General features: G+C 33.7%; 4 protein-coding genes and 1 long non-coding RNA gene across 10 annotated transcripts; 2 read left to right on the top strand and 3 right to left on the bottom strand.

The window, feature by feature from the left end:
- Nucleotides 1-4,951: 4,951 nt before the first annotated feature.
- Nucleotides 4,952-17,487, bottom strand: LOC118044980 (E3 ubiquitin-protein ligase UPL7). 6 transcript variants are annotated; one of them, XR_004686896.2, is made up of 16 exons: nt 17,212-17,487; nt 16,982-17,104; nt 16,661-16,910; nt 15,899-16,491; nt 13,573-14,562; nt 13,158-13,492; nt 12,368-12,646; nt 12,010-12,262; nt 9,601-9,771; nt 9,425-9,517; nt 8,426-8,533; nt 7,962-8,078; nt 6,867-6,956; nt 6,645-6,761; nt 6,128-6,176; nt 4,952-5,408 (listed from the first exon to the last, which is right to left on the bottom strand). XR_004686896.2 is itself a non-coding variant. In XM_035053450.2 (15 exons), exons 1-14 carry the CDS (start codon nt 17,239-17,241, stop codon nt 6,678-6,680), a joined length of 3,516 nt encoding a protein of 1,171 aa, XP_034909341.1. In that variant the 5' UTR covers nt 17,242-17,487; the 3' UTR covers nt 4,952-5,408; nt 6,645-6,677. The 6 variants fall into 6 exon arrangements, 2 of the variants coding, with proteins under 2 accessions (XP_034909341.1, XP_073261205.1); XR_012168129.1 differs by having other exon boundaries at nt 4,952-5,450; nt 6,129-6,176; XM_035053450.2 differs by lacking the exon at nt 6,128-6,176.
- A 3,237-nt stretch (nt 17,488-20,724) lies between these two features.
- LOC118044979 (pentatricopeptide repeat-containing protein At5g03800) lies at nt 20,725-23,690 on the top strand. The gene has a single exon (XM_035053448.2). The coding sequence runs from the start codon at nt 20,812-20,814 to the stop codon at nt 23,557-23,559; it is 2,748 nt and encodes a 915-aa protein (XP_034909339.1). The 5' UTR covers nt 20,725-20,811; the 3' UTR covers nt 23,560-23,690.
- Nucleotides 23,691-29,161: 5,471 nt separating this feature from the next.
- Nucleotides 29,162-31,385, top strand: LOC118044978 (uncharacterized). Its single transcript, XM_035053447.2, has 2 exons — nt 29,162-29,568; nt 29,790-31,385. The coding sequence occupies exon 2, from the start codon at nt 29,810-29,812 to the stop codon at nt 31,211-31,213; it is 1,404 nt and encodes a 467-aa protein (XP_034909338.1). The 5' UTR covers nt 29,162-29,568; nt 29,790-29,809; the 3' UTR covers nt 31,214-31,385.
- An 18,888-nt stretch (nt 31,386-50,273) lies between these two features.
- Nucleotides 50,274-50,777, bottom strand: LOC140954744 (uncharacterized). The gene is made up of 3 exons (XR_012168240.1): nt 50,672-50,777; nt 50,436-50,574; nt 50,274-50,335 (listed from the first exon to the last, which is right to left on the bottom strand). It is a non-coding gene; the product is annotated as an uncharacterized lncRNA (long non-coding RNA).
- A 9,606-nt stretch (nt 50,778-60,383) lies between these two features.
- LOC118044977 (probable 3-deoxy-D-manno-octulosonic acid transferase, mitochondrial) lies at nt 60,384-67,303 on the bottom strand. The gene is made up of 12 exons (XM_035053446.2): nt 67,030-67,303; nt 66,863-66,956; nt 66,655-66,697; nt 66,339-66,461; nt 66,024-66,143; nt 65,871-65,949; nt 64,150-64,263; nt 63,770-63,867; nt 63,029-63,119; nt 61,467-61,586; nt 61,310-61,380; nt 60,384-60,802 (listed from the first exon to the last, which is right to left on the bottom strand). The coding sequence occupies exons 1-12, from the start codon at nt 67,232-67,234 to the stop codon at nt 60,620-60,622; spliced, it is 1,341 nt and encodes a 446-aa protein (XP_034909337.1). The 5' UTR covers nt 67,235-67,303; the 3' UTR covers nt 60,384-60,619.
- Between the last annotated feature and the right edge of the window lie 4,786 nt (nt 67,304-72,089).

Below are 72,089 nucleotides of genomic sequence, written 5' to 3'. Positions count from 1 at the left end.
GTATTATGTTAATTCAGATACTAGATTTGTCAAATACTTAAAATGTTGACAGATGGTTGATTAGCTTTGGTCAATGGCATCTGAAGAGATGACCTTGAACAATGAAATACCTTATCATCAACGTTGTCGTATTGTGTTAATTCAGATATCAGATTGCCAAATGCTTAAATGTTGACAAACGATTGATTAGCTTGGGCTAATGGCATCCGAATGGATGACTGGGACAAACGATTGATTAGCTTCGGCTAATGGCATCCGAAGGGATGACCGGGACAAACAAATAATTAGCTTCGGCTAATGGCATCCGAAGGGATGACCGGGACAAACAAATAATTAGCTTCGGCTAATGGCATCCAAATGGATGACCGGGACAAATGAATGATTAGCTTCAGCTAATGGCATTCGAAGGGATGACCGGGACAAACGGTCGATTAGCTTCGGCTAATGGAATTCGAATGGATGACCGAAATAAATGAATGATTAGTTTCTGGTAATGACATTCGAAGGGATGACTAGGACAAACGGGTGATTAGTTCTGGCTGATGGAATTCGAAGGGGTTGGCCGGGGTAAGTGAATAGTTAACCTCGACAAATGATGTCTTAAAACAAGGGTCGGATTTAAGATTATAGTTGATTGCAAAAATTGGTGCATATATATGTACTGCGAATTGTGTATACCAAGAACATAAAGGAACTTCAAATGTCACGCTTCAAACATGAGATAATGTTAATGCTTCATTAAACTACCAGACCATTTTCTTATTGTTATTATTATTATTAAGTAATTGCATTCTTGTAAATGTTTTGTACTGCAGTAGGGACGTCATACCAACAAGGTGCCTAGGAAACCCGATACACAGGAACCTACCTTTGCAAGGAATCATGTAGTTGCATTCTAAATCATGATGTATTTTATATGAATCAACGTACTGAATGTATAATTATTATTAGATTCTCTTAGATTATATTCGTGATGACTATTTGTATGATAGAATACAAACTCATGACTATGCATGTATATTTTAAATGCGAACTTTTAATCATGCAAACATAATATTATGAGTTTATGTAAGATTCACTCTTAAATGAAATGTTAGTTGTTGTTGATGTTTGGATTATATATTGATAATGTGAAGGGAACATGTTCGCTAATTACTGACATGATGTGTGTCAAGTACAAAAAAAAAAATTAACTGTTGTTTTAAGCTTGAAAAGCCGGGTTGTTACACATAACATGTTGTTATAGAGTTGTAACTTGATGTTATCAGTGTTGTTCAAAAAGTCAGTAACATGTTTTGGTGTCTAGTTTAACTATTAAATTTGTTTTGATTCCTTTTGTTTCTCAACAAAATATGATTGTGTTGTTCTTGATGAAATGTTGGGTTGATGAAGCTAATTTCATGATAATGTCTGTCAAGAATAGATGTTAGAATTAATAAAATAATATTTGTAGTTAATGATATCCCTCTTGGATTTTTCTGTTATTTATATGGATAAATCTTTGTTTTTGTTTCCATTTGCTTTCTTTTAAGTTCTTAAGGGTTTTGGTAGGTCAGTACAAGCATGTTTTAAATAGTTTTGACCTGATTCTGGGTTTTTTAGGTTAGTTTCTAGGTTTAAGCCTTTTCTTAGTTTCTAGGGTTTTTTTTTTTTTTTTAAGGTTGAAGTATTCATAACTGTCATTTTTTATTTCTTATAAATTGTAGTAATGGTTCGTCTTATGTTTTTCGATCGAAGCTTAGATTCATAGATGATTGTTCTAATCTTTCATGCTCTATCTCTCCATGCCTTTTAATCGATGAAATTTGATCTGTATCATTGATTTAGCTTTTGGTTCATTGCATGTTCTTCGTGTTCTTTATATGTTTCAAACTTCTTTTGCCTTTTGATGGATTACTACTTGGATAAGAAAGTTTTATATAAAAGGTTATTTGATGGGGCTCTTTTGAGATGTCTGAATGAAAAAAAAGCAAAGCAAACACTACTTGAAATACATGAGGGAACCTATGCTACACACATAAATGGACACATGATGACTAGACAAATACAGAGAGCTAGGTATTTTTGGATGACCATGAGAGGAATTGCATAGATTACATGAGGAAGTGTCATAAGTGTTAGGTACATGAAGATAAAATCAATACACTATCATTTTCTCTATTCAATAAGGTGTCATATTGGTCATTTGCAATATGGGTGATATATGTTATTGGGCTCATTAATTCAAAAGCCAATAATGGACATAAAGTCATCTTAGTAGCAATTAACTACTTTACTAAATGGATTAAAACTTGTTCATATGCACATGTAACCCAGAAGGTTGTTAGATGATTTATTAAGAAAGAGTTGATTTGTCAATATGGGCTACTTAAAAGAATAGTGACGAATAATGCTCAAAACTTTAATGAAAAACAATAACTAAATTATATGTCAAATGGAAGATCAAATATTCAAATCCATCTCTGTATAGGCCAAAGATGAATAAAATTGTAAAGGCCACCAAAACATATATAAAAAAGATTGTTCAAAATAAGATGGTCACTTATAAAGATTGGTATGAATGGCTCCCTCATACTCTCCAAGCTTATAGTATTTGTAATTAAGGATGTCCATCTTGGATTTTTCTGTGGTTTAAATGATTGAATCCTTGCTTGTATTTTCATTTGTTTTCTTTTATGTTCTTGATACTTTTGGTAGGTCAATACAAGTATCTTTGGAGTAGTTTTGACTTGAGTCTAGGTTTTTTTATGTCAGTTTCTGGGTTTAAGCATTTTCTAGGTTTAAGCCTTTTCTGGATAGTTTCTATGTTTTTTTCTAGGTTTAAGTTGAATGTCATAGCTATCACTTTTTATAAACTATAGTTTTGGTCCATCTTGTGTGTTTCGATCACAGCTTAGACTTATACATAATTGTTCTCTGCTATTAATGTGTCCATTTATTACTTATTTTGAATCAATTAATCTTTGATAACCTTGAACACCTAGGTTAGGGTTGGAAGTTGCTAGGTTCGATTCACGAAATCTACAACATGTCTTTCAATTTGGATATATCATTTGTACTATATCTCTCTCTTTATCTTTTGATATGTATCGTTAATTTATTTTATGGGTTCGTTGCTTGTATTTGTATTCTTCATTAGTTTCAAACTTTTTTTCCTTTTGGTCTTCAAAAATTACATTTTGATTCTAGGTTTTGTTTATGAGCTTTAAGCACAAGCTGGAAAGCCCAGCTCACATGGCTAGGCTGAGCCCGTCAACTTGTAAGGGCGTGTTTGCAAAAAATTTCAAAGGGAAAATTCCAATTTTTTATTTGTTAAGGTGTATTTGTCAAACATAATCTTAAGACAATTTTTAACCCGATAATTTTAGCTTAGGCCATGTTTGGAAAAAACATCTTACTAATTTTTTCTAGCATTGCATATGGCCGAGACTCTAAAATAAAAATTACATTTGCATAAAATAAAATAAAATACATGGCATGATTTAACATTTTTAAATTCAAGAAAAATAGTTTTTATTTGTTATTTTTGCATGCATTTTTAAATTTAATAACAAGTTTATTAAAACCATAAGAGCTTGACTTACATTTCAAAAACATAAAAAAAAAAAATCATTTTTTGTATTTTAACACCAAGAATTATGAACTTATATATAAGATATATTATTGAATATTTAAAAAAGCACCAAAAATATTTTTGGATTTTAGAATGGCTAAACTCAACATAAAAAGCTATAGTCCACTCTACTAGGATGGGCATGCTTTGACCAATAGAAAGACCAACAATTAGAAAAACACAGCAATACCTTAGTAATGAAACAAATAATCAATACAGCTTACCTTATATAAGATATACTAAAAGTAATATTATTCTTTCAATACACAATCAGTTATCTTATCTAAAATCAGTTAAAGTTCTTAGTGACTAAAATACTAAGTGAAAACTCCAAACTATTTAATTGATAAAAAAAAATTCTTATTATTTTTTACCCACACACAAACAATCACTAGATGTATTTTTCATTCTTTTCCCAAAGCAGTATATAATATGTTCTCGAGGACTCGTATTCCATTTCGTCTCTACTTATCAATCTTGGACATTAGAAATTGCATTCTCTCATATTCACCCTTTGATTGTTGAATTAAATTATTATTATTTAATCCTTTAGTTTCTAGTAAAATAATTAGTTAATAATCTCTTTAAATTGAAAAACCCAATGTTGAATCCTGTATTATTATTATACCACCATTTTCATGTAAATTTTGTAACATAGATCCTTATTTTCCACCAACTATTTAATTTAACCTACAACACGGTTACTGTTTTAGGTTGGTTTACATTACAAAAGATAAATTGCAATCGCCTTTGGTTGGATGAATAGAGACCCTGGGAAGAATAGGGAAGATGAAAAATCCATCCTATAGTCCTATCATTCCTAATATGTATCGATCTCCATTCTTGCTCTCGCTATGTCAGCCAGACTATTAGATGGATTAATTTATATCCATCCTTTTATTTTGCGCTCTCCATCCTCCCATTGTCTCCATCCTTCCTACGTGTGTAAGAGACTAGATGGATGACTTGACATCCATCTTGTCCTTTTGCGCTTTTCATCCTTCCTGGGCAGGAGATTGAGAGAGAGTGAAGTTTCTAAACCTCCCCGACACTTCACTCCTTTGTCTAATTCAAGCTAGATGGAAAATCAGCTGAGAAAGCGTTGTTTATGTAAAACTGGGCTCAACCAAAGCTAAAGGCATACAGCAGTGATTTTATTCAGAACTCTTACATGCGAATCCCTAATGAATTCTACTCAGAACGATTTTCAGATATTCTCACGAATTCCTACAATTTTATTCAGGTATTGCTCCAAATTTCTTTCCAACATGTTTTTGATTTAAAAAAAAATGAAAATGAAACAATCACAGCACACGATTAATTGACTCCACAAACGGATAACACAAATCAATCTATCTATATTCAATGATGGGAGATTCCAGAATAATAAACTACAAGCATTAATTACATGATGCTGTTCTCAAATATGCACACACAACTAGAGAGATTTGAATACCAGGACAAATGCGATCCTCTTCTTTATCTTCTTTGAAGCACAAAGTTGTTTCCAACAAGGTGTAGAGACTGAATATTGAAGGACTCGGAGCAAGAAGGATTGGAGTGACAACCATGCAGCCAAAAAGAGGTGTTTGCGTGAAGCTCACAACCTGTCCCATGCGTGAAGCAACAGTGGTTTAAGTGGCTAAACCATGAGATTAGTTTGTTCAACTACAAATTAACAGCAATTGTGAGGTGTCCTGGTCAACGCACTCCCCTGCCTCAAACTGTGGCCTTAGATATCTACCACACTCTAGAAAATGATCAGGAGGCCAGCGATAATCAAAAGGTTCCCCCTCTGCAGAAAGTAGCTAGTCAATGCATCATGCAATGGGAAACCCACATTCCAGAACACAGAGAATCAACAGTCAAATGATTGATCATTTGACTACTCAAATGACATGCACAGCTGAAAACACTATACCAAAGTCCAATAAGATTTCTGGGCACACAGACCTTCATTAATATTATTTTCAATTCATAATTTTGTTACAGGGTTCTTCATGTCAAGAAAGGCTTACTGTAGAATTATTATACTAGAGATGCTCTGCATACTGCATTATCAGGTTTGCACAATTTTTGGTATGAGTTTCATCCTCTAAAGCTGCTAACCAGGCCTTGGCCGTGATATATTTGAACAGGGATGCCTTGTCATCTTTTAGAGCTAAACCTACCATAGCTAGAACAATTTACTCCTATGACATTTGCAAGCATTATACATGAAAACGCTATTAAAATATATGGGTGGCACTTATCATTTCTTGAATTGTTAATCACACACATTAGGTTTATTTTATACTTTGACCAGATTAACCTTTTATTTTATTTTCTTTCATTAAGATTATATCCAAGATGCCAATTTTACACATTATAATTCTCAGTAATAATCTATTTCTCAACTTTTTAAAGAAAAAACATTCTAGTGGTATCTTTTGATAATAATAATAATAATAATAATATAAACAAACATATTTCACAAAAAAAGAAGAAGAAGAAGAAGAAAACAGAGAGGTTTACCTAATACTCAAAATAACATAATTTAACTAAGATTGCGGGGACATGATACCTGCTTATGTAAAAAAAATAGGTTGCAAAATTAATGAAATGATTCATGATATCAAATTTCATATATAATTTCCAAATTTATGTTTACTTTCTTTTTTTATTGCATGCAAAGGTTTAGCTGTTTTTCTCAGGTATGATATCACAAAAGAATATAAAGACAAACATAAAAGGATATTACTTTGGAGGGCCCAAAAAACTATGGAATGAAATTAACAATTGAAGTATTCTCATGGCCATGTGAAACCTTGTTAGCTAGTAACAGGGCTATTCAGTACTTCTGCGTGTTTCAAGACATTTATTCATCAACTTAATAAGATTTCAATTTCGGTTTTATGGCCAATGCTGATTGTGACCAAAAGGATCAGCTAGAGAATAAAGTAAGCTTGTCAAGATAGTAACAGTTGGCAATCAAAAATCCAGTTTCAATTGAGTATAAAGTTATGGATTTAAGAAGAGGCAAGAAATTCACCTTAGCCAAAACAAGTCAAAGATCAAGGGATCCTTAAGAAAGTTCAAATCCAGTATTTGAATTGATTGCATAAAGAATTTTTGCTTTCAAAGTGCTTGCACGTTTGTATGTTGGAAGCTGTAACCATTCAAGAAAACAAGAAAAAGGCAGACACAAGCCAAGGTTAGATAAAAGGTATTTGATGTTGTTGAATCTGACTTTAGGAGTTTGCACTAAGAGTACCTTGAGAGTATTGTAGCAGGTAGAAGCTGATGGAAGCCGCTCCACATCTTGTCCTCCAATTGTTGCCCAAAGAGAGGCATCACATGAGACCTGTATAAGATCAAATTTCAGATTCAACCAGTATGGATTTTGGCTGCCCATTGGGTTTTGCATGAGGGTCATGGGGTGTTTAAAATGAGAAAAAAAAACTCCGATTTAAAACCTTCAGATTTGACAATCATGGTAATGGAATCATTCATAAGAAGATATATATATATATATATATATATATATATATCAGTCCTTCTAAAGAAGGTTAAGGGTTGAAGTGTGAAGATGGCTTTGAAAAGGAGAGCATGCGAATCCAATAAAAATAGATACAAAGAAACCAGCAATAGTTCCTCAAAGCTATATGCTATAGGAAACAATTGGTTGCAGAAAATACCGACAAACTACATGGGATTATCTTTAAGAACCAAAACCATATGTATGTACTCAATATAAAGTTGCTAGTTCAGAGGGCATGAAATATTTGGGAAAATGAAAAAGCTCAAGTTCAACTGCTAGCCTGGCTTCTATTCTTTTCCAATACACGTGTTTGGCATGCCATATTTAATGTATTACTAATCAGAAGGCCCCAGCAAGCTGTACAGAAGGACCCATGTATTATTCGGTGTTCCCAGGATGCTTCTTGTTCAAACAAAACAAGCCTTAACCCGTTTATTGCTTCTTGTTCAAATAACCATTTTTCAATACAAATGGGCATCTTGTTGTATGCACATACTAAGGCAGAAAGTTTTTCTTTTTGAAATTGAGATGTGACATTGAAAATAAAAACAGAATTTTTCTTTATGTGGCTCGTTAACCAAAAAAAATATCCTATCACTATCCTATCTTCAATATTGTAAATATGGATATGCATTCCACACAACATAAGAACCAAGTTACTGTGGTATGCCTTCAGATGCTATCTGAAGTTAGGAAATTCATGATGTAGCCAAAGCATGCCTCATTACTATTGCCAAAGACACTATAAATTAAAATAAATAATATAGATCCTATGCAATAAGAATTTTGATCTAATATTTCTGGAAGATGCAAAAATCAAGAGCATACCTTATGGATTGTAAAGGATGGCTGCAAGTGTTTGAACCCAAGTAATGGAGCTCGAGAACAGCTGGTCACAAATTTAAGCAGCATGCAGCGTTCATTTGGTTCAAATCCTTTAATTACCTGAAGCAAATAACAGTAAGCAACATTTTTTTTTTTTTAAAGGATCATTTCAGGTAAATATTCTAAATGATAAAACTTTGAAAATTGGGAATTCACGAGGCCTGAAGCATGGACTAACGAGATTATGCCCAAAAGACGTGTGATTTTCTAAAGGAATCTATTTTTATTTTTTTGTAATGCAGTCTAGCTACTAGTAGATTTTTCTATCATTCAATAAAGTATTTGCATGCTAAATTGAAGGAAAAGAATGAAGGGTCAGGATCAGATGCTTATTAATCTTTTATACACAAACTGAAGTTCAAGACATACAAAAATCAAGTCATTCAACTTCCATTACAGGGCAATACCTCCCAAAAAAGTTTAATTGTTCGACTCCCCTCAGAATAGCCACCTGTGTATCGTGTGTAATTTCTTAAATCATCAACATCAATGTCAAGGTCACCACCTGAAAGTAACTGAAAAAAAGAAATCCAACCTACTACATAAAAAACAAAATGATCACCAGCCTCAAAAAATATTAAATTGATCCTATACAGAAGAAAGAGTTGGTAAAAATGATGCTAAAGATAGAAATGTATGAAGGAAATAATAACTTAATTTTGTCAACGCAAGGAATGTGAAAGTATTTAAAAATTGAAGAGGATGGTTTTGCTATAAATTACGTACAAGACTACAAATCAATTCCAAAAAATACACGGGCAAATTACATTACATTGGGAGAACGGTGGGAGGGCTTGAACTCATACTTCCAATTTCAGGAGATTTGAGTTTCAAGAAGGATAGCTTATCATCTTCTTCTAGGTAGAATAGGTCCTGTCGCAGTCAGGAATGTGGACTTCACAGGTGTTAAATAGTGGTTACAGCTATCTTGTCATTAATCATTGGTAAGTCTGAACAAATGTTTGATTATGCATTCTTTACTAATGATTTCACTAAATGTATACAATAATAACATTTCTAATAGCTAAATCTCATATAGTAACTATCGAAAGAAGGAAACAAACTTTAGGAAATCTTTCATAAAATTTTATAAATACGTAGACCATTATTGGACAATTATTGACATGTAATTTTCACAGTAACAGCCAATTATATTATCACATTATAGGCACTATAACACCAAATAATGATAATTGAGTTCTCCAAATCCATTAAACAGTTGCTGTTAGCTGTCATTTGGATTCCCGTCCTGTCAAGGATGCAGTGAATTTCTCATCTTGAAAGAGTAAAATGCTTAAAAGAGGTGATAACAAGGCAACTGTTCAAATCAACAGATAAAATATTATACCAAGAACTACAAAATTAACAGAAAAAGTAATTGACTATATGCATGCAATGGAGGCTACCTGATTGAATTCACTTGCATTGAACAACTTCAACCAAGATGGTGATATAAGATCAGCTAGCCCTCTATAAAATGCATTTGAAAAGGGCAATATCTGCAATCCGAATAGTCATAATAAGGTCAATCTCATAACAAGCTGATAGAATTCCATATTTCCAAAAGGTAGAAATTAGTGACCTGTCGATTGAGTTTATAATCAGCCATTGCATGAACATACTGCATCTTGTTCTCATTTGACACACAAACATCCTTGCCCCCAGGTTTCAGCTCAACGACATGCCGTTTACCAAATAATTCTTCAGTGACTGTGAAGTCAAGGGAGAGGTCCTTGACATCACCATCATAATGCTGCAGTTACAACATGTTACGAGACTCTATTAGATGGACTGACCTCTGGGATGCTGAGTATAAAACATCAAGATTTGAGAATTTATATGTCCAGTGGTGCGAATGCACCTAAGCACATGCAAGACATTTATAGTATAGCAGAAAACACAAAGAACTAATAAATTGAAGACATACATACAAACAATCGATGTGGTTTAACCAAGCAGTCAGTTGTCAACAATACCTTATTTCCAACAAGAGTTCACTATGCAACGAGTTGGATTGTTCGCAAATTCTACAAGAACACATGAAGTGGAAGCCACTCTCAAATAACATGGCATAGTATTCTTAGGTTAGTTGTACTAGTTTTGTCATTAGTTTTAAAAATAATGAAATAATATTTCACTAAACATTTCACAATAATCTCAGTATGGCAATTTGAGTTTAAGAATGCCACCATGTTGCTTGCTTAGAAGCCTGTAAATAGAACGAACTTAACAATATTACAAGTTGTCTGCTGCCCTACCTCCCATCCCCCAACTGTTCTGCTCCAATCATCACCTATTTTACTTCCTTCTCTTCTCTTGTTAGTCATCAATTCTCTTTACCTATTCTTCCTTTCCCAAGCCTTCTCTATCTTTTTGCCTGTATGCTTTTAAAGAAATTGGGATCTACTGGTAGGTGATGTTTTGTCATTCAACAACTTATAGCAGCCCTCATCCAACAGTGCAGCTCAACACTCCAGAATCTTATGGAGCAGAGCACTGTTATGACTTGCCACGTGGCACACCCTTACCCTCTACTGGCCTCTCATATGCTTCAATTCACTTCCTTTCCAACTATATAGAAATGGAGAAACAAAACTTTTTCCCTAGATATTCCAAGAAATAAGCTTAGCAGTTAAAGGAGTGAGCTTGATCAGCCAATATCTTGATTTTGTTCACGTTGGTTTAATGCATTCAAGCAAACAGCACAATTGTATTCTCAATAATATAAAAAGATATTTCTAGTTCAAAGCATCTATATATGGTAGGTGTTTGGTTACTGAGATACTGGAGACAAATGTTTTTGGTTGAAGACAGTGAGATAATTTGTGAGATAATTTTGGAGTGAATTTTTATACCTTCAAAACAGGAGGTACAGAGGTAACATGTCTCCAAAGATACTTTTTATTTTTTATCCCTAAACTATAATTGTAAAAACCTCTTAATTCCAAACTTGTCTAACTAAAACATGCAAAGATAAAAGTAATTATTATCATAATTTTAAAATAAATCTGACCTAGGGGTTAACCCAGGGCAAGACCCGGGTCATGAGTAGAGAGGGTCTACCCTAATTTTTTATTTAAAAAGCATCAAAACAAGGATTTTTTTAGGTTGAACCGGATTGACCTGATCACGGGTCAACCTGGGTTTTTGATCGAGTTAGGGTGGGTCAATCCTTCCTCTAATTTTTCTTAAATACGAACCGGTCCAGACTCCAAGTTGTCTAGGTTTAGGGGCAACCTAGCAGGTCGATCCTCGTTTTATAACTAGAGTTATTATATTATTATTAATTTCACACTCGATTTAAACTAAAATAGAAAAATAATATCAAATTATTTTTTTAAAATGTGTAGTTTGATAGTGAAACATATTAAGTATAAAATGCTTTTTATATATTTTATTATGTTTTGGCCACTATCAACCAAACAAGACACAGAGACAGTCACTCTATCTTATACTTTACTAAGAAAAACAACTCTTGTCTCCTCTATTGTTCTATCATGCCTCCTTTGTCTCCAGCATCCTCGTTTCTTCTATCTCTGAATAGTAACCAAATGCTATCTACATGTATGACTTCATTTATTAACATTGTGTATGGTACTCATAATTGGAATATAATATTTGTGCCATAATTTTGTTGTAGACAATAATAAATGCTTTGCTCATCATCTAATCCCAAGGGTACTTCTAGGTCATCTAGAGCATGCAAATTTCTGGTTACTTTTATTTTGACAACATTCATCCACCTACGCTAAGCTGTTTTCTAGAAGCATCATCTTCTTATTTCCTGGTTGTCCAGAAATCAGCAATCTCGTTATCTAACTACAGCATTTAAAGCATATTTTAATGCAACTACCTAAAGTTAACCCATAAAATTACATTCATGTTTATAAGTTGATTAGTAGATTTGATGGACTAAAAAAATGCAGGACCAAAGAAATTATATATCAGGAACATGCATGCGCCCACAGTGTGATTCCTGACAAGGGTTTACCTTCACATACAAGAGATTCCTGTACAGCTCTGGATCAAGTGTTGATAGTTCATCAAGAAAGCTATATCGGCCTAACAGCTTTTGAACAAACACATGTGAAAAGGAGTAATCTAGTAATATTCCTTCATAAAGAGCTTTCCCAACAACTCTTCCGAGAAATTCAATCATCTGGATACCATTCTCTAGATGTTTTGCAGTTGGATTGGGAATTAGATGTCTCTCCGAAGTTGAGGTTTGTGAAAATAGCCCATGCCTTTAACAGTAATAATATGTAAAAGGAGGGTTAAAAGGCTGCTTCTAGGAGAGTACATAATGGAAGAATCAAAGAAACAAAGTAGAAACACCAGGACAAACTTACTCAGGGGAAAAGGCAGATTTTGATATATCTGTCAGAAACTCTTTAGATAGCCCACCGTAATCCAAACCAGCCTCCGGAAGGCCACATTCACTAACAAATGAAACATGAATGGATGACTTCAGCCTTGACCCAAGAGAATTAAGCTGCTGAAATCCATCTTCAACAATATGACTGCGACGAACTACAATCTCCACAGCTCGTGAACCAGGTCCTGTAAATTCACCAGCCATTTTTCTAGAGACTTTATCCATGTTTATGAACTCTCTAAACATTTGAACCCTGCAAGGATAATCCATGATGTCAGCAAACAGCTTGGAACATGGAAACAAAACCAAAACTAAACAAAAATAATGAATTTGTGAAGGCCATCAAAGCAAATGGTCCCATGGGAAAAAGAAATTTGGTGAAAACAGGGATGCATGAAAGAAGAGTAATAAACCATGCAAATACACCATCCAAAAACTGTGTGTGAGAGAGAGAGATCCCATGAAGATGTGAAGCTACAAGCAAGACTAACATTCAACCGGTAGACTAGGAATGAAATTGGAAGCTGATTTAGAGAACTCCACAAAGACAGTGGAATGCTTTCTTTCTAGGGGTAAAAAGACAGAAAAGAAATACAGGTTTTCATGGAGAAGAATACAAAAAAGAACAAAAAGAAAAATGCCCATTTATAGAAAGAGTTAGGTCAAACACAAGTTGATCATCTTGGTGATTTGCAACTCTAGGACTTTGCTGTGAATACAGTGAACAAAATCAAGATGACAGCCATTAGGTATCTTATACTTACCTTTCTTCAAATGGATATACATGTGGAGTCACCGTGATTACAGAACCCATGCTTGGAACAGTCAGAGCATCATCTGATTTTATATTAGCTGACATAGCTTCATGAGTTCTGGCAGCAACTGCAATTGGAGCCCGGCTCTTTCTAGCAGGTGAAAGCCACAAAACAGGGGGGCAGAACTGATGCCTGCAATCCCTTTCATACATTAAATGCAAGCATCTGATCGCGGAATCCATAAGGGGCCTATCCTGCTGACTTGTACTATGGGCCAAGCCATTGTATGCTAAGGTATTAAGCACTGATGCAATTCTTTGTTGTTGCTCCAACATAAATGGAACCTAAATCGCCACAAAAGTGCACAAGTAAATAATATAGACTACAAATGGCCAGGGACAACAAAATAAAATAAAAACCTTGCCTGTTTTTCATAGAACTCTATGTCATCAAGAACTAACAGCAGGTGTGAGTAGGTCCCACAGAACAAATGAAGAAGACATGACATTTCTCTTGAAATCTTTTGTGGACCACACCTTAACAGTTCTACATCCCAAGCATCATGCAAATCGTCACCAACCTGTGCACTAGGATTTCCATTAACTGAATCTCCGTGATCTAGCCCTGCTTGTGACTTTCCTGTAAGTTTATGGAGTGCGTTGACCAACTTATTACCTCCATCCTTACTGGGTTGTTTTTGTTGTTTCTTGAGAAACCCGTCATTTTTGTTTGCTGAAACTTTCCTTGTATGAAAATCATTAACCACAGAAATGTCTCCTTGTCCAGGAAAAAGTAAATTTTCCAATGCTTCCCATAGGGTAACAGGAAACCCAGGAGTAAATGACAGCATATTGAGAACAGGCAATGACCCAACTGTAGGATTCAAGATTGCAAATATTCGGAGCATGCAAGAATAGAAATATGCAATACCAAGAAGGTTCAACTTTCCTGAGTATTTCAGAGTTTTTGTGGGCAAAGTCTCATCCCCATTAATAATGGCATCCATCTTTGACATTGCCAAAAGTTTTGTAAGATGCCACTGCTGACAAACAGGTCTGAGTAAGCTCACATATGTCATCTTTAAGGCACTTGTTTCAATCTCACACAAAGCTTTACCAAAGGGCTCAGCAGATGCTGCAATGACCTGAGCATATTGGTTCTCCCTTTCAGTCCATCCACCATCATCAAGACATGACAAGAAGTTTTCAGCAAGAATGATCACAACATGGACATAGACTGCGTAGTCCAGTCCTTGATTGAGGCTTCCAGGTTCCACATAATCATTCTCATCCCCTGTGACTAGGCAAATGGTGTTTGCAAGAGCCCAACCAACTGGCGGAATTGCTTTGGAAGAATGCAGGATTTTCAATTGATCCATCTCTGACATCTCCTTTAAAATATTATCTCTCAATATCTGTCATCATCTGCCACAGTTTGATCAGTCCCCACATGTTTTTAATAATATGTAAAATCAATAAACAAGAACAATAGGACTTCAAAGACTTCAGGAATTTAATACAAGACAAGTTAAGGTCCATATTATTACTTTAAGCTCAGCATGCATGGAAATCTATCAAAAGGATGTGCTGCATAACTAACAGGCTTTAATGGGCTAATTTAGCTACAGACACCATAAAGTTCAATCCATTAAGCTACATCTTTTATTCAGTGGCTCAGATACGTACAACAAAAGAAAGGGTGACTATCAATTGATCAACATTTTCTTTTTCTCATGCTAGTATTACAAATCAAAAGACCTCAATAAGCAATGCTTTACTATATAGAGAAAATAGGAAGATAAGCTTCATTGGTTTGATAGATCAGAAATAATAGTTAATTGCTGCAAAATTCTCAACCAATCTCTTCTGGTCAGCAATGAGATAGGAATCAGGGAAATTTGAATTAAAAGAAATTACCAATGTTTTTAGAGGCTTTTAAGTTAATGATTGAGCTGATGTAAAATTGCCTGGTGACCTCACTTTGGATTTGAAGGCTCAACTCCAAGTAGAGAACCATATCTAGAATAGACCAACTTACAGGACTGAATCTATGCAGACAGCCTAGATAAGGTAAGTTGAAAAAAACAATGTATAGTACCGTAAAGTGAGAGAATATGGATCCAATCAATAGAACCATTGACAAACACTTTGCACAAACATTTCCAGTTTGATCAGAATTTAGAAAGTCATGTTTCAGAGCAGCTTGTTTTGCAGGATATGAATTTCTTAGGTCACAATATAACAACTTTCCATTTTACATGCTATAAGCAAAAGGATGGCGTTTCCAGAGGAAAGTTAAAGGGACCAATCTTTTTGCAATGTCCTCTCTCTAATCATCACGTATTTCTGATATGCTATACAATATGAAAGCTAGACAATTATAGATAAGATTGTTAATTCTGAACTGGGACATACAAAGCTTCAAGAGTACTTTCCACGTCTAAACCTCAATAGCAGACAAACCAATTTGTATAGTTCATCTCTCCATAAACTGGATAAGATTACACCTGTAACCTACCCTTAGTTGAAGCATTTTACTACGTCGATCAAAACGGGCAGAAAAGGCACAGGCATACAAATAAAAACTGAATCAGTTGGCATTGGCTGATCATAGAGCACACATGTAGGTACGCTTATGGATAAGTAGCAAAAACAAGAAATAAGCAATTATTTTGTGAAAGAAAAATATTAAAACAAATCTACTGAAATAAATCATTAGCAAGATTTTGCTCGAATCTCAATGATCCTTACCAGTAGAGTCCGGAAACATGGTGAGAGAATAGACTTGTGCTTCAGAGCGGGTAGAAGAACAGCTGGCAGACGTTGAGTGAGCCAGGGAATTGTGAGTAGAAACAAATAGTACTGTGCAGGGGCAGAATTGATGTCCACCACGTCAGGGCCAATAAAATCAAAATTTGTCACGTTAAAAGGCCTTAGAGCTAAAGTTATTGCACTTGCAGTGATCAAGAATCTATCATCTGTCTGTGCCAGTGTGCTTGTTTGTGGACAAAAATGAATATCCAAATTGTTAATGTATCGTCTAATGGATAAGTACAAGCCACTTTTAGGTCTTGCCATAAACCTGACCAAATCCTTCCATGCTACATCTGCATCCTTGGGACTATTGTTGGCAATGCTTTTCCAACACTTCTGATCAGTTAAGACAACAAGAAGACGCATCGCAAGAGAGGTAAGAACCATGATATCTTGAGCCCGTTGATGAGATTTATCACAATTAGCTAGGATAATTGAGCATAGAGAAACGAGCTTCTGAGATTGGTAAGTCCACGTTCTTCTCTCTTCTGGTGTACCCAGCGCCAGGGCGCAAAAGTTGTTGCCTAAATCTGCACGAGAGATTGCATCACATCAATTCTATACCAAGTATAAAAGAGGCATTTCCAAAGGATGGGTAAATGAGTAAAAAAATTAAATTTATGATGTTGCATTATTAGTATACTCCAATGAAATGCGGTGATGTAAATGAAAATAGAAAAACAGGGCGGGTGGGGGTACCAGTAGAATTGATGCTTTCAAGAAGAAGCTTGAAGCACGTGTGGAGGCAGGGTATATCTGCATCGCGAATCTTGTGATGCCGGGTCGATAAACAGTGAACAAAGAAAAGGAAAGGTCTCAAAACGCGAGTGGAAATCCAGCTACCACTCATTATGGTTAAATCATTCTTCACCAATGCTGCTTCTGCTTCCCATTCTAATTGAAGCTCGCCTGCTACTTTCTTTGTTACAATGAAGCGTCTCCAAACCCTCTATATATGAACAAAATAATCAAAATCAATTATGGCCACTAAATAAATAAAAAGTTGGTTAATTAATTAACCTGAATAAAGATAGCAGAAGCAGTAGCGCGTCTAGCATAATTGCGTAGCTCTCTTTCGTGAGAGACTTTCTGGAGAAGCGCGTCCCTTGAAATCTCCCTTGCACTTGCTCCTCTTAAAGATACCTAACCTCATCAGATCAAACATTTTAATCCAGTTTCAGTTCAGATATTGATTGACTGATGAAGGAAACCAATTCAAAAAAACAAAAGAAGACAGAGAGAGAGAAAACCTGATGCTTGCGAGATGGTGTTTCGTCCATTGGACTTGGATTGGATCGGAGCTGATGATATGAGCGTTTAGTAGTGAAAATGTGCGATAGGATCAATAGTGACACGGCCTTCTGTTTTCGGATGGCAACAAACCACGACTACTTGTACTTGATATTTTATTTGATGATTCCTCTCTCGATCTCGATCTCGATTTTTCATCACCTTCTTTTCCTCTTCATAGCATTTAGCATTTCCAATGAGAGATGGTATTTTGAAGAATAAAATTGATAATACAGTATTTTGAATAGTATAAATATAGATTTTTTTTCATTTACGTGTGCACTTCAATTGTAAAAGGTTATTTGGATGAGTAAATTGTATTTTAATATATTTGATATATAATTATTTTAATAATTTGGTTAATTTGTTAGTTTTAAAAATAATTGAATGATTTTTAATCAATTTAATATAAAAAATATAATTAAAAAAATATAAAAATAACATAAATCAACAAATCAAACTTATAATAATTATAATAAAATCAAAATAATCTTGTAAAAAATAAATCTGAAAAACATAAATTTTTTAAAAAATCAAAGAATAAAAACTAATGAATATTTTAATATTTTTAGAAAACATATAAAAATAATATTTTTATAAGAAAAATTGATAAAATAATATTTTGTTTACCTTTCAAACATATAAATTAAACATTAAAAAACTAAAATAATATTTTTATTATTATTATTAGCTCTTATTTAGCATCTTCATTACACAACAACAAAATTGACTTTCCATTTCTCATTATTTGTTTATTTAAATAACAAGTAGAACCTTAATGTTTGACGATTCCGTCAAATTGCACCCCTCTCTCTCACTCTATTCGCTGTCTCTTCACCTTTGGGTTTTTATCCGTTTTTTGTTTTACTAAAAAAAAAAGTAATTTGTCTCTCATCGATCTTCAGCATCCTTATCCGTTCACTTTCCCTGTAACATCACAGTTGTAGCTACCGTTTATTTTTTTATGTTTTAAAAGGATTTTAAAAAAAATTTAAAAATATTTTATTTTTTATTTTAAATTAATATTTTTTTAATATTTTTAAATTATTTTAATAGACTGATTTTAAAAATAATTTTTTTAAAAATAAAAAATATTATTTTAATATATTTATAAATAAAAAATATTTTAAAAAATAATCATAACTATACTTCCAAACATATCAGAAATTAAAGACAAGCATATCCAGTTAATACACTAAATTCTTCAAAAAAAGAAGAGGTGAGTTCTTGTTGTAACTGCTGCTGTGCCCCTTGTTCTGTTTAATTATCAACTATCAAATTGTTAATATTCTCCACTAAGGAAAAAGTTACAACAACATTAGAAGAGTTCTATTCTTACCTTCAATTTCTAACTCTCAAGATCTGTGTTGCTCGTGGCTTTTTACTGTGTTTTTTTTTTTAATTTCAATCTGCAAATTTTCTAATTCAAGGTTTTTTCTTTGCTTTTCTAGCTGTATTTAGAGGCGGTTTGCGGCAGCCATGTTTCTTAAAAAAATTTATTTTTTAATTTAAAATTAATTTTGTTATATTTTTTTAATTATTTTGATGTTCTAACATTAAAAATAAATTTTAAAAAATAAAAAATATATTATTTTAATATATTTTTAAATAAAAAATATTTTAAAAAATAATCATTATTTAAATATCACACGTTACTTTATAAGTAATTAGTTAATTTTTAAATCTGCCTTCAGTTTTTTTTTCTTTTATAAATATTGCATCCTTTGAATATAAAGTTAAATATTTAAACACTAGATTTATTTTCAAGCATGAGTTCATAGCTACAGATTTCATGAGATTTTAAGAATCTATACAATGGTCAAAAAGGATCTAGGTTAAGTCGCTTCTAGACTTCATGTGATTTCAAGTCGTTTGATCTGTTTCATATTTGGTAGGTCATTGTTGCCACAATAATAAAAAAAATATTCTAATTTTTTATATTGTAGTTAAATTGTTGTTTATGAAAAAAAAAATTTAAAAATTATTTAAAATTAATATTTTTAATATAATAATATCAAAAATAATTTTTAATATATATATATATATATTATTAAAAAAAAAAAAAAAAACACCAATGACACTATCAATATTAATATAACGGTGAAGTATGGGTTGAGCACGGTGGTGAACGGGAGAAGACTAGAGATGCATCATTCACAATGGCAACATCCGAAAGCAAGAGAAAAGGCACACAGCAGCACATGAAACCATAGTTTTCATAGCTGGTCTGGTTTAAGGTTTGGATTTAAAATTTTAACTGGATTAAAAAAAATTAAAAAATTAAAATGATGTTGTTTTAGTAAAAAAACAAAAAAAAATAAAAATCAACAGGTTTACAGCCGGGTCTTAACGGGGTCATCTGAGTCACACCCGGTTTTTTCTTCCTTCGTTTTTTCTTCAACTCGATCCGGTTCCAATCCCGAGTTGGTCGGGTCGACCCATCGATCTGGGTCGGGTTTCAAAATTATTCATGAAACACAAAGACCTTCATGTAACAACCGCGTGGCAACATGTAGTTCAGCACTGTTTGGCACTGTAATCGGAAAATATGTTTTAAAAAAATTAAAATTTTTTATTTTTTTATTCAAATTAATATATTTTTGAAGTTTTAGAATATTTTGATATACTGATATTAAAAATAATTAATGTATTATAAAATAAAAAGTATTTTGAAAAGCAATTTATATTATACTTGCAAACACCTTTCAAAGCCAAAAACTTTAGCTAGTAGAAGGGCAATATATAGTAACAAAATAAAAATAAATAAACATTAATATCTTTATCGCTTGTTTGTCAAAAATATATTTTCTTATAAAATTTATAAAACTCCACATAAAATATATATTTTTTTATGGAAGGCTGTATAATTTTTCATAAAAATAAAATTAAAAGAAATTGATTTAATCACTTCATAATTTATCAAATTTTGAATCTTTATAAATTTTATCAAACAGAGAGAACAATTAAAAATAAAAATGGAAGCAAACATGGACATGTTTTTCTTGTTCCCACTTTATTATATTCTCAAACAAGTTCAAGGATGTCTAAGTACCTAATCCAAACACTCTAATTAGAGCCTTTAATTTCGTTGTTTAAGCAAGAAAAGGCACAAAGAATTGTTTTGCAAATAAAGTACAATTAGATAATAAATAAAAAACATGAATTTTTATTATTATTTTAATATGATTATTCTAATACCAGTGATCCACGTTTCCAAAACATGCTTTTATTTTGTGCTATTTTTTCTAAAAAGCGGGCTAAAGAAGAATCTATGATTGTCGTGCTAGATATTGAGATAGCTGGCCTCTGCTTCGATGGCTATTTCTTGGATGTCTAAAATGATGCGTGAGTATATTTTCTAGTCATAATAAAATTTATTACACCTGATTTCCGAGGACATAAAAACAATTATATGTTTTTTTTTTTAAAAAAAAAACTATTTAAGTTATTTTAACTAAAATTTAGTTAAAAATTAGAAGAGCCTCTTAACAAATTAAACACAGTATCTAAAACAGTTGCAATTTTGTAAAAGAGGAGACTATGGTGGCCGCCTCTTATCCATGGCTCCCATTCCTCAAACCCCCGTTACCACCGCTATCACCCTATCTCCCTTGTGTCTTCCATCTCAAAACTCCTTTTACTTCCCTTCAAAACCACCACCAACTACTAGCCAACCACCGCCTCAACCACTCACTTCACACATTCTCTCTAAACCCAATCACCTCCACCGCCGTCGTTTCTCCTCCTGCACCTCTCAATTTCTCCTATCCTCACCCCTTTCTCTCACTAAACCCCAAAATCTTGAATCCTCTTTCCCTTTAGACTCTAATTATCATTCTCCTCAGACCAACACTGACTGTCTCATTGAAGTTGACGATTTATTCAATTTGCTTCGCTTGTCGGTCAAGTGCACTGACATTGATCTTGCAAGAGCCTTACATGCTTCCATTCTCAAACTTGGAGAGGATACCCATCTGGGCAATGCTGTCATAGCAGCTTATATCAAGTTGGGTCTTGTTGTTGATGCTTATGGGGTTTTTATGGGAATGTCTACTCCCGATGTGGTGTCTTACAGTACTTTAATTTCGAGTTTTTCTAAGTTGAATCGAGAAACTGAAGCCATCCAACTTTTCTTTAGAATGAGGATTTCGGGTATTGAGCCTAATGAGTACAGTTTTGTTGCTATTTTAACTGCCTGTATTCGGAGTTTGGAATTGGAAATGGGTTTGCAAGTTCATGCTTTGGCAATCAAGTTGGGTTATTCACAACTTGTTTTTGTTGCCAATGCCTTGATGGGTTTGTATGGAAAGTGTGGTTGTTTGGACCAAGCGATGCATTTGTTTGATGAAATGCCTCAAAGAGATATTGCGTCATGGAATACCATGATTTCGAGTTTGGTGAAAGGTTTATCATATGAAAAAGCCTTAGAACTGTTTCGTGTCTTGAATCAAAAGAAGGGGTTTAAAGCTGATCAATTCACGCTTTCGACTCTTTTGACTGCTTGTGCTAGGTGCCATGCTAGGATACAAGGCAGAGAGATTCATGCTTATTCCATTAGAGTTGGATTAGAGAACAATTTGAGCGTGAGCAATGCCATTATCGGGGTCTACACTAGGTGTGGAAGTCTGAACCATGTGGCGGCTCTGTTTGAGAGGATGCCATTCAGAGATGTAATTTCTTGGACTGAGATGATCACAGCATATATGGAATTTGGGTTGGTGGATTTGGCTGTAGACATGTTTAACAAGATGCCCGAAAAGAATTCTGTGTCTTATAATGCACTTTTGACAGGATTTTGCAAAAATAATGAAGGGTTGAAGGCACTCAATTTATTTGTTAGAATGGTCCAAGAAGGAGCAGAGTTAACAGATTTCACATTGACTAGTGTCATTAATGCTTGCGGATTGCTCTTGAAATTGGAAATCAGTAGGCAAATTCATGGGTTTATCATCAAGTTTGGTTTCAGGTCAAATGCTTGTATTGAAGCAGCCCTGATTGATATGTGCTCAAAGTGTGGAAGGATGGATGATGCTGATAGGATGTTTCAAAGTTTGTCAACTGATGGGGGTAACTCAATAATCCAAACATCAATGATATGTGGCTATGCTCGAAATGGGCTGCCAGAGGAGGCAATTTGTCTTTTCTACCGTAGCCAGTCAGAGGGGACAATGGTTCTAGATGAAGTTGCATTCACTTCAATACTTGGCGTCTGTGGAACTTTAGGATTCCATGAGGTGGGGAAGCAAATCCACTGTCAAGCTTTAAAAACTGGGTTTCATGCTGAATTAGGGGTTGGAAATTCCATAATTAGCATGTATTCCAAGTGTTACAACATAGATGATGCAATTAAGGCTTTCAATACTATGCCGGCACACAACGTAGTTTCGTGGAATGGTTTGATTGCAGGCCAACTTCTTCACCGGCAGGGCGATGAGGCCTTGGCTATCTGGTCAAGTATGGAGAAGGCAGGCATAAAGCCGGATGCAATCACTTTTGTTTTGATTGTTTCAGCTTATAAATACACCAGCTCAAATTTACTGGATGAGTGTCGCAGTTTGTTTCTCTCAATGAAAATGATTCATGATCTGGAACCCACTTCAGAGCATTACGCCTCCTTAGTTGGTGTCTTGGGGTATTGGGGTCTCCTTGAAGAAGCAGAGGAGTTGATCGATACGATGCCTTTTGTCCCTGAGGTTTCTGTTTGGCGAGCTTTGCTTGATGGTTGCAGGATCCATGCAAACACAAGCATTGGAAAGCGTGTTGCAAAGCACATTATTGGGATGGAGCCCCGGGATCCTTCCACATATGTGCTTGTATCAAATCTATATGCTGCTTCTGGGAGGTGGCATTGCTCAGAAATGGTCAGGGAGAATATGAGGGATAGGGGGTTTCGAAAGCACCCATGTCGAAGTTGGGTTATACATAAGAAGCAGCTTCATACATTCTATGCAAGAGATAAATCCCATCCCCAATCAAAAGACATCTATAGTGGATTAGATATACTAATCTTGAAATGCCTAAAAGCTGGATATGAGCCAGACATGAGCTTTGTTCTTCAGGAAGTCGAGGAGCAGCAAAAGAAGGATTTCTTGTTCTATCACAGTGCAAAACTAGCTGCAACCTATGGACTTCTGAAGACCAGACCTGGAGAACCCATTCGGGTTGTGAAGAACATCATACTATGTAGGGATTGCCATACATTCTTGAAATATGCAACAGTAGTCACCCAGAGGGAGATAATTTTTCGGGATGCTTCTGGGTTTCATTGTTTTTCTAATGGTCAATGTTCGTGCAAAGGTTATTGGTGATTGTTCTGTACTTACTAACTAGTCTCCTAAGCATGAATTCCTACTAGTATTAGTTGTATATTGTTTGTATTCAATGGAAATAGGAGACTCTAAGGCAAATGGAAAAGAAAGGAAGTAATTAATTTAGTTGATATGGGTGTGTTTATTTGATCTGAGTAGATATATGGAGGGCAGCAGTGTTTGCAAAATGTACTGACAAGTTATTTGTATTATTTAAAGACGGACATTAGGATTTGTTTTGAGGTAAAAACAAACAAAAGCTTCATGGATATATGCGGATCAAATGGAATTATATAGCTTTCAATTAGATAACACTAGATCCGGTGCCCGCTTCAATGGTTAGGGTTTGGATATAAAGGACTGGACTTTTTTTTTTTTTGCATGCCTGTGCTCCCAGCGAGGTAGCGATGGACTGATAACAGTGTTACGGATTGCTCTAAAGTACTAGCACTATGCAGCGTGCATTAGATTCATTGTCGATCACTGAGCTAACAGCATAATGAGCCCAATAAAAGTATATTATAGAAATTTACATTTCATATATAGTTCTATAATTTCAATCCAAAAAAGTTGCAAGGAACCGAGTAATTAAGGAGTCTTGTTGTGGCAACCCATAATAATAATAATAATAATAATAATAAAATACTTAATTGCCCGTCTAGAAACCTCTTCAATCAATTGAGACCCACTCGGAACACAATTTGCTTGTAATGATCATGCTTCACAGTAGTTAAATGTATGGATAAACCATAAAAAGTAGAATCTTGTTGTCCAAGGAGAAAGCCTTAGAAGTAGTCATTTCACAGGCTTGAATGGAAACGAAAAGCATAAAGAAATACGGAGGAGCGTAAAACAACAATCCTCACACTTGTACGTATCATAACAATTTGCATCCATGTCAACGGCTATTTAAAAAGAATTTAAACCGAAGTTCCTGATCATAGGCACAACAAGGAAAGCTTGAGAATCACTTCTGATCATATATAGTGCTAGGCAAAACCAACAACCACCACAACGTTTCTCATAAAGGATGGAATTCTATATGGATGCATTTAGCAGGAACAATTTAAACCCTAGAGATGTGCACTCGAATATCATCAAGGCTTTTCAAATTTACAAGTGTCTACTAATGCCGACCACAAAAGCATGGACAAGGTCACAGGGCTTGTCAATTAATTAGTTGTGGAATATTGGAATTTTACCCCCTTTTCTGATTATGACTCTGCTAGTTGTTTCTTCACAGCTAAAAGGCCTCGTTTGGTAACATGGCTGCGGGTGAGGTTCACCCGCAACCACATCAAATGCTGTTTGGTTAGCAAAAGAAAATTGCTTTCTGATGGTGGGACCCATCAAAATCTCGGCTACACCACATGTTTTGAAGAAATTGCTTCTCGCAGGGAAGAAAAGCAGAACAGTGGAGTGAATTAATTCACTCGCACTGTTACAGTTTTAGTGTTTTTTTTTTTTTTTGAAAAACATTGCGTTTTTTTTTTCTTGAAAAGCAAATACAATTAATTGATTTTACTCGCATTGTTCACGTGAATATGAATAGTATTATTTTTTAAAAAAATTAGTTTAAGGTGAATTAAATTTATTCGTACTGTAATCTCAATTTTATTACTGGTAATATTTTACTTAAATTTATTGCACACTCAAAAAATTATTTTTTTTGTAGTTCTTGTCGAATGAATTTTGTACATAATAAAATTGTAAATTTTTTAAAAAAAATTATGTTTTACTTGAAAAACTAGTATTTAATATTATTTAATAACACTACATAAATTAGAAATATATCGCATGATAACGTAGCATTTGGGGGATTTGATCGCAATTCCAATTATGTTCTTGCCGGGTCCAACCCAGTTAAAAAGAAATTCAGTTTTTTTTTTAATTGTGTTTTATTTATAAACTTAAAAGGAGATCGATTAATGACGTAACAAAAAATTCAGTTTTTGTTATTGCGCATTTAAGAAACCATGGAAAATATAGTTCTTGTTGGATAGATTTCGTATGTAATGATATTGCACATAATTTAATGGAATAATAAAAAATATTTGATATCAATATTATTTATTTCATGATATAATAACAGTGGTTAAATCTACAATATTTAAATAAAAAATCATTAATATTAATATTAATATATATATATATATATATATTAATTATTTTATAACCTCAATTTGAAAATCATTTTTTGTACCAAACACATTAAACTACTTTTTGTTCAACCTCAATTTCAACCACAGTTTTAACCAAACATATATTTTTTCAAACCAACCTCAACTAAAAGTACTTTTTATAAAAAAATTTTTTTAAAACCACAACCACAACAGCAACCTCAATATTAAACACACCCTAAAAGGTCTTACCAGTCACTGCCGTAGAACCATGCAAGTCAAATAGATTTGTCTACACTTGGTATGTTGGAGTGATCGAAAACGCCGCGGGAACTAAGCTTGTGTAGAGGTGAAAATCAAACAACTAGGTTATGTTGCGAGATGGCGAATGAAAGTTACGGCTAAACATTCATGAGATTTCATAAACAAATGCAATTCTTTGTTAAAGATATAGAGCTGACTGTCTTCAAAACTAAAATTATAAAAATCAAAGGATTTGGAGCGCTTTTTTATGTGTTTTGTGAGAACCTAGCTAATAGTAATTCAACATGGAGAAAAGGAATAAAAAGACTGTAAACTTGTATTGCACTCCTCTAATTGTGAAGTTGAGCCTTCGTCTTTCTTGATCTCTACGGTCTATGAAAATATTAGCCAAAATTACAGACGTTATTGCCAACAAAGAATCAAGAGTTACAATGTGTGGTACAATAATGTTTATAGGGGTCAAAGGGCTCACTAGTGGTAACATCGAAAATGCAGGATCGTCGGTAGAACTTGTCAAGAGAGCTGCTGGGTTTCTAAGAGTTGGGTTTTGCAAAAACTTCAGGAGATTTATCTTTGAATACATTGCCAATGATGAGGTCGCATAAGTTAACAACCGATTTGAAATCTCCAAAGTGCAGTACTTGGAAGATCCTAGTTTTGTTAAGCTTCGCTATCACATATGGGTCGTTGAACTTCCTGTCATAAACCTAAATGTGTGCGGACGCCCCCTAAGAAATTCTTGGCATTCCGACCAACCAATAGAAAATTTATGTATCCTCTTCATCCATGCAATATAATCAACCCTACAATTTAACTGATTAAGCTCTAAGTTTGTTTTTTAATGATTATAAGTTTGAATCTTCTCAAAATTACTAAAAACTTATATAGTTGTTAACTTCAGGACTTATAAAATTAATTAAGATGCGCATAAGCTGATCTGAATACATATATTAATTTAAAAAAAAATCTCTTAAAGTCTAGGAAAAAAAAGGAAGAGATCAACAAACTAATATGATTGCAATTTTTCCTTCTTTTTTTTTTTCTCAAACATAATAATAGTGTGTAGTTTTAATCAAGTTATTTACCATCTTACCGTGGTGAAGTTGATAGAAGATTTCATAAGAATCTATTATTTAGCATCTTGTTACGCCTTGTATAACTCTAATATATATATACCACTAACCCTTGAACACATGGACGTCTATTATGGAAGCTCTGAAAGTGAATCTCTCATTCTTCTAGAGTGAAGGAAAAGTGTTAGAACAATACTAGACCAGAATAAATTGCATGAACCAAATGGAGAAGCAATTGAATCACTTAGAAAAGCATGAGGCAAACAGCAACTAACATTTAAAAATAGGGAGGATAGTTTACAACTCATTATACACCAACAACTGAGGTATATTCAAATTAAAGCACCAATGTGCATGACTTATGCTATTGAGGCTTGGTATTCTTATAAAGAGAGGATTTCTCATGGAAAAAAAAAAAAAAAAAAAAACTATAATAGAACTTTGTTGGGCTATAGGCATGTCAATGTATGAAATAAATAGATAGATAAAATAAAATGAATATCATGCAATAACTGAAATCAAAGTGTTGTCATGGGTGCTATTAAGAAAACCAAGAAAATAAATTAAAATAATAGGTTTTCATTGCTAACCCTAGAATTATATGACCGGAAACCCAGCAAAAAAAATGACAATTAGAGCTTTTACTTTGTGCAAAGAAGCCTCATCAATTTCTTTTCAATGTCGTTCTAAAGAGTGTCTGGTAACTCATCATCACTACATTACGCATAAAAACTGTATAAGCTATAATCAAGAACCAAATAGAAAACATTGTAAAATTCAAGATAATAGATAATAACATAAAAATAATACAATTTAATATTCTCGAGGATGACCTCTCTTTTATTCTCCAGTCTTTTACCACTAACTAACACGTGTTGTTTAATCAACTGCAAAACTTTTAACCTACCTAGGAAATCTTTGTGCTAATCTTGATAAGAATTGTTAAATGTATAAGAATGACATGTAACAATGAGAGAAAAAAAACATAAGATTCATTGAAGCAACGATTAAACTAATTACAAGGGTAAAAGTTAAAAAAATCCATTAGACATTTTAATATACTGGTTCAAGATATTTAGACCGATCAAGTTATTTCTATGATAGTGTTAAATATAAAGTTGAGTTTAAAAAAGAAATTAGTCTTGATCAATATAATCCTTTTTAATATGTCATAGAATTTTCTGTATAATTTTATGTAAATAGTTATAATTATCAATCCAATAACTAGATCAAACTGAAATTTATTAAACTATTTTAAGGGTCTTATTGCTTATAGGGTTAGAATTTTGTAGCATTTAAATATCAAGATGACCTTGCGATAAGGTCTAGAAGTTATTATGTAAATTGAATTTTTATTCATTAACACATGGACTTTTGTTATTTTATTTTAAAAAGTACTTTTAAATTATTTTATATTTGGGTTTTAATTTCAACCTAATATCCAAATAGGGTTTATTTGATTGAACTATAAATACTTTCTCTAATTTGTAAGTTATGACAACTTATTAATTTTCAAAAAATAATATTAGAGAGAATTTCTCTTGCTCTTGGTTCTTCATTGAACTATTCAAAAGTTATCAAAGATTTTTTATTTACAATGTTCAACCTTTATAAATTTGCTTTTTTTTTATTGAAGTAATCGATTGGTTTCATCAAATTTGATTTTGATTTTTTTTTAGTTAGAATTCAATTTTTATTATTTGTTCTAGGGTTCTTACCTTCCGGGTTTGCATTAGTAATTGACATCGGTGTTTGGCTTTAAAACTAAATTTTATCTATCCATTTTTAAATTTATTTTTGTTCTTGTTTTGAGTTTTTTTTTTGTTAACTTCAATTTTCTCTTAAAATTATCAAAACCTAACTTTTTTATTGTTCTTGATTTGATCTTTACCCTAAAATTAATTTTAAAAACATAAATTTATTTTATCATGTTATTTTTATCTCTTTGTCACACAATCATAACAAAACCTTACCATTTATTTTTTTTAAATATCTTTTTTATTTTTATTTTTTTACACCAGCTCATTAAAAATATCTCTTAAAACAAAAATAATTTTAAAAAAACTTCTAAAATCATATTCAATCTCATAAAGAAATACCGCCTGTGCTCACTAGTGTCAGGCGGGTTTTAAAGTTTCCAGCTTTCATCCCAGTTTTTCCTTTCTAAAGAAATAAAGACCCAGGGGTCGCGTCCTAAAAAAACCAGCGGTACTAGTTACGAACGCAAAACCATGGGCAGTTTTCTGTCAAACACAACAACAAAACCGACTGCTGTGCTCTCTGTGTTCTGGACCTTCTGGTTTTATCTACTCTGTCACCATCATTCTCTATGAACTTCTCACATCTCTCTCTCTCCGTCTTTCCCTTGTAATAAATATATACCTGCCAAGTCTGAATGGGGCACTAAAATTCTCCAGGGTATTCAAGAAGTTGCTTTGCAGAACCTGATATCATGATGGTACTTTTCAGCTTCAATCTTTCAGTTCTTGGTGCTTTGAGCAGTCATCTTTACTTGTTTTTGTTCTGAGCTTCAGTTCACCTACTGTTTCTGGGTATGCTTTCCTTTTCTTTTGTTACCGCCGATCAATTATGCTCTAGAATCAATTATGCTCTAGAATTTCAATGCTCCAATATCTTAGAAAATCCCAAAGTTGGTTGGATATTATTTCTAAAATCTTGAAAGTGTTAGAGAAGTAGCTGATCACAAACTTTTCTCATTTTTAGTTAATTAATTAAGTGTAACTTCTGAAGTTGATGGAACACAATGGTTTAGGTGGTGGGATATTTCCGGGCATGGGATCAGGCATGTTAGGACTAGAATTGCCGCTCCACCAACCAGAAAACCCACAAAATCCTAACCACATGAACCATCCCCAAGTGGTAGCTTATACCCACCATGAATCTGATCACCGCCAACACTCCCAACAATCTGTCAAACATGCCTATCCTTATGCCTCCTCCACAAAGCCCAAACAATTATTATCGCCATTGAGTGATGAAGATGACCCTTCTTTCACTGGAGATGACAGCGCTACTGATGGAAAAAGGAAAATCTCTCCATGGCAAAGAATGAAGTGGACTGATCACATGGTTAGGCTCCTTATAATGGCAGTTTTTTACATTGGTGATGATGTTGGGTCTGAAGGGAGTGACCCTATAGGCAAGAAAAAACCAGGTGGCCTGGCGCAGAAGAAAGGGAAATGGAAATCAGTTTCTCGGGCAATGATGGAGAAAGGATTTTATGTATCTCCACAGCAATGTGAGGATAAATTCAATGACTTGAACAAGAGGTATAAGAGGGTTAATGACATCCTAGGGAAGGGGACTGCTTGCAAGGTTGTGGAGAATCAAAATTTACTTGATACTATGGATTTGTCACCAAAAATGAAGGAAGAGGCGAGAAAATTGCTCAATTCCAAGCACTTGTTTTTCAGAGAAATGTGTGCCTATCATAACAGCTGTGGCCATGCTCCAAGTTGGGTTGCCTTTGGTAGTAATCACTCACCAGAGATGGCTACAGGCCCATCTCATGCGCATGCTCAGCAACATAAAAAAAGTTCTCATTCAACTGAAAATGCTCAAGTTGTGACCAATTCAAGGACAGAAACAGAAGGGTCAAAAATGGTAAAAAGGGCAATAAATGAAGAGGATGAGGTAGAGGATGACGACGATGATGACAGCGACAATGATGAAGATGACTACGAAGATGATGGGGATGAGGCAATAGAAGGCAATTCTAGGCATCAAAACGGGCATGGGCAAGGGCATGAAGACAACCGTGATGAAAAATCATCAAGGAAAATATCAAGAAAGGATGTGTTTTCAGCAACATCATCTTTGATGCAGCAATTGAATGGTGAAATAATGAACGTGCTCCAAGATGCTGCAAAGAGTTCTTGGGAGAAGAAGCATTGGATGAGGCTGAGGTTGATGCAATTAGAGGAACAGCAAGTGAGCTACCAATGCCAGGCGTATGAGCTGGAAAAGCAAAGGTTGAAGTGGGTGAAATTCAGTAGCAAGAAAGAGAGGGAAATGGAGAGAGTAAAGCTAGAGAATGAGAGAAGGCGGCTTGAAAATGAGAGAATGGCACTGATTGTTAGGAAGAAAGAGCTTGAGTTCCTTGATACTCAACATCAGCAGCAGCAGCAGCAACTACCATCAAACAAGCGGAGCGATACATCTTCCATTGCTGGGTAAATTGTAATTATATCAGATCAATCTACAAGATAGTTTTGGTTGATAGGAATGGCATTTTGTTGTAGTTCTTCAATGTTTGTTTTATGTAATTTGCTACCATTTTCCTGTACGCGCTACCCTTCAATGATGACAAGTTAAAATATATCCTTAATTAATGGATAGGATCAGGAAATTCGCAGTGTATTTTGCTTAAAAACATGTTCTTTTTGTTTTGAAGATGCCCATGCCCTGTTCATTTCAGAGTACCTTCCTTACATGTTCATTTCCCAGTAATTAAAACTCTGCTTCGATAAATGATATGGGCTTAAGATTTTTTTTTTTTTTTTTAAGAAATGGGAAAAAAAATGTGACAGATGGAGCTTTTTCTTACGTTAATTTTGCGAGAGTTAAAGCTCCGGGCGGATAAATCAATAAGAGTAAGTCCTGTTGCTGAAGCAGGGGAGCGAGATTGGGCCAACTAGCAAATTTCCTAAGAGGGCTGGAAAATGTGATATTGTCGAAAACCAAAAGTCTTCGTAATATATTTTTTTTGTGTTTGATTTATGCACGGAAGTCATTCGAAATTCAAATAAATTTCTTATTATACCCTTAAATATAACAGGTGATAAAATTTAAAAGATCATCAACAATCTTCCTTCCGCGAATAGGAGCAGTCCGATGGGCATTCCCTCCCGTGCGCCTCATGTTACCTTCAGAGGTTATATAATGGTTATGGAGTCCTTAAACTCTAAAATGGTTATATAATAGCGTAGTAGAAGGCACGTGACGTCGCCTCACCATTTTCCTATCTAAAATAGCAATAGGGTAGGGAGGTGAAGTTGGATCAACAGGAAATGGAAGAGTGCCTAAGTGATCTCCATAAGCAAATTTCACGTGAGAAACATGGGGTCTAGTATGAATGAAAGACACAAAAGCTAGATTTGATATAAACTGAATCAGGTTTAAATTTAATTTTAAAATATTTCTTTATTAGTTTTATAAAATGAAGCATATTTCTTAAACTATGCATCGAAACAAGATAAAATTTTATAGGAAGATACTAGACACATAAAAGTATATTTTGATAAATTTTTAAGTCAAATAAAATTCGAAAATATATTATTTTAGAGGGTCAAAATTACTAGACAAATCTTGTCAAATCTACCACACTAGACCTTTGTGCAGAGAAATACTAGACACTTGAAAATACATTTTGGTAATTTTCAGGCTAAATGGAGTTCGGGAATATATTATTTCAGAGAGTCGAAATTACTAGACAAATCTTGTTAAATTTACCACACTAGATTTTTGTGTACTGTTTGGGATATATCTAAAGCTATATGTGTAAGTTTGTTGCAATTAAGGTTAGGCTAAAAACTGGACATCTAAAGTTTTTCAACTATATGTAGTACATTTAATAATTCATCCAAACGAGAGAGAATGATATATTTGAACTCATGATTGAAAATCTACTAAGAATATGTGAAAATTGAAAATTCGGACTACATGGAGTAATTTTAGCATGAAAACTTTGTTTTTATTAACTTTATTTTATTTATTTTTGTATAATTATTTTTTAATTTGGGTTTGTTCAGGCCCATTAGACATTGTTTAGTTTGTTTTGGCCCTTTAGACATTGTTTAAGAATTTATTTCATTACTGGACTTGTTAGTTGGTCACTAGTTTAGACTCATTAGCTTGCAATCCAAAAAGAGTCCATTAGGATTCGTTAAAGAAGACTATATTATATTTTTTTAGCTGTAAATTTCTGCAACAAGTTGGAGAATAAATGTGAGTTTTTATTTTCTTTCTTTGTGGCAAAACAATCTTTCTTTACAGGGACAAAAATCATACACTGACTTATCAAATATTAACTAGCTTTGTGGTGTAATTCACATACTTAGGGTTTTTAGATATAAAGTTATATTCGGGTCCAAATCATTTTTCAACACTTGTGGTTTTTAGATACAAAATTAGCAGTGAGTCAAGATTGTAACAAACCTAATTTTCAGTTTTTCAAGTTGTTATTTATTTTGATGAGGGTTGCTTAACCATATGATAAAGAGATTCACTTCATCTAATGTATAAGAAACCTTACGAACTTTATCAACGACTTTAAAAAGGGCTATAAAATCATGAGGAAATTAAGCTTTTGAAATGGATGACGAGCCACAAAAATTTGCTTATAAACCTGCAACTTCAAATATACCATGCCTCTAATATGAAAATCACAATTAGTTCTCTTCTTATCAGCATGCTGCTTCATACGATGATGTGTATGCTGAAGATGATACTTACGTAAATGCAAAATAGACTCCTTATCAAACAACAATTTATCAATTGCCTTAACTTTATTCTAGAATCTCCAAGGAAATAGGATAAATTTAAAGCAGGAGAATATCCATATAAAGTTTCAAAAGGAGATGCGTATCATTTAATGGTTATTAGTATTGTATCATAAAGGCAAAGAAATCTGTAGGAATGGAAGATGCCATGAAACGTAGATAAGTCTCCAAATATCTGTTAACAACTTCAGATTGCTCATTTATTCGTGGATGATAGACAGTAGACACGTAATTCTATACCTTGCAGAGTAAACAAATCCTTCCAAAACATGCTTAAAAATGGATTGCGATCAGAGAAAATGGTAATAGGCAATCTATGCAATTTAAAAACATTATATAAGAATGCTTAAGCCACCACGGACGCAGAATATGGATGGGCAAGGGGAATGAAGGGTGCATATGTGGTTAAACGATCCACCGCAAAAAAAAGAAAAATATATTGACAAGTAACCCTTCAATAAAATCCATGGTTATATTAGTAAAAGTAAACTAGGGAATCAACATGCAATGGTTTTGTATTTGCTTTTTTGGTACATCGAATATGGTTTTGTCAGTGAATATATCTCTTAACAAATTGGTTGGTTACACGTTTATTGTAAACTTCTATATATATATATATATATATATATATATATATATATATATAACTTATTGTGGAAATTAAGATTAAAAAAAAATTAAAAATTGATGTTAAAAGTGAAATTGAAAAATAAAAATAAAAGTGATGAGACAGGGAGAAAATTAACAAGAAACTTTGAGGATAAATTAAGATTGTATGTAAAGAAGGGGTTAAAGTGTAAATAATAATAAAAAAAATATAAAAGCAACCTCCCCGCCCCCCCTCTCTCTCCCTTCATGGTTGGCTATAGTTGGAATACAGGGGGGGGGGATATTTGATTTTTCTTCAAAAAAACAAATCTTATATAAAACATTAAAGAATCAGGGGATTTAGAGGGGGGGGGGGTTAAGAGAAACACTTACCACCACACCATTAAACACCAAAACAAGAGATAAAAGTGAAGGAAATCAAGGGGGGAAACAAAGCACTATCACGATAGCAAGGGCATTTGACGTAGGGCTGAGCATTTCCGGTTCCGTCCGGTTTTGAACCAAAATAAACAACCAAACCGAATTTTTTTTTAATTTTTTTTTGAACCGAACCGAACCGAACCGAAAACCGGTTCAAACCGATTAATTTCGGTTCGGTTCGGTTTTTTTTTCCTTTTCAAACCGGTTCAAACCGATAATCAGTGACTGAGAAGATAACCCGATGTCTTTCTTCTCATCTCATCATCAAAGTTAATACCCATTGCAGGCAACTCATTAATAATTCCTTGAAACTTGTTAAAGTGATGTTTCATCTTGGTATCTCAATGATATCATCTGCTTCATCTCAGTGGAGAAAAATTAAAACAAGATTTGATAAATCAACCAATGGCTAGCCGGATAAGATTATTTGATTAAGACCGGCAGGGTGGAAAGCCTTACTACTTGAGGGGTGAAGGAAAGAAAGTAGATGGCTTGCTAGCTTTTCCGAGAAGATAATCCGGTTGTCACAAGACAGGATTCACTCAAATAATAAATAATGCTTTCAAAGGGGCTTCCTTATTTAGAGAATAAAATAAGAGTAAAGGGAGAAGATATCTGCAGAGAGGGGTGGAGTAAAGTGAGATTAAAAGGAGAAGAGATCTAGGGGAGTAAAGTGAGAGTAAAATTGCAGAGAAGGGGACAGTAAAGTGAGAAGAGATCTGCAGAGAAGGGGGGGAGGGGGAGTGGGGTGGCTGATGGCTGAAAGTGGTTTTAGGGTTAGAAAATATTATATTTATAGTTGTATTTTTTTCAAGTGGTGGCTGGTTGAACCGGTTCGGTTCGGTTCAATCGGTTTCAGACTTCAGAAACCGAAACCGAACCGAACCAGAATTTTTTTGTGATTTTCTAATCGGTTAATTCGGTTTTTTTTTTCGGTTTGGTTTTTTCGGTTATTTTTTTTTCAGTTTTCTCGGTTTAATCGGTTTATCGATTTTTTTGCTCACCCCTAATTTGACGCAGGGATTCAGAAATTTTTGACTGGTTGAGATTCAAATACTAGATTATCATTCGGTAAATAGTTCTAATCCTACTCTAGCAATTTCATATGAAGTGGATAACAATCGAGGTGATTAACGAAATTAATGCTAGGGTTTATGATGGAAATTTAGGGGAATTGTAAATTGACTATAAATTGAACAAATCAAATTAGATTAGGTTAGGTTGAGATCAGGTAGAAATGATGAAGAAAATCATAAGGTTCTTAAGAGTCCAATGGCTAGCCAATGAAGGACCAAATTGCATGAAGTAGATTTGTACGTAGTTAAGAGAAATTGTGGTGAACTAATGTATAATTGTGTGAGGAAAGTGATTTTGAAAAAAATTAGTAACAATTTAAAGTGTAATTGAAATATTATAATGTTGAGAATCTAGAATTTTGAATTTAGAGAGGATTGATGCTTTGAAAGGTAAAGAAATATTGGGCAATGTTTGACTTTTCATATAAGAAAGAATTAATTAAAAATGTCAAGAATGAATTATGATAAAAGAAGAGGTGGTTGTGCCAGCCAGAGAAAAAATAATTGAAATAGAAATACAAAGATGATTGTAGTATATGAAACGCAGTGTAATTGTAAATGTCGTTAATTCATATGAACCTTGGAAGGTTGAAATTTGAGATATTGTAACATATATATATGAGAAAAATGCTTGTTTGAATAATGAGAAGGTGAATGGAATATTTTGTTGTTTGTGTAATTCATGGATGAAAAACTGGATAATTTCATCTTTTGACTTTCAAGGGAGTTTAGGGCATGAAAATGATACAATTTGAAATTAGTTTCTTCGTAGCAGTTATAACAAGGAACGTCAACTTTCCAACAAAATTGATCTTGCATAGTTCAGAGTTATAAAATTTTGGATATAGACAAATATATGAGAGGTATTAGGGGTGAGAATTGAGTTGGAAAGTTTTGTTGAGTTGTGATATCGAGTAAATTGGGCGCGTTAAAGGCTGAATTAAGTCTTCCCTTCTTCGGTCTAAATATAGTCTAGTAGTTGGTGAATATTAGTTACAATAAAAACTATATTTCTTATTATTATAATTGTGATGTAAATGAGAGATTGTATCCTTGAATGAATAGTCTAAATTGATCCGGATTGGGTAGTTTCTACCTTAATTAAAAAGTTATTTTGATGTGAGACTTAATCCGGTAGTGAATATAAGAAAGAAATTTGGAGCATGTGTGTGTGCGTATGCGTGTGTGTGGAATGAGCATGCAATGAAAAATAATGCGGAACACTTATTGATATAGGAGAGGTCATAACAGCTGTGCAACAAAAATGGAGGTACTACTCGAGCTCCGACAACAAATAGGTGTCACACCTCAACATTTTCTTATAGTTTATCATAATAGCTTATTAAGAAACTATAATATTATATCATATTAAAATCATGGCAAAGGGAGAAGGAATTAGTTTCCTGAAAAAGGGACTAATGCCAGGTAATGGACGTTGAATTGGATCCTGAAAAAGGGAATAGTGCCCGGTAATTGGCAATAAATTTAGATTCCTGAAAGCAAGAATAATGCCTGGACATGAGTAAATGAAAGAGTTACCTGGTGTTGGGTATTACTTGGAAATATTGGGTTTTAGAAAATTTATATATGATGAGGGGTAATTGCCATGAATGGGATGATTATATTAAGTTTATGTTGAACATACGTGAATGAATATTATAGATTAATGAATAAATTCTATTGACTTTTAATAAGAAATTATTGATAATATTGAGTTTACAATCTATATGCATTCTTATGTTAAGTATGTTTGTTTGATAATCTACATGTTATAAAATTAATTATTTTTTATAAATTAGTTACATGTCACAACCATGAGCTAAATGATAGATAATTAAGATAAATTTTTTGATAATTTTGAATGAATATGTAATAGATGCCTCTTTTGTACTGTTGCAATTAAATATTAATTGCCTTGGAGATTATGTAATTTGAATTCTATCTTTTATGTGAACTTATGATATCTCATTATTTTCTTTTGTATTGTCATAGACATTAGTGTTGTGATTATATTTCACTATTTTTAGATAATTTAAGTATTTATCTATCTATCTATATTAAAATATAATGGAATGTGATGGATGAAATATTCTAATTACGTGATACAATGAGTCTAGGATAATTAGACAATAAATGAGATGTGAAATGGTTGAGTATTGAAGTATAATAGGTTTCTAGTCGATAATTTAGGACCTCTAAGTATAGAGGATATTCTCCCGAAATTTTAGCATGAATAAAATAAGTGTAACATCAAATAAAATAACACGCAATCATCACTCGGTATCTTATGAATATTACACTTATTTTATTCATGCATAACATATTTATTATTAATAAATGCTTTCTTTTCTTTTCATTTATATTTGATTAATAAATCCAATGTTTAATTAATGAATCTAGAGTAATGATAAAGTTCATAAGATAAAAATACTTTGCAAATAAAATTATAAAGTTGTTATAATTATGAGATGTTCATGGCATCAAAATATTATTTCTAAATGTTATTAGTTAATGTTCTATTAATACTGGAGATTAATTATAGTTGTTAAGACAATACATATTATGTTTTTTTCTTTATGAAAAAAAACAATTACTTTCATAAGCTGAGGTATGAGGAATATTTAAAACTAATATGTAGGTACTTGTTAAATGACATGTATACTGAACTAGCCCACATGAGAATTCTATATGGAAAGATCACCAATGCCTATGAAAAGGCTCATGTGACAGTGTTGAGAACATAAATGATTTAACAAAGTAGACATACTTCAATCAATAATATCTAGATTAGAGTATTTTTGATGAAAGGATATTAATTACACTTAGAAATTAGTTATTAAAAAGTTAAATCAAACCACTTATGAATTTCCTAATATTTGTGAGATCTTGTCAAGTTGCTAGAGATTATAATTGATCTTAATAAATAAATAAATCAATTGTTGAATTGATAATAAATTAAATTATTTAATTTATTTAATCCTATTTTATTTATAATCATGGTTTATATATGAAGAAACTTATTAGAGAATCTAATGAGTCAAATACATAAGAACCATTGGTTAGAAACTAAAATAAAATGATTAATCAAGTGTGACTTGATTGTAAAATAGTTTAAGAAATTGAGGACTGAAATGTAATTAATAATAGGATTACAATTCTAGATATAGAAAAAAATTAAGTAGGGACTTGATGGAATCAATTTCTAAAATTATCCTTAAATAATACATGTTATATTATTGAAGTAGCAAATTGATAATTTTCTATTTATATAGTTTTCAGGTTTTCCTATAAATATAATATTATGCCTCTTATTTGTTATACAAAGAAAAACTATATTAAATACAAAAAAACCCGAATCACAAAAGAAAAAAGCTATCACTAGAAAGTATAATAATCTTTCTCTCCTAAAAAGGTTTAGGATATTTCTCATCAGTGGTTCATTTGAGTTACCGTTAGAAACTGAACACTTGAACGACTTGTAATTTGTGATAACCCAACCTTGAAGCAATTATTCAAAGTCGAAAAGAATAATTGATCTTCAGATAATATTTATATAAACCCTAAATTAAATTATATTTGTCTAACAAGATTCTTGAAACTCTTGAAAAGTTCTTAAATTTATAGTTTCAACTACGTATATATTTTTTTAGCTTGCATTGCCTTCTTCCAATGAGGAAGTTGAAGGGCCTGATTGTAAGAAGAGGGCTCTAGAGGCTGAGTTGTAAGATCATCAAGAAAACACATAAGTATTGGATGTCTAGTTGAAAAGAATGTTTTTGGTTTAGATTGCCTGTTTGAGCGTGTGTAACCATGGGATGAGTATGTTGTGGTAAAATGGAAGTTGCTGACTCGGTTGGGGAAGAAGGCAAGACTGATCACAATCGAGTTGTGGGCTGAAATGCTGAAGATTGGTTGGTCGCAAGCTCTGCAACAGACACTCCATTAATTGACAAACTAATTGGTGATCCAGGTAGAGCATGATTTTCAAGAGACGTGGGAAGAGTTTGTAGTTGAAACAATCGAGGATTATATGAATTTGAAACTGTATTTGTCTTGAAAGGAAAATGTAGGTCATTAAACTTGACATGTTTGCTGATAAGGAGATGACAATAATGTGGTTCAAGACAACAATATCCTTTATGGTTGGCTGAGTATCCAAGAAAAACACAGTAGACAACTTTATATTCCAACCTGGATTTACCAAAAGGTGAAAGTAAAGGATAACAAGAACATTTAAAGACCCGTAAGAAGTCAAGGCTGGGTGAAGAGCCGAATACAAGTTCATGAGGAGACTTGTATTTAACAACTAAAAATAGGAGGCGATTGATGAGAAAAACAACAGTTTTGAATGCTGCCATCCAATATTTAGTTGGAACAGATGCATGTGCCATTAGAGTTAGACCTATGTCGACAACATGTCGATGTCGACATTCAGCAACACCATTTTGTTCTGGTGTCCCAGGATACGAGAATCGATGAATTATACCATGAGCTGTAAAATAATTTTGCAAAACAATGTTAATGAACTCAGCACCACCATCACTTTGAACAATTTTCACAGATGTACTCAACTGATTTTCCATTTGTGTAATGAATGTTGGAAATATAGTTGAAACATCAGATTTGCGAGCCATAAGAAAAAGCCATATAAAACAAGAATGTTCATCGACAATAATCAAATAGAATCTAAAGCCATAAAAAAAGGGAGACTGATGTAGTCCCCTAAAAATTAGTATGTAGTGTATGCAGAAAGGAAGTTGAATATGATTGATAAGAATTAAAAGGCAGCTTTGCAGACTTGCCCAACATACAACTCTTACAAAAATCTATTTGTCTATTCAATGATGGTAGAGATAATCTGCTAAGAATTTGAGAGTAAGGATGGCCAAGACGTGTGTGCCACAGACTGCCTGGAACTTTATTTGCTAAGAAATTGAAGAAATGATGTGGAAGTTACCGCAAACTGATGAGGATATAAGCCATCTTCCATGGAACCTTTAAGAATAACTTGCTTTGTCTTCATGTCCTTGAGAAGAAATCCCCATGGATAAAAAAGAAAGTAATAGTTATTATCTCGTGTAAATTGAGATACAGATAACAGTTTATTTTTTATATAAGGAATAACCAGCACATTATTGAGCTTAAGAGTAGTAGTAGGTAGATTAGTATGGCCTGTACCAACTATAGAAAGACCATTACCATTTCCAACTATAATAGTATCAGTACCAGAATAGGAGTTAATACCTTATACCTCACTGGAATTTGGTGTCATACCTGATATCTCTATCAAGCTTGCCTCCAATAACTATATGTTATGGAAAGCTCAAGTTATACCAATTCTAAGAGGTCATGGTCTCCTTGCTTATGTAATTAATGACATTTCTTCTCTTGAATTGACCATTATTGGTACTTATGGCACCTTGCAATCAAATCCAGCAGCAGCAACTTGGTTGCGTATTGATCAGTTGATCCTTGGATGGATCAATAGCTCTTTGCAAGACGGTCCTCTTTCCCAAGCCATCAATAGTGAGTTTCACCAACCAAGACTCATTTACCTGATATCTCTATCAAGCTTACCTCCAATAACTATCTGTTATGGAAAGCTCAAGTTATAGCAATTCTGAGAGGTCATGGTCTCTTTGCTTATCTAACTAATGACATTTCTTATCCTGAATTGACCATTATTGGTGTTGATTGCACCTTGCAATCAAATCCAGCAGCAGCAACTTGGCTGCGTACTGATCAGTTGATCCTTGGATAGATGAGAATAGCTCTTTGTTAGATTGTCCTCTTTCCCAAGCCATCAATAGTGAGTTTCCACCAACCAAGACTCATTTACCCGATATCTCTATCAAGCTTGCCTCCAATAACTATATGTTATGGAAAGCTCAAGTTATACCAATTCTGAGAGGTTATGGTCTCCTTGGTTATGTAACTAATGACATTTCTTGTCCTGAATTAACCATTATTGGTGCTGATAGCACCTTGCAATCAAATCTAGCAGCAACAACTTGGCTATGTACTGATCAATTGATCCTTGGATGGATTAATAGCTCTTTTTTAGACAATCCTCTTTCCCAAGCCATCAATAGTGAATCATGTCATGATGCTTGGATTGTTTTAGAGACTCTTTATGGAAGTCATACTTGAGTTCGTATACAACAAATGAAGGGAGAGTTGCAGACTCTCGGCAAAGGTTCTTATTCCTTAGAAGACTATTTGCACAAAGCCAAGTATTTGGCCTTGTCACTTTGTGGTGCAGAAAAACCAATGGATGATGATGATCTCATTGTTTGCATCCTGCGTGACTTAAGATCTAAGTTTGATCCTATTGTTGCAGCACTTAATGCTCGTGACATGTTTCCTCCTTGTGAAGGCATGATTAGCAAACTACGTTATTTTGAAATCAAACTTCACAATTTAAAAACCACTCCATCCAATGTTGCCTTCTACACAAATAGAAATCGTTCTTATACAAAAGCTTAAGGAAGTTCTAACATGTGTGGTTGTTCTAATGGCTATTCCAAAATGCAATTCCAGTGACATAACAAAGATGTTTATAACTCACGATCTGTTGACAATTCCTCTAGAACACAACTGTCCTCTTTCACTCGTCCAAGTCGCAGTTCTGGTCACGGACGAAAAGGTATCACTTGCTTTCGTTATGGTGGTCCAAATCACAAAGCTGATGGTTACTTTGCTTCATATGATGAATCTGCACAATATAAAGCTTTTACTACCTTTCAAGTAAGAAACAATGCATAGGATAATTGGTATCCCTATACTGATTCCAACCAACATATGACACCAAATTCCAGTGAGGCTGTTCAATGTTTGACCCATATCTGGAGTTCTAGAAGCCCCAATGACCTCTATTTTTTTTTTCTAGAAAGCTGAGACAATTTCCTACAACTTTCATGTTTTCAAGTGGTCCCAGTTCTGATGCTAGAAATTTTGTTTTATTCAGACAAGAAGATAAGGATTTTCACCAAGTCAAGAGTTGGCTACCCACTCAACAATTAGTCATCAAATCAATCAATAATTCTGAATTTTGGCCTATAAAAGGAGGCATTTGCCATGCATTTAGGGGCTTGGTTGTTCAGATCAAGATCATGCTCTTTATTTCTCTCTTTATATTTTTTTTTTTGTAATTCTTAAGTTTTGCTTTCATTAATATCTTGTTTATGCTTTTCATTTCCTTTCTTTTCCTTAGTTAACTTGTATCTTATTTATGTTCTTGTTTTGTTTATTTATGTTTCTCTTCTTCATTATGTTTAGCTAAGTTTATTATGTCAAGGTGAAAAGGTTACACTAATGGTGTAAGAATAAGTATAGTACAAACTCAACATGGACGTAACCAAGTTACTGCTGCTAGATTTGATTGCAAGGTGCCATGAGCACCAATAATGGTTAATTCAGGACAAGAAATGTCATTAATTACATAACCAAGGAGACTAAGACCTCTCAGAATTGGTATTACCTGAGCTTTCCATAATAGATAGTTATTGGAGGCAAGCTTGATAGAGATATCAGGTAAATGAGTCTTGTCTGGTGAAAACTCACTATTAATGGCTTGGGAAAGAGGATTGTCTGACAAAGAGCTATTGAACCATCCAAGATCAGAAGGCATGGGTAAAACAAAGGAGGTAGGGGAGTCCACTTCAGGCTTTGATACCATGTAGAAATATGCAAAACAAAAGAAAGGCCACACCCGTCTTTTGTTATTAGTCATGTGTGTGTGTGTGTGTGTGTATTAATTACATGAGTGATTATTGCCTATATACATGGAGGAATTATAGGTAAAAACATATTTGTAGGATTACGCAAATTCTTCTAATGTTATGATTGATCACATGAATCCAGCTACTATAAGACATTGATTTTTTTTATTTCTCACTGTGATGGATCTTTATCTTATTACTTAAAAGTCCTTTAATACTTTAAATTAATTTAGACCACTTCTTTTATTATATAATTTATTATTGTGAACACTTAAACATAATAACATATAAAAGAACACTTGTTTAACATTTATAATAAATATAATTAATTTAGATTTAAATGCTTGGTTTTTTCCCCAATATAACAATTAATAGAGTATAATAAATGTAAAAAAAAAAAATCAAAATCACAAATCTTGAAAGGATTCTTGGAGAAGTAATTTAGAAATTTTGAATCATGCATGAACTAGGGTTTAGCCGAAACTTGTCTTGGAGTTTCTAAGTGATCTTGGTTAGTTCTTGCAAATTTGGGTAGAATAGAATTATCTTGCGTCAATTTCTTTAGTTTTTTTTTTTATTTCTTGCATTGTTTTTTTTATTTTCTTGAATTTAATAGTTTTTTTTGTTTGTTGATAATAATTCTTGTTTTTATTTTGTGTCTTCATTTTCATCATTATATTCTTGGAAATATACATTGCTACTTGTAAGTTTGTCCTTAATTTTCATTTTGAGAAGTTTGGATAATTGTTGATTCTTGAGTCTTTAAACATAAAATAAATTATTACGTAGTTTGGTTAATTATTTGATAAGTTGTTAAATTACTTTTAGAATCAAAGTATAAGAATAGAGTGGTAAAAAGCATAACGAGACTATTAGAGTGAAAATACTAATAAATTGTGTGAAACATGAGAAAAGTGAATTTTATTGTGAGAGTAAACACGTGAGATTTTTTTGAGGAATTTTTTTTTCTTTATTGCTAACATTTATTTCAGGTATAAATAATGTTTTTAAAAAGTGTTGATAAAAAAAACTAGAACCATGGAGGAAAGGCAGAATAAAATGGAAGCAATGATGGAGGTCTTAAGAAGTAAGTTTGATGAGATGATTAGTAGACAAAGAGTTTTTAATTGTAAAGAAAAGGAAGTTGAAATGCCTATCATGAGAACTACAAAGAATGATGAGAGTGTGGATGATCATTTTGAAGATAAGGAAAAGAAGTTTTTAAAGGATGATGATAAAAATTTTTCTATGAAATTAGTAAAGGAGTAACAAAGAGAGAACATCTTTCATACTAGATGGCAAATTAGTAACAAGGTGTGCAATATGATTATTGATAGTGGAAGTTATGCTAATTTTCTAGTACTATACTTGTTAAGAAATTGAGTTTAAACATTGTTAAGCATGATAGACCATTTAAGTTTTGATGGTTGAATGAATGTAGTGAAGTAATGGTGACTAAACAGGTATTGACTTCTTTTTTTAATGGAAAGTATAAGGATAAAGTTTTGTGTGATGTGATTCTTATGCATACTAGTCATATATTGCTGGGGAGACCTTGACAATTTGATAGGAAGGCCAAATATGATGGATTTAAAAATAGATATTCTCTTGAGAAGGATGGAAAGACATACACATTTGCATGATTATCACCTAGATAGGTTTACGAAGATCAATTGAAATTGAAAAAACAAGTGAAGCTGAAATGGTAATACAACAATGTGAGACTGTGGTTATCATGTAAAAATATGCACGGAAGTGGTTTATAAGATGTGCTTATATGAAATTATTATCAGCAATGATTTTTATAATATGTTGTTGGAGGTAAGAGTTGACAAAACGAGAGCTTTAAAAACTTAAGCAAGATTAATTAAAGTTGAAAAGATAAAGCAAAGTCAATGAGACCAATAAACCATATGAGGTCATAAGTTTAAAAAGTAAAAATAAAGTTAGTCTTAGAAAAAAAAAAAAAAAGAGAAGAGAGAAAAGACTCAGATTCAGCAAAGGGAGAAAAAAAAAAGCCAATTGAAGTTGAGAGTGGAGAAAAGAAAATAAGGATGAGAAAATAAAAATATAGAAAAAATATAGGTAAACACTTGAGTTTCTATATATATATATATATGCATGTATGTATTTATGTATATAAAGCAAGATAAAGAGTGCTTTTTTTTTTTTTTTACATACCTATGATTTTATTAGTGTATAAGATGACATATTTTAACAGTAACAATCTTGATTTTTGAAGATGATATAAAACAATGAAATTCAGAATTGAGATTAATTTGTCCTATTAGGCAACTTTACGTCAACAATCATAATTTTTTATTTGATTATTGAATCAAGCTGAAAGTTTGCCAGAAATTTTCAGATATCTTTTTTCTTATCTTGAGTTAAAATTTCAAGACGATCAAGGTTTGGTAAGGCTTTTTGATAAAGGGTCTAAGTTGTTGTCTAGATCTTATTATATATTTTCTGATGAGATCCATAGTGGTTTACCATTGATAGATGGTGCAGTTACTAATAGTATGATAAAATATAGACATCCTATCCCTAAACTTGATAATATTCTTAATGAGATGCATGGCTCTTGTAATATTGATTTGCAAATTGGTTATCATCAAATTAATATGAAAGAAGGGGATAAAGAGAAAAATAACTTTAAGACTAAATAAGAATTGTTTGAATGGTTAGTCATGTTGTTTAGTCTTACTATTGCATATAGTAATTTAATGAGATTGATAAATCATGTATTGTGTGCATTCATAGGTAACTTTGTTATTGATTACTTTAATGATATTCATAGTAAGAATTTAGGTTAGTATATTGAACATTTATGATTTTTGTTTAATATGTTACAAGAGATATCATTATATGCTAATCTATTAAATTAAAAACATTATTTACCATTTAAAATAGTTTATGGTTTAACTTTACTATATTTGACCTCTTTACTTGTTGATAAAAGGGTTAGATTTGATAGTAATAAAAAAGCGCGGCTATTTAAAGCATTGTTTAAGAAAGTATGACAACATGTTGAGAAAAAGAATGAGAAGTATGCATTCTAAGCAAACAAAAGACAGAAAAAGACTTGTCTTTGAACCAGAAGATTGAGTTTGGGTGTAAATATGTAAATATAGATTTTTTGGACATAGAAAATCAAAGTTAATGCTTAGAGGAGATGGTTCATTCAGATTCCTTGAAGGATTAAGTGCCTACAAAATGGTTCTACAAGATGATTATAATGTTAATGCTATATTCAAAGTTTTTTTTTTTTTTTAACTTTATTTGTTTAATGTAAGTGACGATTCGAGGTCGAGGTTTTTTTATGAGAGAAAGGATGACATGATCCTGGATACAACATCGAAAAATCCATTAGGAGTGTCCATTGAGTCTATTCTAAAGCATAAAACAATAGATTTAAGAGGAGTTCAATGGGTTAAGTCAAGAGGCTTGAGTTAAAAGGGTTCAAATTTGTCAATTTGAACCTTTGTCTACCTTTCTAGTCATAAATGGAGTTACAGACATAGTTATTAAACCCGGCCCAAGTGTTGACCCAGCCAAGGGATCGGGTTCCGGGTTTCATGGGTCAACCCGGGAAAATAAATAAAAAAATTAAAAGTTTAATATTTCATATGAAAAAATCCATGTAAATATAGATTTTACATATTATAAATAATGAAGTTTAAAAAAATATTTTAAAAAGTTTTTTATCCCACATTAAAAAGATATTATGTTAAGCTTTTAAGTTAAAGTATTTAAACTAAAAAGGTTTTTTATCCCACATTGAAAAAACATAACTTTTTCCTTGGAACATAGAGTATATATATGAAAAGGTTTTAAATTCCACATTGGAAAGATACTATGTTGTCCTTTTAAGTTGAAGTATTTAAACTAAAAGGTTTTTTTATCCCACATTGAAAAAACATGATTTTTTTCTTGGGAATATAGAGTATATATACTAATGGATTTCAAATCCCACATTGAAAAAACATAATTTTTTTCATGGAAACATAGAGTATATATATGAAAGGGCTTTAAATCCCACATTGGAAAGATACTATGTTATCCTTTTAAGTTGAAGTATTTAAACTAAAAGGTTTTTTATCCCACATTGAGAAAACATGATTTTTTTCTTGGGAACATAGAGTATATATACTAATGGGTTTCTAATCCTACATTAAAAAAATATAACTTTTTTCATGGGAACACATAGTATATATATGAAAGTGCTTCAAATCTCACGTTGAAAAGATACTATGTTATCCTTTTAAGTTGAAGTATTTAAACCAAAATGTTTTTTTTATCCCACATTGAAAAAACATGAATTTTTTCTTGGGAACATAAAATATATATACTAATAGGTTTCAAATCCCATATCTAAAAAAAAAAAAAGGTCTCATCCGGGTCGCCCGGGTTTGACCGGGCTATTGCCACAGCCGGTCTTTTATTAAACCCAGACTGGTCCAGCCATCGGGTCGACTGGGTTCCAGGTCAACCCGCCGAGCCGGGCCAGATTTAATAACTGTGGTTACAGGAGGTGTTCTGGTGTGATTTTGATTGGGTTGGAAATTAGACATCCTTATCTTACCAACGACACATGTTAAGCCTGCTAATTCATATGGACAAGAGAGAATGACATGTTGGAAGTTGGGTTTAAAATCTATCAACAAAGTACAAGAACAGAAAAAGACATTGCTTCCTTAAAAGTTATGAATTTCATTCACTACATGGAGTCATTAATGTTATTGAGAACTTATGTGGTATCCTTTGCCATACTTGTTTTACAAGGATTTCATATCAAACAAAAAGAATTAAATGGTAAGATATTAATTCTTATTTTACAAGGCATCATGTTTTTATTTAGTAGTGAATCATTCAACAATTATTTCTCTTGGGTATATTTTTTACTATCAATTGCAGCAAATGATGAAAAATAATCTTGGACTATCGTTTTATTTAATTTTATTATTTTAAACCTTATTTTAATTATTTTGAGCTTTATTTAAATTAAATGCATGTCTGGCCCATTAGTTTTAGGATTTACATATAAATACTCTTATGCAATGATTTTTTATTTAAATGATGAATTTTTTTTCAAAAGTTACTATATATAGTATGCTTATTCTTATTCTGTCTTTGGATGATTAAAGAAAACTCTTTAAAAAATTAAATTTTGTTATGACACTACAAGATTTCACAGTTTTACCGACGGAAATATTCCGTCGGTGTGTGATAGAACTTTCGTCGGTAAAGTATTTACCGACTATATTACCGACGGAATACTCCCGTCGGAATACCTTTTGTCGGTGATTCCACATTCCGTCGCTATATCGGTCGGAAATACAAAAAAAATTTTTACCGACGTTTACCGACGGACCGTGCGCGCCAAAAAAAAAAAGTTTCCCGCTTGGCATATACCGACGGAATATTTTCCGTCGGTGTTATAAAAATACTGACGGACTAACTCCGTCGGTAAAAGTGTCGGTGATATTTTATACCGACCGAATATGTCCGTCGGTAAATACGTCGGTAAATTTATATCGACGGATTTGTTCCGTTGGTGATGGTCGGTGACGGTGGCAGGCACTGTCGAATTCCGACGGAGTTTTTCCGTCGGTAAATCCCTGTGTAATTGTTTTTTTTAATTTTTTTTTTAATTATTTTGAAAAAATAATATAAATTAATGGTAATACAAACCAATTATGCAAATAAAATTTATATTAAGCAACAAAAACTCAAAGTGAAATAATATTCATTACAAAATGAATGTGTTTCAAAAAAACATTAAACAAAATTTTAAATGTAAATAATGTTTATTAAAAATTAATATAAAGGTGGAGGAGGAGGAGGAGGAGGAGGAGAAGGATGGGGGTTTAGGCGGCCAAAAAGGATTAGGCGCACATGTTCCACCTTGTGTCATGTTCATGACCATTTGCCGAAGCTCTTCATAGGCCGCTCTTTGTTGTTCAGACTCTGCTCTGTGTTGTTCGTTCGCCAATCTTTGCTCTTCTTTGAGTTGTGTGTATGCCTCTGATAGGTGGTCGCACCTTTGCTGCACGGCCACAAACTCCTTAGATTGGGAGCTCGATACAGATTGGGAGCTCCCAGCGGTTGAAGCAGTACCGGTCGACCGCAAGTTGGCCGCGGTAGTGTTGGAGAGCCCGTAAACCCGATTTTTATCGGGTCCACCTGACAATCCAGCCTCCATCCACAAATCCGGATCTAATTCCGGATGGGTCAATGGATCGTCCCCGTATCTCTCCCTCAACCGATTATTATAGGTCTCCTGAACAAAAAAATCATCATATTCAATTCAATAAACATAATAATAACTTACAAAATAAAATAGTTGAACAAACATACCACAAAATGTTGAGCACGGTTGTCAACGAACTGTTGCGTCCCCTTTTGGCGGTCATGACTTCGCACTTGCGTCTCCACAAACAGCTCCATAGGGCTCGGCTGACGTCCAAGAGACGTAGCCTATAATGAAAAAAATGAATTAACAACAAATTAATTGAACGATATATTTCATTTAAATTAATCTTACCATCCATTTCGCATGTGCAGAAAACGGAACGGAGCCGCCGGTGTGCGTTGTCACCGAGCCATGAATTGGCCGATTCCAGTTGCCAGCACCGGACTGTGAGCGTCGAGTAAACCACTCAGACATCATGTGCTGAAGATAGTGCGGCCATATATCTTCCGGGATGTATATTGGTTTGAAATCCCTCCAAACCGCAACATCGTTCCAGCCTTGGAACCCCTTATCCCTCGCTGTTTTTTTTTTGCTTTTTTCTGGGTGTCATACCAAAAATCACGCAAACTAATTCACGCATGAAAAAATTACATTTCGAAACATAAATAATTATGTAAAAAGAAGTCGTATTGTTTTCGATGTTACCTAATTGCCGCGTGATTTTCCCACACCCTCCTCACAACAGTGTCATGTTCATCGTCCCAGTAGAATCGATGCTGTATATAAAAATATAATTTTTTAAAATGTTAATAATTTATTTACAATTATAACTAGAATTTATTAGAAATAAGCTGAAAATTATATATTAACACGAACCTCAAATCTACGAAACCATGCATTGATTTGAGGCATCCATTCAGGATGTCTGGATATCTGACTCCATTGAAACAATGGAATCTCCATCGACGCTTTAAATGCCGATGATATTACTCGGGCGGCCTCAATGTTTGTGAACCTGAAAAGAAATGAAATTAATTTGTGATTACTTCATAAATTATGTTTTAAATTTGTTTTTTTTTTATATAAAAAAAATAAAACCTTAACAAACTTACATTGAAAGATCGTCCTTCCACTGTGCCTTGTACTGGCGGGTAAATTGATTCCGCTTCGAAGGCACGCCGCTTCTGCGATGTGAAACATCGCTGGAAGAGGCAGCATCGGTTGTCGGCGCAGGTGGTGTAGGTGCCTCTTCTTGAGAGGCACCTAAGGAAACATCATCATCGCTGCTAGACGAACTTGATTCGACTGGACGTGAACGAGCAGCTCTGGTTTTCATTCTGCGCATCTAAACAATTTTATATTAATAATTGTATAATAAAATTCAAATGTTAAAAAAAAATCGGCAGCACCTCCCCTATACTGGATACTACCCAAATCCACAAACCTGCAAATATTAACAATAGCCACAACCAATTGAACCAATCTATACTAATTATTCCAACATATTTAACTATTAATCCTAAGATAAATTCAACGTTAACAATTACAATTCACAAATTAATCAATAATTATATTCAAAACAATAAAAAATATGAAAAAAAATAAATTCAATAAATTCAACAAATTATAATTCAACAAATTAATCATTACAATTCAACATTAACAATTATAATTCAACAAATTAATCAATAATTATATTCAAAACAATAAAAAATATGACAAAAAATAAATTCAATAAATTCAACAAATTATACTTCAACAAATTAATCATTATAATTCAACATTAACAATTATAATTCAACAAATTAATCATTATAATTATGACAACAAAACAATAAAAAAATATTCAAAAAATTCAAAAAAAAAACCTACATCAATAAAAGGAACAAAATATATATACCTTAATAATGTGACAAATTCAAAACTTTATCTACATTACCAAAAAAAAACACCAAAACAACAAAACAACAAAAATAAAAACAACTAAAAATAAATTAAAAGTAAATAAATTAAATTGGAAATCGATAATTATTCCAACAAACGCAATTATTAATTCTAAGATAAATTCAACATTAACAATATTAATTCAATAAATTAATCAATAATTATATAGGCAATACAACAATAAATTATATTCAATAAATTAAAAAAAAATATAGACTAACAATTAAATTAACAAATATTCAACAAATTCAAATATTCAACTTTAACTATTTCTAAGTTAAATTAACTAATAACAATTCTAACAACACAACACAACACAAAAAATATTCAAAAAAATAAAAAAAAAAACCTACATCAAGAAAAGAAACGAAATATACATACCTTAATAATGTGTCAAATTCAAAACTTTATCTACATTGCAACAAAAAACACCAAAACAACAAAAATAAAAACAACAAAAAATAAAATAAAATAAAATAAATAGAAAAAAAACACATACCTTTTAATATGATGAAGATTTACAACACCAAATCTTGCTAGAGATTAAAGGTGAAAGTGTTTAAGGATTGAGGGGAAAAATGAAAAATCTTAGGTGACAAACGGAGGAGAAGCGAAGCGGCGGGGAGAAGAAGAAAAAATGAGGGGAAGCGGCGGGGGCTGGAACTTATAGGTCAGTTTTACCGACGGAATCACCAACGGAATTAATTCTGTCGGTCAAAGGTAAAAAATTCCGTCGGTAACCGGTCAAAAATCCGTCGGTATTTTTTGAATTTCGCCCCGAATTTTTAAAAGCCCTCCATTTTCTTCGCAGTCCGTCGGTAATATGACAAGTTCAGAGGCGCATTTTCACACACTTTGGAAATCGCGAGGTCCGTCGGTATTTCTGTCGGTAATATGTGTGACCGACAAAATACCGACGGACCAATTCCGTCAGTATACCCGTCGCTGATTGTGGCATTTTGTTGTAAATATTTTCGAACTCTGTGAGATACCGATGGATTAGAATCCGTCGATATTCCCGTCGCTGATTGTGGCATTTTGTTGTAAATATTTTCGAACTCTCTGTGAGATACCGACGGACTAGAATCCGTCGGTATACCCGTTGCTGATTGTGGCATTTTGTTGTAAATATTTTTGAACTCTCTGTAAGATACCGACGGACTATAATCCGTCGGTGTATGCGTCGATGAAGCCGTCGGTAATTTCGTCGGTGTTGGTGGCATTTCGCGTAATTAATTTCGAACTCTCTGTGAGATACCGACGGATGACTATCCGTCGGTATGGACGTCGGCGAAACCGTCGGTACTTCTGACGCGCAATCGACACGTCACCGCACGGACCTGCTATTCAAATCCCTCGGTGATTCCGTCGGTATTTTTGACGGTGCACCGGTCACGTCACTGGTACGGATCTGGCATTTCAAATCCGTCGATGATTCCGTCGGAAAAATCACTCGCCAAAACCTACGCGCCACCTACCCGCCCTTTTTTCATTAATTCTGAATTTTCTGTCGGTAATTCGACGGACTTAGTCCGTCGGTATTTACCGACCGAATTACCGACGAATATTGTCCGTCGGTGATTTCGGCCGAAAAATAGTCCGTTGGTAATTACCGACCGAATTACCGACGAATATTGTCCGTCGGTGATTTCGGCCGAAAAATACCGACAGAAAAAAGTCCGTCGGTATTTCTGTTGGTATTTAGCGAATTTCTGGTGGTGTGATCTATATTTTTTGTTCACCTTCACGTCTTGTTATAGACATATAGACATAAAATAAAAATAATTAATTATATATAACTTTGGTTCACTAAAACAATATTTTTATTAGATCAAATTACAAACCTTTTATTCCAATCTCAAATTAGCAATTTAAAATACAGTTACACATCTATTTGTCATCATGGTAGGGCAGCAGCTGTACTACTTGTGTAGGAAATGTAAACAGGTGTAGTTCTTCCTTCTCGGATCACAATAATTTTTTATATTCACAACAAAAACGAAACTTTCATTATTAATCAGCAATCAAAAAGTAGAAGATGCAAAGGTGAAATATTTTTAACTTGATCTGACATGGATAGTTGGAACTTGCAAAAACAGAAGCAGACAAGCACGGACAAAGTAGAAATGCAAAAAACACTCGTCAACTGAAAAGCCAGGAGGGAATGCGACAGGCATAAAGTGCCCATTATTGATGATGTATAATGCGATATATAGCAGCGCAAATAATTTGATTGGCCGTCAGCAAAGACCGAGCCAACGTAACAAGCACTCTGCGGGTCTGTTAAGATAACGTTCACTAACGTTTCTCTAGTAAGAAGCTTTTGTCATCACTCTCATGTTTATTTTTTACACTGGGAAGAAACTCTCATATGCATAACATTATTTGGGATCCAGGAAATCAAGTAAAAATAGTTGATAGGAGTGGGACAACATACATTCCGTCCTAACTCCCACCAGCCTGCCCAGCCAGCATGTACCATAAGAGATTTGCATAGTCGAAAAGATTATTGAGACTAACACCAAAAAATCCGATTATCATATGCAATCCCCTATCTTTCAACCAAGAACCAGCAGTGTGCTTTGAGCTCCAGAATTGAAAATCCGCAGCATAGGCTAATTTAGTTTTGGTTGCAGCGCGACATTAAGTTGAGGTAGGAGTTAAATAGCAACCTCAAGATTCAATAATATGAAATCACCCAGTAAAAACATTCACAAATTACTCAGCTCTTGCTTCTCCAGAGAGAGAAGTTACATGCAAGCTTGCCTCCAAAACAGAAGCTGGTTAATGATATACAACAAGAGAAACAGGAAAGTGCAATAAGTGCATGAAATTTAAGGAAAACAGGAGAAACATGCCAAATATAAGAAAAGATGAGGGCTGATTTTTATACCTGTTGATCTATCATATTGTTAAATAATATTTATGTAGTCTTATTTATTAAGGGTAGAATAATACTTTCAGTTTAACCTATGTATACTTTATTTGTATTTAGGTTAAGACATTGCATTCATAATATATAGATTATTCAGAAATCTAGCATCCTTTTTGTGTTTGATCTTAATTACTTTAACATGGTATCAGAGCTGGTTTTATGGAACGAAGTTTAATCCCAAATATAGCTTCGTGGATCCAACTACAATTTTTTTTTGGAGTGATATTTTGTCTTCCGCTTCTGCAAAATTGGGTATTTCGACAGTTTCTGCAATTATTTTGGTATTTCGTCTTCCTTTCAGCTTCTGCAATTTGATATTTGCGTTCAGTTTTTGCAAATTTGTTTTGTGTTTTGGAGCAATTGTATTTTTTCGAGAAGAAATTTGTTTAGCTTCTGTAATCTCTGTTCAGTTTCTGCAATTTAGTATTTTGTTTTCCGCTGCTTTTGCATTCCGGTTATTTGTGATTGTTGATTATGGCTACTGAAAGAGATGATTCGCTTCAGTCTGTGAGTGTGAGGTTGGATGGGAAGAACTATTCGTATTGGAGTTATGTAATGAGAAATTTTCTTAAGGGTAAGAAGATGTGGGGGTATGTTAGTGGAACTTATATGATACCTAAGAATATTGAGGAGGGGGATGCTGGTTTGATAGATACATGGGAAGCAAATAATGCAAAGATCATTATTTGGATCAACAATTCTGTTGAGCATTCAATAGGTACGCAGTTGGCAAAGTATGAGACAACAAAAGAGGTTTGGGAGCATCTGCAAAAGTTATTCACACAATCAAATTTTGCAAAACAGTATCAATTAGAGAATGACATACGAGCTCTTCATCAGAAGAATATGAGTATTCAAGAGTTTTATTCTGCTATGACAGATCTTTGGGATCAATTGGCTCTTACAGAATCGACAGAATTAAAGGCATATGGTGCCTATATTGAGCGTAGAGAGCAGCAACGATTGGTACAGTTTTTAACAGCACTTCGTAGTGATTTCGAAGGACTTAGAGGTTCAATTCTGCATCGTTCTCCACTGCCTTCTGTTGACTCTGTTGTCAGTGAGTTATTGGCTGAAAAATTACGTCTCCAGTCTTATTCTGAAAAAGGAATTCTTTCTGCTTCAAATCCTTCTGTACTAGCAGTACCTTCTAGGCCATTCTCTAATCATCAGAACAAGTCTCACACAAGAGTTGGCTTTAATGAGTGCAATTTTTGTAACCAGAAAGATCATTGAAAGGCTTAGTGTCCTAAGTTGAGACATCAGAATCAAGCTTGGAAGCCTGGCAATCAGTCACAATCTAATGCTCATAGACCACCTCAGGGTTATAAACCACCACACAATAATACAGCAGCAGTAGCTTCCCCAAGCTCCATTACCGATCCTAATGTTTTAGCTGAGCAATTTTAGAAGTTTCGCTCTTTGTAGCCACAAGCAATGTCCACTTCTTCTTCCATAGGTCAGTTGCCTCATAGTTCCTCAGGTATGTCACACTCTAAATGGGTATTGGATTCTGGTGCTTCCCATCATATGTCTCCAGATTCCTCATCTTTTACCTCTATGTCCTCTTTGTCTTCCATTCCTGTTATGACTGCTGATGGCACTCCTATGCCCTTAGCAGGTGTTGGTTTTGTTGTCACACCTCACTTTTCTCTCCCTAATGTTTATCTTATTCCAAAACTCAAATTGAATCTTGCGTCTGTTGGTCAAATATGTGATTCTGGTGATTACTTAGTCATGTTTTCTGGTTCTTTTTGTTGTGTACAAGATCTGCAGTCTCAGAAGCTGATTGGGACAGGTCGTAGGGAGAATGGACTATATATTTTGGATGAGTTAAAAGTGTTAGTTGTTGCTGCTGCTGTTGCTACCACTACTGTTGATTTGTCTTCTTTTCGTTTGAGTCTTTCATCTTCTAGTTTTTATTTATGGCATTCCCGTCTAGGTCATGTTTCGTCTTCTTGTTTGAGATTTTTGGCATCCACAGGAGCTTTAGGAAATTTGAAAACTTGTGACATTTCTGATTGTAGTGGATGTAAACTGACAAAATTTTCTGCTTTACCTTTTAATCGAAGTATTTCTGTTTCCTCTTCTCCATTTGATTTGATTCATTCTGATGTATGGGGACCTTCTCATGTTGCCACAAAAGGAGGGTCTTGATATTATGTCTCTTTTATTGATGATCATACTCGTTATTGTTAGGTTTATTTAATGAAACATCGTTCTGAATTCTTTGAGATATATGTAACTTTTCGAGCTCTTATCAAAACTCAACATTCTATTGTGATCAAATGCTTTAGGTGTGATTTGGGTGGGGAATACACCTCTACTAAATTTTGCAATTGCTTGCCTTAGATGGAACCATCCACCAAACTTCATGTACAGATACTCCTGAGCAAAATGGTGTTGCTGAAAGAAAACATAGGCATATTGTCGAAATTGCTCGTTCTCTCTTGTTGTCTGCTTTTGTTCCTAGTGAGTTTTGGGGAGAAGTTGTTCTTACTGCTATAAGTTTGATTAATACGATTCCATCTTCTCATAATTCGGGTATATCTCCTTTTGAAAAGTTATATGAGTATGTCCCTGATTATTCATCATTTAGAGTCTTTGGTTGTACTTGTTTCGTTCTTCGTTCTCATGTAAAACGTAGTAAGCTATCCCCTCGATCCGCTATTTGTGTCTTTCTGGGTTATGGTGAAGGGAAAAAGGGATATCGTTGTTTTGATCCAATAACTTAGAAACTTTATGTGTCTCGTCATGTTGTCTTCCTTGAGCATATACCTTTCTTTTCTATTCCATCCACTACCCATAGCCTGACTAAAACTGATCTTATTCATATAGATCTCTTTTCTGAGGATTCTGGCAATTATACCTCTCCCCATGTTCGATCAATTTGTACTCATAACTCTGCAGGTACTGGTACTTTACTCTCTAGCACACCTGAAGCTCCATTCTCATTTACAGCCCCTCAAGCTTCATTTGAGATTGTGGATCCACCTCCACGTCAGTCCATTCGCATTCGTAAGTCCACAAAACTACCAGATTTTGTTTATTCTTGTTATTCTTCATCTTTTACTTCCTTTTTAGCTTCCATTCATTGTCTTTTTGAGCCCTCCTCCTATAAAGAGGCAATTCTTGATCCGCTTTGGCAGCAAGCTATGGATGAGGAGCTTTCTGCTTTGCATAAGACAGATACTTGGGATCTGGTTCCTTTACCTCCTAGTAAGAGTGTTGTTGGTTGTCGTTGGGTGTATAAGATCAATACTAATTCTGATGGGTCTATTGAGCGATACAAAGCTAGGCTGGTTGCAAAAGAATACTCTCAACCATAGTTTTTAAACCCGACCCGGGGAGTGACCCGGTCAAGAGGCCGGGTTCCGGGTTTCATGGGTCAACCCTGGGTGGGTCTGTGTAGTTCATAATAAAAAATAGAAAAGGGAGGCAATAATGAAAGGGTTGTCGGTTGTTTTGTGCAGAGAAAAAACACTTAATCTCATCGCCATCTCCTCACAAAGTTTATCTTCCCTCTCTGGCTTCATCACAAGCAACCAGCTGTCTCTCTTTTTTGAACCATTTGTTTTGTGCTGAACACGATCTGTTGAAAGCCCAAAAGCAGAGTCTTTGCTCCTTGACGCCTCCATGAACACGATCTAGTTTCTACATGCTTTAAAACATTAGCTAGAAAGAGAGAGACAGAGAGAGAGAGAGATGTCAAAGACTTGATGGTGCTGGTAAGTTTGGTCCCTGTTGCCTTTCTCTCTCTCTTGAAACTATGAGTTTGGTCCCATTTAAGTTACAGTCATCAGCTAGAAGGAACAAATGGGAACAATAGCATCACTGTTCTTACTTTCCTACACCTATTGATGAGCAGTGAGTGGAGTTGCCAATTTCTTCAACAGTAATGGAAAGTCCAAAGTAATAAAGCGAGAACGCAACAAGGATTCGAAGTTTTTCATAGATCACCAACGCCTACCCTCAAGATCTCCAAACTCAGATTGCGGACCCAACTCCAACCGGGTCTCGTCCGGGTTTGCCCGGGTCGCCCGGGTCATGGGTCAACCCGTCGGGTCGACCGGGTTTTGCCGGGTTGTTGCCTCAGATGGTTTTTTGGTAAACCCGGACCGGTCCAGCCACCGGGTCGACCGGGTCCCGGGTCGACCCGCTGGGCCGGTCCGGGTTTAAAAACTATGCTCTCAACAGTATGGTATGGACTATGAGGAGACATTTGCCCCGGTTGAAAAAATGACTACTATTCGTACTCTTATTGTTGTAGCTTCGATTCGTCAATGGCATATTTCTCAGCTTGATGTTAAAAATGCCTTCTTGAATGGAGATCTTCAAGAAGAAGTTTTCATGGCACCCCCTCCTGGTATTTCACATGACTCTGGATATGTTTGTAAGCTTAAGAAAGCATTATATGGTCTCAAACAAGCACCCCGTGCTTGGTTTGAGAAATTCTCTATTGTGATCTCGTCTCTTGGCTTTGTTTCTAGCAGTCATGATTCTGCTCCTTTTATTAAGTGCACTAATGCAGGTTGTATCATTCTGTCTTTATATGTTGATGACATGATTATTACTGGTGATGACATTGATGGTATTTCAGTTTTGAAGACAGAGTTGGCTAGACGATTTGAGATGAAGGATTTGGGTTATCTTCGATATTTCCTGGGTATTGAGGTAGCATACTCACCTAGAGGTTACCTTTTTTCTCAGTCGAAATATGTTGCAGATATTCTTGAGCGGGCTAGACTTACTAATAACAAGACTGTAGATATTCCTATTGAGGTTAACGCGAGGTACTCTTCTTCTGATGGTTTACCTTCGATAGATCCTACTTTATACCGCACTATTGTTGGGAGTTTGGTATATCTCACCATTACTCGTCCAGATATTGCATATGTTGTTCATGTTGTTAGTCAATTTGTTGCCTCTCCTACTACTGTTCACTAGGCAGCTATTCTTCGTATTTTGCGATATCTTTAGGGTACAGTTTTTCAGAGTCTTTTACTTTCATCCACCTCTTCCTTGGAGTTGCGTGCATACTCTGATGTTGATCATGGTAATGATCCCACAGATCGCAAGTCTGTTACTGAGTTTTGTATCTTTTTAGGTGATTCTCTTATTTCTTAGAAGAGCAAGAAACAATCTATTGTTTCTCAATCATCCACTGAAGCAGAATATCGTGCCATGACAGCTACTACCAAAGAGATTGTTTAGTTACATTGGTTACTTGCTGATATGGGAGTTTCTTTTTCTCATCCTACTCCTATGTATTGTGACAACCAGAGTTCTATTCAGATTGCTCACAATTCGGTTTTTCTTAAGCGGACTAAGCACATTGAGATCGATTGTCATCTTACTCGTCATCATCTCAAGCATGGAACCATTACTTTGCCTTTTGGTCCTTCTTCCTTACAGATTGCAGATTTCTTTACCAAGACGCATTCCATCTCTCGTTTTTGTTTTCTGGTTGGCAAACTCTCGATGCTTGTAGCTGCCGTATTGTGAGTTTGAGGGGAGATGTTAAATAATATTTATGTAGTCTTATTTATTAAGGGTAGAATAGTACTTTCAGTTTAACCTATATATACTTTATTTGTATTTAGGTTAACATATTGCATTCATAATATACAAATTATTCAGAAATCTAGCCTCCTTTTTGTGTTTGATCTCAATTACTTTAACACATAACAATTTGTATATGCTACCTGTTACCTGTTTCTTCCATCCAACAAGAGAAGAAACTATAATTAGAAACTTAATAATGGATTAAAGAAAGCGACAAGTTTGTGAGTAAAATAGCAAAGAAAAATACGTATGATGGTCATAGATAGAATTATACATACAAGACATATAAGATTTAATATTTTGAATCCTAGTAAAAATCACTCTTTATCCTTCTGATAGTTGTGTGTGTATATATATATATATATATATTAAAACCCTGGTTATACTGTAGCATCCACTAGTTCAAATGTTAAACATTCTGTCTTTTTTTTTTTTGAATAGGACTTGATAGCACTCGCTATTGTGACTCCTGATTTCCCTAAGCTTTCTTTAATGGCTTACAAAGTAAACAGCTACTGTTTAATCAAATGTTATATGAGTATTTATTTTTAATTTAAACAATGCTGGAAGCAGCTACAAGCTTCATGGTCAAATTCATTTACTCGTGCTCCAGTCTTCACCTACCTTTTAGCAAAGCCTGTTTTAGAACATGAAAATATAGCACGTTCCAGGCATTGGCGATGATACCATTAGACAGAGCATGAAATGCTTGCTTTGAAGCTGTTTGTCGTGCTTCTAGCACTTTGCCATCACTTAAGAACTTCAAAATAGCTTCTTCAAGCTCTAATTTTCCAGGTACCTGCATGAACAAAAACAATTTACAGGGCTATCATTTTTCATAAAGCAATCACTTTCATCTTCTTTTAGTGGTACGAGGATACAGTGTAGAAGCCCTCTATATGATCTCACAAAATTATTATTTATTTATTAATTAATTTATGTGGGTGTTGTCCTGTAATGTTCACAACTAGTAATTTTTCACACATGAAAATGGTTACAATTGTAATGACATATCAACGGAAGATATAGTTTAATGCTAAACTGGCTTGGTTGAACTTGTAAAGACAAGATGAAAATCAATGAAAGTTCCTAACTAAAAGTGAGATGTTTAGTGGAGGCATAGTTATCCACACCTATCTTCTGTTGTCTCATAAAAGATCCTCTGAACCTAATTATTATTTATCACATGCCATATTGCAGAGGCATTTCCTATCTCTTCAGAATGTAGAACAGAAACAGTCTCTCTCCAATCAATGTGTGATTTAAGGGGTTATGGCAAAAAAAATAAAATAAGGATTCTTCAAACCTGCAGAACTGATAATGGATTTAATCGTTGCATTTCCCGTAACATATGTGAGAAATGCCCAACATGATAACCTGAAAATAGCCAAACAGGAAAGCCTCTCAACAATGGTATTTTACATGCATCGATTGTAACAGACAAGGCCTGACAAAATATCCACCGGTCAAAACAGCACAGCCAGCTGCTGCAGCTTCTGATATGTTATGGCCAGCTAATCCCGGGATGAAGGAACCTCCTATGACAGCTACTGGAGTTAGCCTATACAAGTGTCTCAACTCACCTACAAAAGATAATTACATACGTAAATCTTCCCAAGAAAGAAAATAGAGGTGGCAAATTTTGATACAGGGTCTGCCAAGCAAAAATATATTGGACATGTCCAACTCACTGTTTGCCAACCCTGTAACATATAATTTTTCAAAAGCATAACAATCAGTTACCAAACACTGTTTTTTACTAATTTTACTTTCATCTCAGGGGGCAGCACGACACTGTACAAAACAACCAAAGTACAACAAAGTAATACCAAACAAGGCCTTAAACCAATCAGTTTCCTCATTTGATCCCTAACCAGTAGCACCCTAACCTCTCAAAGATGTCTTGATTTGAGAAAATTCCCATCATTGCCTAGCCACACTTTACAATTTTGTATAAAGTAAGAGTGGTGCAACATCATGAACCATAAGCCTGACTTGTCTGGTAGTTGCCTAATGAGCCTTTTCATACACTGACATGCATATGGTAATTAAACAGCACCTAAAAGCTTTCACTTTATCTAGATTCCTGTTAATCTGAATTAAAAATGTTATTCCATCTCTATTTATATACATCCAGAGCCATACATAACTTATCTTGCCATTTCTTCCTTTTGTTTCCAGTCTCTATATAAATGAACTCAAATACAAACAAAAACAATGCAACCCATCATTCGTGAATGCCTGGATAGAAAAGGACTTAATTTATTCTTTTAAGAAAATGAAAATCTTATCTATATCATACCACTAACTATATCTCAAATTAGGAATTTTAAGGCTAAACTGTATAAACAGCCACTGAATTATGTGCCTTTTTGATTGACACCTAAATTTTGTTTTCTGATTTCACATTTAACCAAAATAATGTTTTGATTGACAAACTCCTTCTGCTAGATTCCACCTATTTTAGTCATAAAAAATATTACATAAAAGTCATGTATTTTCGTCAGTAACCACCAAAAAAAATCATCCAAAGTCATAAGAAATTCAAGGGTTGATTTCTAATGATATTTTGGTCATGGTGTGGTTGGAGATATTATTCTTGATGGTTTTTTTTTTTTTTTTTAATGATTCAATAACATTACACATGGAAAAATGGGCAACTTGTATCTATTTGATGAAAAAATGGATGAAATCTATCAAAAGGAGTCTCAAAAGAACACCCTATAAATCAACGTTTAATATATATATATATATATATATATATATATATATGGTGGCTGCCGGTCAAAAAAGGCCTCCTATCTTAGGGGCCATCCAGATTAGCCGAATGGTCTATGATAGACAAAGTTCATTGTTGAACACCTAGACACCTTAAGTTATAAGAATGTGATTGATCATGCAAAAAGAAGGATTGCTTAGCTAATAATGGAATCAATAAGATGTCCCCAATTCTCAAATGTTCCATCCAAAAGTAATAGCGAGATTCTAGAAGAAGTAAACCAAAAAAGTCTAAATAATTGCAGACCTAATGTGTCCACCACATATATGTTTCTTCCTGGTACGATCCTTTGATGTTGAGACCTCAAAGCAACATGCTGCCCTTCTTTCTGCAATTTCTGCATTCCTCGAAACCAGCAAAAGAGCTATTTTATTGCCAACGAATTTGATTAAGGCAATAAGAATTATAGAACAGTCATGACATTCAACAAAGCAACCTATTTGATTTTGTTTGCTAAAAAATTCTCAATGATTCATGAGTTCATTAACTATTGATATATTGCTAATCCTGTGAAAATTTTTAAACTAAAATATCTGTGTGGTGGATTATTATCCAAAATAAAACATTGACTACCATGGTGCCTGTTCTAATATGAAACTATTATTAAAAATCGTGCCTGTTTCTCACTTATTAATAAAAAAAATCCATTCTGATCATGACACAACAGAATTTATCAGTGTGCAGAATTTGTCAACATGCACCATTCCTATGGTAATAGGACATATTAGTTAACTATTCCCCCCACTTAAGAGATGGTTATCTTTAAAATTTTGTGCAAGGCATAAATGTATAATCTGCCTTACTTGTAGCTTATAACATTTAAGATTATTGACTCCAATGTTACACATTAATGTATATGCACAGTTGTGACTGAAAAAAACTACCAAGAGAGTTACGGAAGAAGCAGATCCCTCTCAACATGCCCATGTGTGTGCACAAACATGTTTTAGTGAATTGAAAAAATTGCATCATAAATCAAAATCATACTTGTGCTATATCTTTTCCATGTTGTGGATAACGAGGTACAATAATAGTGACCAGATCAGGATACACTTGCTTGAGCACTTTGTGAACTCCTAGCATAACTGCAAATTTCAACAAATCAAGCACACAAAATAAATAAATAAAACCCTCAAAATTTAGGCATCCTTGATCACAACAAACTACAAGAAGCATACTAACTCTGGCACTTGCATAATTCAACCATAAAGCAAGAGACAAATAAGTTATATGAAACTTTCAAAAAATAACAGTCATCAGTGTCATAAAAAGGACGCAAGGTACACATAAGATTGTGACAAACAAATGAACCTGGAAATGGAAAATGAATTACAAAACGCAACAGTGGTGGAATAATAGGCAATAACCTTCTTCTTCTCCCCTATGAATGGAAGAAGCCATCCAAACTTTCCTGTGCCCAAGCTGTACCTTCAGATCATCTATGCTTCTGAACTGTTCCTTAGAAGCATCATATTCTACCACTGTGAAGAAGCAATGATAACTTCAGAGTAGGATAACCGCACTTTTGTCTTCACAATTTCCGGAACAAATAATAAAGAAACAGAAAAAAAAAAAAAAAAGGAACTTAGATGGTAATGATTTGATTTCAAAATCTATCATCAGAAACCATGTATCTATCCCTTAATGTGTACTACATGTATAAGTGGGAATGTGGAGAAATGATTGTGATGACAAAAGAAGGCTATATTTTTTGCCCACCTAACAACAATATACAACATATTTTACCTATTATGACTCCTAATAATAATCATAATAATAACAACATCCCTTGATGCAAATTCTGGTATATATAATTCAGATGTTCTTTATATTAACATAAGTTACCACTTCTCATAGTAGGTCAATAAACTAGCTAGAAAAATCTTTTGATTCTAGGCACCTTTCTAGAAAGACAAGAAGGCCTCATATTTCAGAAATCAAGCACAAAGTTCAGATCCTTCAAACAGAAGGCAACACAGATTTTGCACTGCTCTATTCCAGATTTGCGTCAGGTGATTTCTTTTCTTTTCTTTTCAATTTTTTTTTTTGGCATGTAAAAAGTGTGTTTATGTTTTACATTGAATTTGTGTCTATACTACTCATGGTTATCAATAGTACTTTTTATATTTAATTGTCTACTTTCTCCAAGATTCAAACCTCTTTTGGAGTTTATTTTGATTAAGATCCTTGCAATCCATAGTCTTCTTGGAGGACTCAAATAACTTTATGGCAGACGAGGATATTTTGATACTATGCTTCGTCACAGAGGGATACATGAATCAAATTCAAATTATTAGACTAGATAAATCTGAGCCAGGTTTCCCACAGTACTTGTCTGGTTGTTACATTAAAGTATTGAAGCAAAAATAATTTAAAATATGCATACAGGTTATAATTTGGTGATCATTTTAACAGTGTTAAGTATCTTTTGAATTTCAGTTATGGCAGCCAATATGCCTAATTTCCTGCGCATACCAATTCTAACTTAAGTTAATGGGAGGGCCAAGATGGGAGGGATGATAAGAGAGCAATCATAGTGTGCCCTTTTTCTTGACAGAGGTCTGAGACCTGGGTATTGAACACAAAAAAGGAATAAAAGACTGTTATAGTATAAATGGAAGGGCAAGTTTCAGGGCAGAAATGCTATTATGTCTTTCTTGGTATTAAGCTCCATACACTAGAATTTTCTCATGTTGTATTATCTACGTCTTAATTGTGTATTTTCTCTATGTTCTGGAAACTACTTAGTAGATATGGCTTCTAAAGTCCATCATATAAATTATGGGAAGCAGGTTAGGTTTCATTATCCTTTTTTCATAGTGTATTTTCTTTATGTTCTAAAATACACTGTCAATTATGGAATAGGTTTTAAGAACTTTCTTCTTTCTGAGAAGATCCACTGGATTAAAAACACAGATGATCATGCGAGTTACACATGACAGAATGACTGTTACCAGTAAATGCTCAAAGTATAGGAAACTTTGACAGTTACTTATCCACCAAGGACAGCCGTCAATGTGATGGACTACTTTTTTAGTCAACCTGTTAAAAAATGAAAGAACTTCCTACTCGGAGTTTATCTGCATACCATATTTCAAGTCACCAGCAAAGTTGATGATAAAAGGTGGGGCCTGCAAAAGCTGGAAATGGATTGCCTGCATAGAACTCTGAGGCAAACAAAGAAGACAAGTGAGAACAGAATGAAAGACAGAATTGGCATAGGACACATGGGAAAACATACCAGTGGGATAATCAAGGAGAACTTGGAAAGCAATAACGAAATGAGTGGAAAAAGCACAGGAGCCGACCATAATTTGAAGGATTTCATGGAAACTCGAGCATTTAATAAGGCCAGTAGAATCTGACATGCATGAGTATAAACCACATAAGAATTGGCATGCAGAGAAATGGTATAAAATGAAATATATGAAAAACTAGTTGGCTGAAATAAGCAGTCACAGACCTAGGCAACGTGTGCATCGCATAACACTGTCAGGAAATCAAACTATCTTTGTTAATGAAGCATCATACAGGTTGAAAGGAAGGAATAACTTACACCCTTTCTCGAAGAAGCCATGATAAGATTTGGCCATAGTTCACTCTCTAGTAACATGATTGCATTTGGGTTCCAATAGTCCAGGAAAGCATCCATGGCAGCAGGGGTATCGATTGGAGAAAACTTGTTCAATTAGAAAGATTGAATGCAACATGTGAATAAGAGAGCACCGTAATTTATTCAAATACCAATCGCAGCTTCTCAGACTGCTCATATTGACCAAAAATATAAAAAAGCTACTAATGCGTGAAAACAGAAAACTGGAAAATCATTAGAGTTAGAATTCAGAGGATTAAAATCGCCGCCGAAAAAGTACCTGATGTAGGACACCGGTTGGAAGCTGATTAATAATAACTTCACTGCACAAGAAGGAAAAACATCTTTTATGTTTTGCATTCTGATTCTCTCACATTAAATACTAAATACAAAGTAGAAATCAATGTTGTTCTTTATTAACTCAACTGGTATGAAGGAATTTTAGTCCTAATAATAATAATAATAATAATTTCGTCTCTTCCGCTTACAAAGCAGACATGGTGGTTGTTGTCAACAAAATGTTCAAATCAGGCCTCCACTTCACGCATTCTTTAATCACCGGAATCGCAGCCATTCCTTCACCTGCAAATACAGAAGCAGTAACACTTAGAGCTTTTCTTTTATTAATTTAAACAAAACGTATCTTATTATTAACCTAAAGAAACAGCGTGGAACCAAAGGAGCGGGCCAGGAGGTCGAGTCAGGGAAGGCCGTCCCAAACGCTCAGGCAAACGGGTTGGGTGCTCGAGACCTCGGATCTTTCGCCAACGTAGGTGAATTTGCAGTAGCGGTGATACAACGTAGCTTAACGCCCTGTAAATCTTGTACACTAGCATACCTTTTCTTGCTACCACACCCATTCCTCTCCCCGCAAAATGACTTGCGTTTCGCTTCCACCTCGGCGGCAACAAGTTTCGAAACTGAACCCTGACAAATAGCCCATCTTATGTTTAGGATAAAATGGTTCGTCACAGCCCAGAATTCACGGCCCATTACCTTATACTCTAAACCACATGGGATTTTTCCTGTATTTTTTATTGTTTATTTTCTTATATTTTACTGTGGATAAACTATACAAAATTTTATATTTTTTTAATTTGATCCTCAAATTTTTTTAAGTGATTTACTCATATTTAAGAAACAACTAATTTCAAATTTTTATTAAAGAATAGGATTGAAAGAAGGGAAGCCGAAATGAAAAACGCAGCAAACAAGGGTAGCATACCATAAGTTTTGAAAAATATGCACTTTAGTCCTCCAACTTAAACAATCATGTAAATTATACAATTTCAGTCCTTTAAAAATATTCCAATTCCATTTTGGTACAAAAATTCATTTTTATTATTTTTTGTCCTTGGTTGAGAAAGGGAGAGAGAGAAAGATCACCTGATTTCTAGCAATAGAGAGAAAAATAAGTTGTTGACACCAATTTAGACCACCAAAATGAGGGATATTTGTATCAAATTGTTTCATTTGATGAAGGGAGTTCTTATTAGGTGCTTTTGTACCTTAAAAATTCATGAAAAAATAGATCTTAACGTAGGTTGATTTTTTGTTTCAAGTTGAGTTTGGTTTGAGGGCAGTTTTTTGAGGCCATAGATAGATTTATCATGGTTTCTAATGTGTTTTATAAGTGTTTATGGGTCAAAAACAAGTTGAAAAACAAGTTTTAGGTCAAAAGAGCATAAACCCCAATTTTCTTATGGGAAAACAGGCAACGTGTCATCTATTTTTTTTTCAAAAATAAAGGGTGAACAACATGTTGTCTACTCTCATGTGCAAATTAAAAAAAAAAGGGTCCAGTCTGGTGGGCTTGCCTTGGTAGGCTTGCACATGGGCCTGGTGAAATAAGCTAGGTGAGCTAGTTAATATATTGAGAATCCAAAAAATGATAATGTTTTCAAAATAAATGCACATTAATTTTATTAGATGAACTATGTTTTTGAAAATAAAAAATATTTATTTCATATTATATTTCTAATATTTATAGCTTTACATATTATTTATTTGTTCTTTTATTTTATTCAATCAATTTAATATGTTTGTCTATTTTTATTGTCGTTTGATTAATTAAAAAAATATTTTAATAAACAAAAATTAGGTAATGTCCTATCATGCGAGATTAAATATTTTGATATATATCTGTCTCTTGGTTTTTCTAGGTTTATTTTCATATGTCATTAACGATTTTTTATTTATTTATTAGCGAACATAGTTCTCAGTTTATTTGATTATATATGTACATAAACTTTTTGATTTGTTAAATTTTTTAAACTATAAAAATATATTGAAAAAAACCTGCATATATAATTTTTTTATGAAAGATAAAAATATTTAACCCACACTTCGCCGCGGGTCACATAATTAGTGGCATCCTAAAGCATGTTTGAAACCCTCTTTTTGTTTTGCTGCTCCCACCTAGTTGTTGGCTTGTGGCTTCATGCGAGGTCAAGTTTAAAATTAGTTATTAACAAAAACTAATTCACCTTGGAAAAAATGAGAGAGTTATTATAATGATTATTTTATCATTCTTGTAAAAAATTCTTGAACTAAATATGAGGGCAGTTTGATCTTTTCACAAAGTTTATTAATCATTATCAAATTGATCATGGACAACTTGGTCTTTTTATAATTTTAAAGCATAGTAAAATGATTAAATTACTCATAAAAGATTTTCTTAAAAACAAATTGTATACAAGGTCTTTTTCGTATTTTTAACTTGATTTTTTTAGTTATAATCAAGTTAGCTGAAAAGTGATTTAGTATTTTAATAAATATAAAATATAACAAAAAAAAAAAAACAAAAGTGGTTAGCATGTGCAACTCTTGTGTCAGCATATGGGAGGTGCTCATGGTCTTTTGATGGCACGTGTGGCGTCTCTTGACATACAAAAACTTTGTTTTACCATGTCATTGGAATCATCGCGACATCTTCTTCTTGTTGGGTCTATATGTGGTGTTGGTAGCAAGGCGATTTATCGCTAGCGATTCTTTTCCCCTCCTTTCTCTCTCCACCTCTCGTAAATTGTGTTAGTCATTCAAAATTTCTTTTGATTTCTAAATTTTTTTCCTAGGTTTTTTTTTTTGTAAATTTTGATTTGTTTACAATTTTATTATTCAATCTCAAATCGCAATATGTTTTTTTTTTTAATTTGGTCCTTATTCTTTTGATTTTTTTTGTCCTTTTGTTAAATTGGTTTTTCATTTCACCCTTAAAAAACAAATATGTATTGTCTTCAAGTTTAGTTTTTTATTTCAATTTTAATCATCATTCTTTTAATTATTATTTTTTTGGTTTTAGATCCTTTTGTAAATTGAATTTTTTTTTCAATTTCATCTTTTAACATTTGATTGGTTAAGAATTGGTATGGATTTTCCAGATAAGGTGTTTCGATCTACTAACATAAGTCACGAGTTTGAAAAGTTAAACTCATCAATCAATCCTTTCATTTATGTGATAGGCCTGCATTTAAGATGAACATTTACCATAAATTAAAGGTATCTTATATTATTAGGTATGTTATTATAAAACATGCTTTAGTTAAGGAGTTATTGATACTTCAAGTGCAAAATGATGATATAAAACCTTGATAAAAATACACTTTTAAGTACTAATCAGTTAGCATCATGAATTCATGATAGTATTTAAAAGTTTGATGGCACTTAAGATAATTAATATGATCATGTTAAAAATTTATAATGAACTATTAAGGATAAATCATCCGATTGGAACCTCCTTTGTGTGTGGTTTCCTATTGATTAATAAAAAGAATTTATACTATATTTATTTCTAATACTATCAGTAGATCCTCTAACCTTGACAATTGCTTTTATCTTTGATTAATCCTCACGTTAATCTTACATCTCAAAGTCCTTTTTAACTTATTATTATTTGTAATTTATATAGTTGACCTCCCTATGGTTTGACCCCGGTCTTGCTGGGTTATTTATTACTTTGACACTCCTGCACTTGGGATAAGACATCAACTTTTTGATCGTGTCAAGTTTTTTTTTTTTGTAATGTCAACTACTACCCTCTCTTCCCCCAACCAAAACGAGACATTGTCCTTAATGTCCTAAGATGAAAGATAGAGTATAGAAGACATCACCTGAAATAGTGAACATTGACAAACCTGAAACACACTTAAACAAATATAAGAAATAACAAAACAAAATAATATACTATTAATAAAACCAAAAGACACAAGGTTTCACAAACAAAGGCTCAAATCTAATAAAAGCTTTTTACGGCTTTCCATAGTTGACCAATTTATGCGACTCATGAAGGGATCAATTACAGGGATGAAATATTGTAGTTGGTCAATCAATTGTTCAGCAGTAGTAGCAGAGATTATGATTTGTTATGCCAAAGATGTTAGAAATTTATGTTCCACGGCTTGATCAAGAAAAGACAACAATTTATCATAAAAACCATTAACATTTAACAAACCTATAGGTTTATGGTGAATGTGTAGTTAGGCCCTAGAGGAAATATGAAAGATCACTTCCAATGTGTCCAAACCACCTGGTAACGCAATGAAGGCGTCAACATGGTTAAACATTGCATTCAGTCGATCAGACATTGTGGAGACTTGTCATTCCTCTCCAATTATTTTTCCAATGATGTCCCCTTTTGCTAAAGCTTTGGGGACAACCCCCAAAACTTAACTGTCTCTTAAAAATGCAGCTGTTGACACACCCTCATTAACCCAAGGCTGCCTCCCCCATATACTAAATGAATCTTTCTCTCAACTAGTACCTAACTAAGATGATTTGCTAATTCTAAAAACTCTTTTTCTTTCCCAGGATTGGATCCATAAAAAACACAAATATTTCTTATTTGATGACTTGAGGAATCTGCCGTTTCTGCACGCTTCTATATCTGTTGATGTATGGGTTGAGTAGAAATGAAGGGAAGGAAGAGAAGATTTTATAGATGAGAAATTGAAAATGCAATCATACCACTTATATGTAGGTCAGCTGAAGTCTCACTCTTTCTTTCACTCTCTCTCTCTCTCTCTCTCTCTCTCTCTCTCTATTTTTGGTCAAAACATATGTATGTACAGGTAGTTGTGATCATGGCTCACATCTTCCCTTGGTTTTACGTCCAAGAACGACTTAAACGCCCTCTATTGGTCGGGGATAGGCTTCCCATTAGTTTTCTTAAAAACTGGCAAATAAGATCTTTTTTAGTCCCAAGACTATGTCAAGCATGTTCTTTATGGAATTTTGGCCATAAATCATGAATTGCACGATTCACATCTCCACTAGGGTGCGTCTTAAGAGTCAGTAGAAGTTTATCTAAAGACTCCTTACTCAGGTCATCCTTAATGACAGACTTATAGATACCATTCCTAAAGAACGACATTTTGCATTACAATTCCATCTAGCACATTTGTGACAGACTTTCAGTCGTTTTGCACGACGTTTCTTTGCAAAAGTGCTTTTACATGTTCTAGGAATGTATGAAATGAAAGAATTGGAGGACTCACTTAACAATCGGACCTTTGCTTCAATAAGCCAGCGAATATCTTCAGGAATTCCATGGTTCATTAACAACCTCAATCTTGCACATCTAGCACGGTAAATTTTTGTAATCGCATTCTAAGACAGAGCGGGAAAATACTTTTTCAATTTTTCAAGAGTGGTGTCCATTTTCAAATGAGAATTGTAGGAGAGATTCAAACAAAGGAGAGAGAGCAAAGAATTGCACAA

This window comes from Populus alba, chromosome 16 (assembly GCF_005239225.2).
Source record: "Populus alba chromosome 16, ASM523922v2, whole genome shotgun sequence".
NCBI classification, from domain to species: domain Eukaryota; kingdom Viridiplantae; phylum Streptophyta; class Magnoliopsida; order Malpighiales; family Salicaceae; genus Populus; species Populus alba.
Note: the sequence above shows the minus strand (reverse complement) of the source record. Positions and strands in the feature narration are given on the sequence as shown.

Bases quoted from the DNA above. Each gene is read 5' to 3' on its own strand.
- LOC118044980 (XM_035053450.2), bottom strand. From the start codon at position 17,241: ATGGACGAAACACCATCTCGCAAGCATCAG. The intron at 12,263-12,367 runs GTAAGTTTGTCC...TTACTGTTAAAG, and splicing joins AAATCTGCCTTTTCCCCTGA to GCATGGGCTATTTTCACAAA. The intron at 6,762-6,866 runs GTACTCTTAGTG...GAATGGTTACAG, and splicing joins CCTGCTACAATACTCTCAAG to CTTCCAACATACAAACGTGC.
- LOC118044979 (XM_035053448.2), top strand. From the start codon at position 20,812: ATGGCTCCCATTCCTCAAACCCCCGTTACCACCGCTATCACCCTATCT.
- LOC118044978 (XM_035053447.2), top strand. From the start codon at position 29,810: ATGGGATCAGGCATGTTAGGACTAGAATTGCCGCTCCACCAACCAGAA.
- LOC118044977 (XM_035053446.2), bottom strand. From the start codon at position 67,234: ATGGGTGTGGTAGCAAGAAAAGGTATGCTAGTGTACAAGATTTACAGG. The intron at 66,957-67,029 runs GTTAATAATAAG...CTGTATTTGCAG, and splicing joins GTTCCACGCTGTTTCTTTAG to GTGAAGGAATGGCTGCGATT. The intron at 63,868-64,149 runs GTTATTGCCTAT...TGAAATTTGCAG, and splicing joins TCATAGGGGAGAAGAAGAAG to TTATGCTAGGAGTTCACAAA.